Source organism: Leuresthes tenuis, unplaced genomic scaffold, assembly GCF_036924035.1.
Source record: "Leuresthes tenuis unplaced genomic scaffold, fLeuTen1.0.hap1 SCAF_97, whole genome shotgun sequence".
In the NCBI taxonomy this organism is placed as follows: Eukaryota; Metazoa; Chordata; class Actinopteri; order Atheriniformes; family Atherinopsidae; genus Leuresthes; species Leuresthes tenuis.
The window spans coordinates 1218-71237 of record NW_027325451.1 but is presented as its reverse complement, the minus strand read 5'-3'; the positions used below and the strand labels follow the sequence as shown (position 1 = coordinate 71237).

The 70020-nt window shown below is 42.5% G+C and overlaps 6 non-coding genes and 3 pseudogenes across 6 annotated transcripts; 6 read left to right on the top strand and 3 right to left on the bottom strand.

Moving 5' to 3' along the window:
• The first annotated feature begins 28774 nt into the window (after positions 1-28774).
• LOC140286504 (U2 spliceosomal RNA) lies at positions 28775-28962 on the top strand. Its single transcript, XR_011911305.1, has one exon. It is a non-coding gene; the product is annotated as a U2 spliceosomal RNA (small nuclear RNA).
• Positions 28963-31475: 2513 nt separating this feature from the next.
• On the top strand, positions 31476-31684 carry LOC140286512 (U2 spliceosomal RNA; annotated as a pseudogene).
• Positions 31685-34197: 2513 nt separating this feature from the next.
• On the top strand, positions 34198-34398 carry LOC140286507 (U2 spliceosomal RNA; annotated as a pseudogene).
• Positions 34399-36353: 1955 nt separating this feature from the next.
• Positions 36354-36521, bottom strand: LOC140286506 (U2 spliceosomal RNA; annotated as a pseudogene).
• A 275-nt stretch (positions 36522-36796) lies between these two features.
• LOC140286517 (U5 spliceosomal RNA) lies at positions 36797-36910 on the bottom strand. The gene has a single exon (XR_011911309.1). It is a non-coding gene; the product is annotated as a U5 spliceosomal RNA (small nuclear RNA).
• Positions 36911-37307: 397 nt separating this feature from the next.
• LOC140286521 (U2 spliceosomal RNA) lies at positions 37308-37497 on the bottom strand. Its single transcript, XR_011911312.1, has one exon. It is a non-coding gene; the product is annotated as a U2 spliceosomal RNA (small nuclear RNA).
• Positions 37498-48221: 10724 nt separating this feature from the next.
• LOC140286523 (U2 spliceosomal RNA) lies at positions 48222-48409 on the top strand. The gene has a single exon (XR_011911314.1). It is a non-coding gene; the product is annotated as a U2 spliceosomal RNA (small nuclear RNA).
• Positions 48410-65096: 16687 nt separating this feature from the next.
• LOC140286520 (U5 spliceosomal RNA) lies at positions 65097-65216 on the top strand. Its single transcript, XR_011911311.1, has one exon. It is a non-coding gene; the product is annotated as a U5 spliceosomal RNA (small nuclear RNA).
• A 3928-nt stretch (positions 65217-69144) lies between these two features.
• Positions 69145-69264, top strand: LOC140286518 (U5 spliceosomal RNA). Its single transcript, XR_011911310.1, has one exon. It is a non-coding gene; the product is annotated as a U5 spliceosomal RNA (small nuclear RNA).
• The last annotated feature ends 756 nt before the right edge of the window (positions 69265-70020 follow it).

The window sequence follows — 70020 nt, the reverse complement described above, 5'->3', positions numbered from 1 at the left end:
CCAGAATATACCTGCGATCACTTTACAGTCAGGAAATATTAGATATTTAGGCATAAACATTTCCTCCAGGCTCTCAGAGCTAACAAAGCTAATTTATGTGCAATTATTAAAGACAGTAGAGGACAATCTCTCTCGTTGGAAGTCCTTACCTATATCACTTATGGGGAGAGTTACAACCATTAAAATGATGATACTACCAAAAGTTAACTATTTGTTCTCAATGATCCCCATAAAACCAACCTGCTACTTGGTTTAAGTCACTAGATTCATGCATCTCCAAATTTCCGTGGAAAAACAAACCACCACGTATTAGTTTAAAAACCCTACAGAAGACCAAGGACAGTGGTGGATTAGATTTACCTAATTTTCAGCACTATTCCTTAGCCAATAGGTTACGGTATATATCAAAATGGTTTAAACCTAGCCCAATAGATGAACATGGATAAATATAGAACAAGCATTGTGTGATAATCTGGAAATCTCTGACCTGCCACTTATTAGTCAAAACGTAAAAAATCACAAATGTTTCAAAAGCATTAACATCAGCACCTCTCTGACAGCCTGGTGGGAATTTCTTAAAATAACAAAGTCTTCACTTGTCCCGTGTAAGCTTACACCCATCTGGAACAATCCTGACATCCTTCAAAACAAAAAAATGCTAAACTTTACTCTGTGGAAGATCAAAGGAATCAAACATCTGGAACATATAATCCAAAATGGACATTTTATTTCATTTGATGAGCTCATATCACAACATGAGATAGGCAGCAATAAATTCCTAGAATATCAACAACTTAAGTCTATAATAACAAAGAAATATATCCTCCACCAACCAGACTTACAACTCCCGATTAGGGTAGCAGAATTTCTAAGCATCTGCACCCCAAAACTACTATCAAAAATATATAAATTATTGTCTAAGATAGATGACACAATGTCTCTACCGTCCTCAAAATGGGAGGCAGATTTATCCATCAGTTCTAGTCATAGCTTCTGGCCACAAATATGTTTGAACACCTTCAGAATGACTCAAAATCCTAATTTACAGCTCATACAATACAAAATTCTTCATAGAACACACTATACAGGACAAAGGATGTTCAGGATGGGTCTAACACACTCAAACATCTGCTCACATTGCACAGATAACACACCTGATGATTATGCACACGCTTTGTGGTTTTGTGCGCCTGTCCAGAAGTTCTGGCTTGAAGTCTGTGCGGACCTATCAACATGGCTAAAGTGTAGCATTCCTGCATGCCCCACACTGTGCATACTGGGTGACTTAGACAACATCAACGTGGAATTTAGCTTAGCACACATGATCCTCACAGTGTTATGTATAGCAAAGAAAACTATTCTCATGAACTGGAAAGCGAAGAACAATCTGTGTATTAACCAGTTTAGAAATTTTCTTTTAGATTATATTAGCATGGAAACAATGTCTGCCTCCTCAAAACATCAATTGGCTGAATTTAATTCTCTCTGGTCCCCTCTGATTAGCTTGATCACATAGTGTTGGTAGTGGGTTGCTGTCCCGTCGCTCTGGGCGGTTGGGTGTGTGCTGGGGGGGGCTGTGTGGCTTCGGGCGTCTGGTGGTCTCTCGGGTCGTGGGGACCGGGTTGGTCATTGCTGGGGGGGACTGTGTGTCGGGCTTGGAGGGCAGTTTTGGGGGCTTGCGGGTGGGGCTGTCTTGCGGTGTGGGGCGGGGTCCCTTAGGGGCCTTGGGGTGGTGGCTGCTGGCTCTGTACCGGGTGACCGGGCCGCTCTGGCGTGGGTGGTGGAGCTGGGCCTGGACCTGGTGGCTTGCCGCTGCCTTGCGCCCGGGGCGGGGCCCTGCCAGTGCCTGGGGGGTCTGGGTTGCCCTGGACATGCCACAATATGCGTGGGTTGGTGCAGATCCTGGTGCCGGCCTTGTTGCTCTGGGAACTCCAAGGTGTCCGCAGGTGGTTATTTTTTTTAGGGTGTTGGGGCGTGCGGTGAGGGGGAGGGGGTCTGTGTGGGGGTGTGCTTTTCCCCTGTTGGGGGGGGCCTGGGTGATGGTGGGTCTCGCTGCTGCGACTGGTGTGACCGGGTGATTTGTTTGTTTGTTTGTTTGATTTTTGTTGTTGTTTGTTTGTTTTTGTAGAGGTCCTCCGGGGTGGGGTTGGGTTGAGTGGGGTGGGGCGGGATGGGTTCCTTCTGGGGGTACAGTAGCTCCCGGAATATGGTGACTGCAGGCCCCGAGCCTGGTGGACATCAGGCCCTCCTGCCCTGTGTTGGGTCCCAGGTAGCGGGGATGCCTATTGCAGCCAGTCTCTGGCTGCCCTCTCCGGGGTGGGAGGGACCAGGAGGATGAATTAATTATTCTGCTAGTTTATATATTGTAAACATAAACAATAAACATTTATAAAACTTCCCTTGGCAAAGCAAATCTGTTTGGCATAAAGGTATTCAGACTACAATTCTGCTGCCATAATGCACAATTCCGGATTTTGATATAAAATGAATTCCTTCACTCAAACCAAGTTAAAACTGCTTTGTCCTTCATATTTTTGCATGTCTAAATAGGTTTCAGGCATAAAATTCTTCATATTACCCTGTATGTGAAAGAAGCATACTTGTGATGGAGCAATACACTCCTTTTGGGTAACCTAAACTGATGGTTGGGGAGGAAAGTTAGAAGAACAATCAACTATCAACCAAAGACAGATGACGTGATGAGCGGGCAATATAACTGTGTGTTTTTGCTTCAGTGGTCAGAGCAACTCTGTATTCTGTACTGTGTTGTTCTCTCTTTCAAGATATTATTATTAAAGCCTCTTATCTCCTCAGAAGAAAATAACTGACTCTGTGCGTTACTAAATTTCCACCACAATTTTGGCGTCACGAACAGGATCCCTCGACTGGTGTCTCTGGACCGGATCGCAGTGCATGGCCAGCCTGGACTGAAGTAGCTGTTCCAGCCTCATACCTCCAAGGCCTTTTCTGAGAGAGAGGACTGGCAGGTCCTTTTCTTGAATACCAGCGCTGGGATCATTTTTGAAATATGATAGTCTGAGACGATAGGACTGCTTTTTAGTTTTTATTTGAATAAAAGAGTGTTTCCCGGTTGTGTCATCAGTGAGACAGAGATTTCATGGGTAAGTGAAACTTTTGAAGCAGTCCGAAGAAGTGTGAAGTACTCCGAAGAAGTGTGAGTACAGATTAAGGTCCTCATTGGAGACGTCCTTTGAGTGAAGGAATATATTTCCCCATTCCAAGTCTGAGAATGGGAAACAGTAGGTCTCAGACTTTTGACCCTACCGGGGGACCTAAGCATGATGAAATGAAAAAGACATATGGTCCAGAGGTTTTCCACCAGAAGGTTCTTTTAGTATGTTAGAAATAAGAAAATTAGAAGAAAAGTTTTGCAAATATGAGAAAGAGATGAAGCAAAAAAAAAGAAAATTAAGTTTAAATAAGAAGTAAGAAAGGTATAGAATTTTGGAAAAAATAAAGTGTATTAAGAGAAAGAAAGGAAAATGTTAAACAAATGCCATGACGGAATGATGATAATAATTTAGTATTAGCTGTGCCGGATCCAGACCTGGACTCCTGCCCTGCAACAACAACAGCCAGCCCTGCCACAAGCCTCTGGCTCTCGGGAAGAAGGGACTTCTTCCATCCTCCCTCGGGAAGAAATTCCATCATTCTCACAACATCAGTTACATAGGTCTGATGATGAGGAAAAGGAAGACGTTTGGTTCTCCAGCGTACCTGCCCAAGAACTTTTAACGCAAGTGACAAAAATCCTTTACCCACAATCTGGACTTCAGAGATCTAAACGTGAGAAAAAACAAAACCAGATTCAAACCATGCCTATGGTTAAAGTTGCAGTTCCCACTGGACCATTACTGGTTTATCGACCCTGGACTGAGACTGACATCATGGAAGCATAACAATGCTTACCAGATCCAGAGATTTCTGGACCCCATTTTGCTGACGAGTTGCGAGATTTCTGCGCACAATCTGCCCGACTGGGGTTGAATTGCGTCGCACATTGGCAAAAAAGTTCAAACCGACCGACCTCTGCAAAATAGAGGCCAGTATGCTACAACTGGATTTGCGACCTACCAACAGTGAACGAGGACATAATGATAACGCTCAATATGAAGCAGCCATCCAAAGACTGTGTCAAGCCATCACCACTCAATTTCCAACCAAAATCAATATGTCCCACATTTACACCTGCAAACAGAAACCTGGTGAAGGGACTGATGATTTTGTACACCGCATCCTTGAGGAAGTCAGCAAGCACAGCGGTCATCAGAGACCAAGGGATTTGGGTAATGAATCAGGACCATGGGAGAGTATTGCATGCAATGCAATAATTAAAGGCCTCATGCCAGATGTCGCCACTGAAGTAAAGAACATTTACGTGGGATGGTGTGAGGGTCCTCGTTTGGCTGACGTTCGCCGATATGCTCGCCATGCTCATAACCAAGTTGAGACGCGTAAGACAACCAAAAGGGACAAGTGTGAAAAGGAGCTGCATTTGGCAGCCATGACCATGTATTACGCAGTTGGTGTAAACAGAGGACGAGGCCGAAGTCGAAGACGTGGACGTGTGGGATCAGAGCTATGATCCGAATATTTGTTTTTACTGTGGCCAGACTGGACACTGGAAGAAGGACTGTCCACAGCTGAAAAGTGATGAAATTTGGCCAAAGGCTGACTGAGGGTGGGAGGCAGGTTCTGGACGTCACGCGGCAGCGGAGCCTCCACTAATGGGTGATAGCACAAACACACTCACACATTTTTCCTGCTCTGTGTAGTGAAGAAACGCTTGCCGACTGTGATTCACGTAGTAAAGTTTTGCATGCTAGTTCCGTCCTAGAGCAAAGATATTTCTCTCAGAATATAGGAACTTATGTTCATCAGTAGTGACGTCAGGGGAGTTTGATTGTCCTCCAAAGTTAAGTGGAAACCACGTTTACTCTATGTCTGCATCAGGCCAGGTTGTGAAGGAGAAAATGATATCGCCCATTGCGTGTGTCACTCCCGATGGGCTCTCCTTCAAACACTCATTTTTGTTATCAGAGTTGTGTCCCATTAACCTGATGGGCTGTGATCTCATGTGTAAATTAGGCATTATTTTAACTTCTACACCAGAGGGTATTAACGTTATGTTACAGTCTGACAAAGTTTTCACAGCAGTGCAGTTTGATTCATCTGCACTTACATATGCTTATGAGTGGAAACTTCCCAGCTCTCCTTTTTCACAACAACTAGTGGAAAAAGCAAAAGCGTTAGTTTCACCCCTTTCTGATTTCATGCAACCTGCTGATTTGCACTGAAGATCACACATTTCTTTGGGGCCTGACAATGACTATGAGAAGAAGTGAAAAAATATGTGCGCCTACTTTATTGGCTGTGTCGCTCACTCCAGAGCACTTCGATTTTTTTAATGTTTGTGGTACTCGCCCTCACATTTCCTTGGCCAAATGTACACACTGGCAGTGACAAGGTGTGGGAGAGTTTGTTGCTACATGTCAGAAAGAAATGGAGTGGACCGTTTCACCTGCTGATCCAAATTTTATGTTTTCTGAACGATTGTCAGCATACAAAAAAATATTTTTGAGTACAATGCATTGTCAAAGAACTGTGGAATTAATTCCTACCACAGAATCACATTTTGAAGCATGTTTTTTATCTGAAACAGATTTGTCTTCGATACCCATGTTGGCTGAAGTGCCCAATGATCTTTGGGCTAAGAGCAAATATGATGTGGGGTTGATAAAAGGCTGTGAACCAGTAATTGTCACCCCTAAATCAGACTTTTGTCCATGTAAAAAACAATACCCTTTTAAGCCTGAAGCAATTAAAGGGATTAAACCTGTTTTTCAATCTTTTCAGAAAACAGGCGTTATTGTTCCTTTTGAAAATTCACCTGTGCTTACTCCATTGTTTCCTGTTAAAAAGATTAAAGATGCTGGCCAGCCAGATGAATGGCGTTTTGTACAGGACCTCCAAGCGGTGAATGCTGCAGTTCAGCCACATGCTCCTACTGTGCCCAACCCACACACTATTTTGTCTCAAATTACATCAGATGCACAGTTTTTCTCAGTGGTTGACTTGTCGCCAGTGCACCCTGATAGCCCATTTTGGTTTGCTTTTTAGTTTGAAGGGAGATCTTGGACTTTTACCCGGTTATGCCAGGGGTACTGTGAAAGTCCCACTATTTACAATGCTGCCCTCAAAGCTAGTCTGGATTAACTTCAATCAACCACAGGCTCTGCTCTTTTGCAGTATGTGGATGACATCCTTTTATGTGGTCCATCTAAACAACAGTGTGAAAAAGACAGTGAATCTGTTGAAACATCTTCCTTCTTATGGCCATAAAGCCAGCCTTTCTAAGTTACAGTTTGTACAGGACGAAGTCACCTTTTTGGGTCATGTGATTTCTAAGGATGGGCGCTCACTTTCTCCTAAACGTGTTGCTGCAGTTCAGATCATTCCTAAACCGGTTACTAAAAAACAGCTTATGTCATTCTTAGGTATAACATCTTACTGCAGGAACTTTATTCCTAACTACTCTTTTCTCGAAGCTCTCTTAGGTGCTCTTATCCATGGTAAAGGCAGCTGCAGTTCTGACATGCAGCTCCAGCCTTTAGTCAGCTTAAGCTGGCTCTTCAAACAGCACCAACACTTGGCATTCCAGATCCTCATAAACCTTTCATACAGGCAGTTGATGAGAAGCATGGTTGTATGACATCTGTTCTTATGCAGGAACATGGGGCAGGCAAAGGCCAGTGGCTCATTTCTCAGCAAAACTGGACTCTGTGGCTGCAGGCCTGCCTGGTTGTCTTCGTGCTGTTGCAGCTGCAGAGAAAGCTGTCCTGGCCTCCCAAGATATTGTGGGCTACGCTAATTTGACTGTTTTGGTTCCTCATGCTGTTGCCTTTATTCTTCTCGAGCAGAAAACTTCACATCTTTCAACTGCTCGTTGGCTCAGATACACCTCTTTGATATGCCAAATGTCACTGTTAAACGTTGTACTGTTCTGAATCCTGCTACTTTGCTTCCGACTCCTGAGGATGGGGAGCCTCATGACTGTGAAGCTGTTTTGGAACAAGTTTGTACACCCCGACCTGATCTTTTAGAGACTCCTCTTCCAAACTCTGACATAATTCTTTTTGTAGATGGATCAGCTTTGCGTGATCCAGCCACAGGTACTAACTGTGTTTGGTTTGCAGTATGTTCTTCACATGACACTTTGTTGTCTGGTTCTCTTCCTAAACATTTCTCTGCTCAAACTACTGAGCTTATTGCACTTACTGAAGCTTGTAAGTTGGCAGCTGGTAAGTCTGTCACTATTTACACAGATTCCAGATATGCTTTTGGTGTTGTTCATGACTTTGGTGCGCTGTGGAAACACAGGCATTTCCTTAAATCAGATGGTAAAACTATTCTGAACTCCAAGCAGGTTTCTGATCTTCTTGATGCGATCCTTTTGCCTACAGCAATCTCGGTCTGTAAGTGTGCGGCTCACACTAACTCAGACAATCCTGTTGCTTGTGGCAATGCCAGAGCTGATGCTGCAGCTAAGCAAGCAGCTAAATCTTTTCCTGTTTTCGCTTCCCTCTCTTTGCAGGCAGAAGACTCCCTCACAGATCTCCATGCTTTGCAAACTTTTGCCTCTGCAGATGAAATTTGGTCCCCTGGACGCATTTGGTCCTCTGTGGGTGCAACTTATATGGATGGTGTTTGGATGGGACCTGATGGTAAACCCTGTCTACCTAAACATTTTTTTCCTCATTTTTCAAAATTGACACATGGGTTGGACCATGTGTCAAAAGGGGGGATGCTGAATGCACTCACTGCTCAGTGGTTCACAAAAGGGTTCAGTTCATATGCGCAAAAATACTGTCAGTCATGTATGGTTTGTGCCACACATAATGTAGGAAAGGCATTACACACATCGCAAGTTGCACACCCTCCATCAGAGAAACCTTTTGAACATTTGATGATGGATTTTGTTGAACTCACACCAGCTGAAGGAAAGAAATATGCACTAGTAATAGTGGACGTGTTTAGTAAATGGGTTGAAGTTTTCCCTGCAAAACATGCAAACAGTAATGCAGTGACTAAAGCACTGCTAAACAGAAATCATTCCTAGATGGGGCATTCCAGAGAAGATCAGCAGTGATAATGGCACACATTTTGTAAACACTGCATTGACTGAGGTTGGTAAATTCCTGGGAATAACCTTGCGCACACATTGTGCTTATCATCCACAGAGTGGAGGTGCTGTGGAAAGAGAAAATGGTACATTAAAGTCCAAGTTAGCCAAATGTTGTGAAGAAACAGGTCTGCCATGGAAAAAAACATTACCTATTGTGCTTACCTACATGAGAATGAGAATCAGAGCTCAAGTGAATCTCAGCCCATTTGAAATTTTATTTGGCAGACCTCCTAACCTGGGATTGGGACCTGTAACCAGACCCCTCCCTTCCACAACTGTTTGTGATGATGCTATGTTGTCTTACTGTCGAAACCTTTCCACTGTTCTATCTCAAGTTTCACAGACAGTAAAAGCAGCCCTTCCAGCCACAGAAAACACACCACTCCAACCAGATGACAGGTGGTGAAGGAACTTCGCAGGAAACATTGGAAGTCCAAACGTTGGCAAGGCCCGTTCCAGGTGCTACTGGTCACTCATACAGCTGTTAAAGTTGCAGAGAGAGCAACCTGGATTCATGCCAGTCACTGTAAGAAGGTACCAGAACCAGTAGATGACTTCCACCCTGACATACATCAGCCTAACCAACACGCCCGGAAGGACAAAGATAAGAGTCAGCAGTAAAAGCTGTACTCCACCGGTGTGTTAAGTGCTAGTAACCTCTGACACCGAAGATTGAAACATCCTTACTGAGACCTGTGATGAAGATGATCATACACATGCTGTGAACCATGGAAGAAACTGTTTGTTGTTTGTATTTTCTTATTTGTAACCAGCATGTGCACATTGTATCTTGATTTCACAGGAAGCAATAATACAGGGCTGCTGTATTTTTCCCTGTGTGAAAGGCCTCATTGTATGTATCTCACCAAATGATTCAAATGACTCAAAGAACTTTTTTGCTTTCAAAATTTTTCCTCTAGTGACGCTGACTTAGAGAGGGATGAAGATAATCATATTTAATTGTTCATGTTTTGATTGTTTATCATTGGACCCTTTATCACTATGATGCCTGCATTTTAAACTCACGTTGTGTGCAAATGCAGGCTGATGTTTTACAGATAAAGTTATTATTTTCCTTGTTTCTTTTGGGTTGATTAATATAATGGTATTATTATAATCAAAAGGGAGGAATGTAATGGAAAATAATTCTTATATGCATTGCATTGAGTGTTACTGTGTATAACCTGCAAAACACTGAGCTGCAAGGTACCACCCTGCCCTGTTTTCTTAAATTCCTCTTTACAATGGTGGGCTTGTTATTATGAGATAGCTACACTTTAGGGGGGACAGGGTTAGGCTGGTATTTACGAGTGTGTCTGGGTAACCTCAACTAATGGTTGGGGAGGAAAGTTAGAAGAACAATCAACTATACCCAAAAACAGATGACGTGATGAGTGGGCAATATAACTGTGTGTTTTTGCTTCAGTGGTCAGAGCAACTCTGTATTCTGTACTGTGTTGTTCTCTCTTGCAAGATATTATTATTAAAGCCTCTTATCTCCTCAAAAGAAAATAACTGACTCCCCAAGTGCAAGTGTCAGGACAAATGATCAAACTTCTCCAAGCTTCAGTCTGCAGAGAGGTACAAGACAGGGTTGCCCACTTTCGCCCTCACTTTTTGCTATTTTCATCTAACCTTTAGCAGCTGCTATCAGACAAGATAGAAATATTAAAGGCATCCAACCCCAAAATATTGAGCATAAAATAAGTCTTTATGCTGATAATGTATTACTTTTCCTTCAGAACTCACAAACGTCTCTCACTCACACGATCACACTCATAAATAAATTCTCAGCACTTTCTGACTACTCTATCAATTGGTCTAAGACCACAGTTCTGCCCATTAACTATAGGGACCAGAATATACCTGCGATCACTTTACAGTCAGGAAATATTAGATATTTAGGAATAAACATTTCCTCCAGGCTCTCAGGGCTAACAAAGCTAAATTATGTGCAATTATTAAAGACAGTAGAGGACGATCTCTCTCGTTTGAAGTCCTTACCTATATCACTTATGGGGAGAGTTACAACCATTAAAATGATGATACTACCAAAAGTTAACTATTTGTTCTCAATGATCCCCATAAAACCATCTGCTACTTGGTTTAAGTCACTAGGTTCATGCATCTCCAAATTTCTGTGGAAAAACAAACCACCACGTATTAGTTTAAAAACCCTACAGAAGACCAAGGACAGGGTGGATTAGATTTACCTAATTTTCAGCACTATTCCTTAGCCAATAGGTTACAGTATATATCAAAATGGTTTAAACCTAGCCCAATAGATGAACCATGGATAAATATAGAACAAGCATTGTGTGATAATCTGGAAATCTCTGACCTGCCACTTATTAGTCAAAACGTAAAAAATCACAAATGTTTCAAAAGCATTAACATCAGCACCTCTCTGACAGCCTGGTGGGAATTTCTTAAAATAACATAGTCTTCACTTGTCCCGTGTAAGCTTACACCCATCTGGAACAATCCTGACATCCTGCAAAACAAAAAAATGCTAAACTTTACTCTCTGGAAGATCAAAGGAATCAAACATCTGGAACATATAATCCAAAATGGACATTTTATTTTATTTGATGAGCTCATATCACAACATGAGATAGGCAGCAATAAATTCCTAGAATATCAACAACTTAAGTCTATAATAAAAAAGAAATATATCCTCCACCAACCAGACTTACAACTCCCGATTAGGGTAGTAGAATTTCTAAGCATCTGCACCCCAAAACTACTATCAAAAATATATAAATTATTGTCTAAGATAGATGACACAATGTCTCTACCGTCCTCAAAATGGGAGGCAGATTTATCCATCAGTTCTAGTCATAGCTTCTGGCCACATATATGTTTGAACACCTTCAGAATGACTCGAAATCCTAATTTACAGCTCATACAATACAAAATTCTTCATAGAACACACTATACAGGACAAAGGATGTTCAGGATGGGTTTAACACACTCAAACATCTGCTCACATTGCACAGATAACACACCTGATGATTATGCACACGCTTTGTGGTTTTGTGCGCCTGTCCAGAAGTTCTGGCTTGAAGTCTGTGCGGACCTATCAACATGACTAAAGTGTAGCATTCCTGCATGCCCCACACTGTGCATACTGGGTGACTTAGACAACATCAATGTGGAATTTAGCTTAGCACACATGATCCTCACAGTGTTATGTATAGCAAAGAAAACTATTCTCATGAACTGGAAAGCGAAGAACAATCTGTGTATTAACCAGTTTAGAAATTTTCTTTTAGATTATATTAGCATGGAAACAATGTCTGCTTCCTCAAAACATCAATTGGCTGAATTTAATTCTCTCTGGTCCCTTCTGATTAGCTTGATCACATAGTGGTGGTGGTGGGTTGCTGTCCCGTCGCTCTGGGCGGTTGGGTGTGTGCTGGGGGGGGCTGTGTGGCTTCGGGCGTCTGGTGGTCTCTCGGGTCGTGGGGAAATACAGCAGCCCTGTATTATTGCTTCCTGTGAAATCAAGATACAATGTGCACATGCTGGTTACAAATAAGAAAATACAAACAACAAACAGTTTCTTCCATGGTTCACAGCATGTGTATGATCATCTTCATCGCTGGTCTCAGTAAGGATGTTTCAATCTTCGGTGTCAGAGGTTACTAGCACTTAACACACCGGTGGAGTACAGCTTTTACTGCTGACTCTTATCTTTGTCCTTCCGGGCGTGTTGGTTAGGCTGATGTATGTCAGGGTGGAAGTCATCTACTGGTTCTGGTACCTTCTTACAGTGACTGGCATGAATCCAGGTTGCTCTCTCTGCAACTTTAACAGCTGTGTGAGTGACCAGTAGCACCTGGAACGGGCCTTGCCAACGTTTGGACTTCCAATGTTTCCTGCGAAGTTCCTTCACCACCTGTCATCTGGTTGGAGTGGTGTGTTTTCTGTGGCTGGAAGGGCTGCTTTTACTGCCTGTGAAACTTGAGATAGAACAGTGGAAAGGTTTCGACAGTAAGACAACATAGCATCATCACAAACAGTTGTGGAAGGGAGGGGTCTGGTTACAGGTCCCAATCCCAGGTTAGGAGGTCTGCCAAATAAAATTTCAAATGGGCTGAGATTCACTTGAGCTCTGATTCTCATTCTCATGTAGATAAGCACAATAGGTAATGCTTTTGTCCATGGCAGACCTGTTTCTTCACAACATTTGGCTAACTTGGACTTTAATGTACCATTTTCTCTTTCCACAGCACCTCCACTCTGTGGATGATAAGCACAATGTGTGCGCAAGCTTATTCCCAGGAATTTACCAACCTCAGTCAATGCAGTGTTTACAAAATGTGTGCCATTATCACTGCTGATCTTCTCTGGAATGCCCCATCTAGGAATGATTTCTGTTTAGCAGTGCTTTAGTCACTGCATTACTGTTTGCATGTTTTGCAGGGAAAACTTCAACCCATTTACTAAACACGTCCACTATTACTAGTGCATATTTCTTTCCTTCAGCTGGTGTGAGTTCAACAAAATCCATCATCAAATGTTCAAAAGGTTTCTCTGGTGGAGGGTGTGCAACTTGCGATGTGTGTAATGCCTTTCCTACATTATGTGTGGCACAAACCATACATGACTGACAGTATTTTTGCGCATATGAACTGAACCCTTTTGTGAACCACTGAGCAGTGAGTGCATTCAGCATCCCTCCTTTTGACACATGGTTCAACCCATGTGTCAATTTTGAAAAATGAGGAAAAAAATGTTTAGGTAGACAGGGTTTACCCTCAGGTCCCATCCAAACACCATCCGTATGAGTTGCACCCACAGAGGACCAAATGCGTCCAGAGGACCAAATTTCATCTGCAGAGGCAAAAGTTTGCAAAGCATGGAGATCTGTGAGGGAGTCTTCTGCCTGCAAAGAGAGGGAAGCAAAAACAGGAAAAAAATTAGCTGCTTGCTTAGCTGCAGCATCAGCTCTGGCATTACCACAAGCAACAGGATCGTTTGAGTTAGTGTGAGCCGCACACTTACAGACCGAGATTGCTGTAGGCAAAAGGATCGCATCAAGAAGATCAGAAACCTGCTTGGAGTTCAGAATAGTTTTACCATCTGATTTAAGGAAATGCCTGTGTTTCCACAGCGCACCAAAGTCATGAACAACACCAAAAGCATATCTGGAATCTGTGTAAATAGTGACAGACTTACCAGCTGCCAACTTACAAGCTTCAGTAAGTGCAATAAGTTCAGTAGTTTGAGCGGAGAAATGTTTAGGAAGAGAACCAGACAACAAAGTGTCATGTGAAGAACATACTCTAAACCAAACACAGTTAGTACCTGTGGCTGGATCACGCAAAGCTGATCCATCTACAAAAAGAATCATGTCAGAGTTTGGAAGAGGAGTCTCTAAAAGATCAGGTCGGGGTGTACAAACTTGTTCCAAAACAGCTTCACAGTCATGAGGCTCCCCATCCTCAGGAGTCGGAAGCAAGTAGCAGGATTCAGAACAGTACAACGTTTAACAGTGACATTTGGCATATCACGGAGCACAGAGGTGTATCTGAGCCAACAAGCAGTTGAAAGATGTGAAGTTTTCTGCTCGAGAAGAATAATGGCAACAGTATGAGGAACCAAAACAGTCAAATTAGCGTAGCCCACAATATCTTGGGAGGCCAGGACAGCTTTCTCTGCAGCTGCAACAGCACGAAGACAACCAGGCAGGCCTGCAGCCACAGAGTCCAGTTTTGCTGAGAAATGAGCCACTGGCCTTTGCCTGCCCCATGTTCCTGCATAAGAACAGATGTCATACAACCATGCTTCTCATCAACTGCCTGTATGAAAGGTTTATGAGGATCTGGAATGCCAAGTGTTGGTGCTGTTTGAAGAGCCAGCTTAAGCTCACTAAAGGCTGATTCTGCCTCAGGAGTCCATGGAACACGATCAGCTGACTGGAGCTGCATGTCAGAACTGCAGCTGCCTTTACCATGGATAAGAGCACCTAAGAGAGCTTCGAGAAAAGAGTAGTTAGGAATAAAGTTCCTGCAGTAAGATGTTATACCTAAGAATGACATAAGCTGTTTTTTAGTAACCGGTTTAGGAATGATCTGAACTGCAGCAACACGTTTAGGAGAAAGTGAGCGCCCATCCTTAGAAATCACATGACCCAAAAAGGTGACTTCGTCCTGTACAAACTGTAATTTAGAAAGGCTGGCTTTATGGCCATAAGAAGGAAGATGTTTCAACAGATTCACTGTCTTTTTCACACTGTTGTTTAGATGGACCACATAAAAGGATGTCATCCACATACTGCAAAAGAGCAGAGCCTGTGGTTGATTGAAGTTAATCCAGACTAGCTTTGAGGGCAGCATTGTAAATAGTGGGACTTTCACAGTACCCCTGGCATAACCAGGTAAAAGTCCAAGATCTCCCTTCAAACTAAAAAGCAAACCAAAATGGGCTATCAGGGTGCACTGGCGACAAGTCAACCACTGAGAAAAACTGTGCATCTGATGTAATTTGAGACAAAATAGTGTGTGGGTTGGGCACAGTAGGAGCATGTGGCTGAACTGCAGCATTCACCGCTTGGAGGTCCTGTACAAAACGCCATTCATCTGGCTGGCCAGCATCTTTAATCTTTTTAACAGGAAACAATGGAGTAAGCACAGGTGAATTTTCAAAAGGAACAATAACGCCTGTTTTCTGAAAAGATTGAAAAACAGGTTTAATCCCTTTAATTGCTTCAGGCTTAAAAGGGTACTGTTTTTTACATGGACAAAAGTCTGATTTAGGGGTGACAATTACTGGTTCACAGCCTTTTATCAACCCCACATCATATTTGCTCTTAGCCCAAAGATCATTGGGCACTTCAGCCAACATGGGTATCGAAGACAAATCTGTTTCAGATAAAAAACATGCTTCAAAATGTGATTCTGTGGTAGGAATTAAGTCCACAGTTCTTTGACAATGCATTGTACTCAAAAATGTTTTTTTGTATGCTGACAATCGTTCAGAAAACATCAAATTTGGATCAGCAGGTGAAACAGTCCACTCCATTTATTTCTGACATGTAGCAACAAACTCTCCCACACCTTGTCACTGCCAGTGTGTACGTTTGGCCAAGGAAATGTGAGGGCGAGTACCACAAACATTAAAAAAATCGAAGTGCTCTGGAGTGAGCGACACAGCCAATAAAGTAGGCGCACATATTTTTTCACTTCTTCTCATAGTCATTGTCAGGCCCCAAAGAAATGTGTGATGTGCAGTGCAAATCAGTAGGTTGCATGAAATCAGAAAGGGGTGAAACTAACACTTTTGCTTCTTCCACTAGTTGTTGTGAAAAAGGAGAGCTGGGAAGTTTCCACTCATAAGCATATGTAAGTGCCGATGAATCAAACTGCACTGCTGTGAAAACTTTGTCAGGCTGTAACATAACGTTAACACCCTCTGGTGTAGAAGTTAAAATAATGCCTAATTTAAATATTCGGATCATAGCTCTGATCCCACACGTCCCCGTCTTCGACTTCGGCCTCGTCCTCTGTTTACACCAACTGCGTAATACATGGTCATGGCTGCCAAATGCAGCTCCTTTTCACACTTGTCCCTTTTGGTTGTCTTACGCGTCTCAACTTGGTTATGAGCATGGCGAGCATATCGGCGAACGTCAGCCAAACGAGGACCCTCACACCATCCCACGTAAATGTTCTTTACTTCAGTGGCGACATCTGGCATGAGGCCTTTAATTATTGCATTGCATGCAATACTCTCCCATGGTCCTGATTCATTACCCAAATCCCTTGGTCTCTGATGACCGCTGTGCTTGCTGACTTCCTCAAGGATGCGGTGTACAAAATCATCAGTCCCTTCACCAGGTTTCTGTTTGCAGGTGTAAATGTGGGACATATTGATTTTGGTTGGAAATTGAGTGGTGATGGCTTGACACAGTCTTTGGTTGGCTGCTTCATATTGAGCGTTATCATTATGTCCTCGTTCACTGTTGGTAGGTCGCAAATCCAGTTGTAGCATACTGGCCTCTATTTCGCAGAGGTCGGACGGTTTGAACTTTTTTGCCAATATGCGACGCAATTCAACCCCAGTCGGGCAGAATTGTGCGCAGAAATCTCGCAACTCGTCAGCAAAATGGGGTCCAGAAATCTCTGGATCTGGTAAGCATTGTTATGCTTCCATGATGTCAGTCTCAGTCCAGGGTCGATAAACCAGTAATGGTCCAGTGGGAACTGCAACTTTAACCATAGGCATGGTTTGAATCTGGTTTTGTTTTTTCTCACGTTTAGATCTCTGAAGTCCAGATTGTGGGTAAAGGATTTTTGTCACTTGCGTTAAAAGTTCTTGGGCAGGTACGCTGGAGAACCAAACGTCTTCCTTTTCCTCATCATCAGACCTATGTAGCTGATGTTGTGAGAATGATGGAATTTCTTCCCGAGGGAGGATGGAAGAAGTCCCTTCTTCCCGAGAGCCAGAGGCTTGTGGCAGGGCTGGCTGTTGTTGTTGCAGGCGTTGTGGAGGGCAGGAGTCCAGGTCTGGATCCGGCACAGCTAATACTAAATTATTATCATCATTCCGTCATGGCATTTGTTTAACATTTTCCTTTCTTTCTCTTAATACACTTTATTTTTTCCAAAATTCTATACCTTTCTTACTTCTTATTTAAACTTAATTTTCTTTTTTTTTGCTTCATCTCTTTCTCATATTTGCAAAACTTTTCTTCTAATTTTCTTATTTCTAACATACTAAAAGAACCTTCTGGTGGAAAACCTCTGGACCATATGTCTTTTTCATTTCATCATGCTTAGGTCCCCCGGTAGGGTCAAAAGTCTGAGACCTACTGTTTCCCATTGTCAGACTTGGAATGGGGAAATATATTCCTTCACTCAAAGGACGTCTCCAATGAGGACCTTAATCTGTACTCACACTTCTTCGGAGTACTTCACACTTCTTCGGACTGCTTCAAAAGTTTCACTTACCCATGAAATCTCTGTCTCACTAATGACACAACCGGGAAACCCTCTTTTATTCAAATAAAAACTAAAAAGCAGTCCTATCGTCTCAGACTATCATGTCTGTTTTATGAATTTAAGGGGCTAAAAAGTTTTGTTCTCGTTTTTCTATGATTAACCGAATGTATGTGAGAGTCCAAACAGACAGAAGGGTTACGGCCGAGCGCTGGACCTTCCTACCCGGCTGGGGTATATGTTCTTGTATGTTGTCTGACTGTTTGATTTGAATGTGTTGTGTAAGTGTCCTGTTGAATGTTACATGTTTGGGCTTTGACACGCTTCACTGTGGTTGTTAACTCTGTGGTGTGTCCTGAAATGTTATATGTTTGGGCTGTGTGACATGCTTAATGCTTTTCAGTAGCAACCCACTTATTCATATATAGCAACTGACAACATAAGAAGTCCGGACATACTTTGATAGTAGTTGTAGAAGTATCCTTATTGATAATAAATAAACTAATTCATAGTGATAGAACAGTAGATGAACAGGTGCCTGCACATGTCTCATGAAAATAAAATGGGTGTATGATTGCTGACGGCAGAGCAATACTGCCAAACTTATGAGTTCTTGTGGCAAACTTGATTCAGTGTCTTGACGTGTATACGCTGTTTCGCTGACTTGTCACAAGAAACAAAGTGTGTTTGATAAGATCCGACCATTTTATTACGGGAGGATCAGTATGTATGGATTCTGATGTGACTGATAAACCCATTCGTATCTTAAGCATAATCTAATACGTGAGACAACGCCCTGGCACACAATCAAAAAAAAAAAGAGAGAGAGCGGTTTTGTGTCCCCACAGTCCATAATGTAGAAAAGAGAGAAAAAAGCCTTTCTGATTTGGTGTGTGTGCTCACAGTGCAGAGTGTAGAGAAAAGAGAGAAAAGAAAGCCGTTTTGGTGTCACGGGTGTTGTGACTTACACACTCATTTCTGAATTGAGAAAGGAAATTATTTTAGAGAAAGCACTAGAGTTTAGATCCCACATTTGTTGATAGGCATTCATTTAATTTTTCTTTTAATCAGTTTTAAAGTGAATACTAACTGAGAAATGAAAAAGGTGAAGAGTTTAGAAGCTTGGTTCAAGAGCAAAACTTGGTTTATGATCAGCTGAGTCTCTAAACAGAACAGAAAAGGGCTTCATCGAACATTTAAAAAAGATTCAGATTGTTAGAATATCCAGAATTTATAGGAATGGTGGTGATTACTCTTATTTTCTAGAATGGAAATAACTGCACCATGTCTGTTTTATGAATTTAAGGGGCTAAAAAGTTTTGTTCTCGTTTTTCTATGATTAACCGAATGTATGTGAGAGTCCAAACAGACAGAAGGGTTACGGCCGAGCGCTGGACCTTCCAAAAAAGATGAGACAGGCTGGACCTGTGCCATACTAGTTAAGACCTGCCTGTGGATAACAGGTTCTTTAAACTCTCACACACACAAACTCACACATGTTCGCACACATACACCCATTCACACACACATTCTTGAACTTGCTGCAAGATTAAACATTTGCATTAACTGACTCCAGCAACTCTGAGTCTCATTGAGAGACTTTTCTCAACAATTGGGTCCTCAAACCAGATCTCAACGTTTTTTCCGCTTTCCAGGGTCGGAGCTGAAACCGTGCACGGGGGAGTCCAGTACTCCTAATGAAAGACCCCCTGCTGAATTGCGGTAATTAGGGGCCAGTGTCCACTGAAAGGGGGAAAAAGGGACGAGATCGTACTTTTGAATCAATGGCCAGAAGCCATTGGCAGTGCAGGCATCAACAATAATGGTGTTATTTCACCCATTAACACTTAAGGTACCTCATGCAGTGGCTGTGATATGGTTACTTAACAAAATATCTTTACCAGACATCTCTCCTACATAACAGTTCTTCTTTCACAGCCACACCTTGTTGTCGAGAGATGTGCTACACTTAATCCATCCACACTGCTACCTACCCCACAGATGGAAAGCCTCATGATTGCATGTCAGAAATAACCATCAGTGTTTTACCCAGGCCAGACTTAACTGATATACGTTATGAAAATGCAGAAATAACTATATTTATTCAACAGGTCAAGCAAAAAACCCTGATGGCACAAATGCTACAGGATTTGCAGTAGTAACAGAAACTGAAGTTTTCTTAAAACAACCACTACCAAAAAATTACTCTGTTCAAGCAGTCGAATTGGTAGCTTTAACTGAAGCTTGTAAATTAAATAACAAAAAGGTTGTTAACGTTTACACTGACAGTCAGTATGCCTTCTCAACTGTACATGTGTTAACACAGCATTGGAAAAACAGGTATGTTGACATCCACAGCTAAATGTATAAACTACAAATATTTTAGCATTATTAGATGTTATTCAATTGCCATCTACAATAGACTCGTATGAATGACCGGAAGGAAAACCATACTGCCAAAGAATTTGTTTAAATATGCTGCAGTATTGAGCCACGGACCATGTCATGTCTCAACAGGAGGGATAGAAGCAATAATGAACAAGGTTTTTACAGCATATGGTTTTACTAATTATTGAATTTTTTTTTTTAGAATAAATAAATGAATAAAGTTTTGTCTAGCAGGTCAAATATGTGCAAAATACATTCCACAGGGCAATCTAAGACCAAAACGAAGATAATTCCCTAAGCCAGTGTATCTTTTTCAACATATTTGTTTGTATTTCATTATTTCATTATTGTGTAGATTTCATTGAACTAAATTAATGTTAAGGGAAACGATTCTGCTCAGTGACAACAGAGGTTTTTACCAAATGGTCTGAAATATTTCCATGTGCACAAGCAGATGCACTCTCAGTAGCAAAATCACGCGTAAAATAACTCATTTCTAGATTTGAAATTCCTGAAAAGATCTTCAGTGATAATTTGACACACTTTGTAAACTATGTCATCTCACTGATGGCAAAGAACTTAAAATAGATCTTAGAAACCACTATGATATAGAAGGTTTCGCTAACACATTGGAATTGTTTTACTATTTACATATGCATGTGCAGTGAAGAATTGCTTGCTGCTGATAAATGCAAAGAAGAACAGCTTACACATAGATGCTCACATATAGGCTGCTGAATGCAATGAAGACCTGCTTATCCAGTAAAGTTCAATGTCAATGTGTAATATTCAATTAGGATTTGCAAAACAGTGAAGTTAAACAATGAATGGGTCCATAGTCGGTATGAGAAGACTACAGGAATATTTACCTGGGTGTACGTTCAAACAGAGATGAGAAAATTGCGATAAATTATTGTTTGTTTGTTTGTTAGTATGTATATGAATGTTATGTGTATAAACTGTGTTGAGTTGTAGTTACTCAGTAGTGTCTCAGTGAAACAACCGACGGGGGAAGCCTTGCGGTGACAACAAAAGCAGTGTTTTACTGATCAGTCAAGTTGCTCCAGTGTACTCCATACAAACTGGTTGGCTACTGAAGGGATAGAAAATGGGGAATACTTGTTTTAAAGCAAACAAGGAATTAGATGGGAAAAATACATGTTTTAACGGGACCCAGACAATATTAAATACTCAGACAGATGGGAGAAGAAGTGTAGTTTTGTAGGAAATCACAAAATTATTACATAAAATTAGTGAAATCAATTGAAGAATGCCTTTCTGAAGAGCTGTTTACCACAGATGAGCAGCTTTGCGACCAAGCACATTGTAGATCGCTTTACTGCCAAAATGATCTAGTTTAATGGATTGGTTTAGACATGCATAACAGCATTTTAAGAACAAAGAGAGAAACAAAAAGGGACAACACTTCATGGTGGAAGGTGATGTATAAATAACTGTGTATATGATGAAGGAGAGACCATTTGAGCAGCACAGCCATTTCGCAGCACAGGGACAGCAGTCCAAGTTAAAGGATCTCCCACGTGGTATCACCTGTCACACTGTGTCAAGGCATCAAAAGAAGAAAAAATCACCAAACTCAAGGACAAAGAGACGAAGACTCCGGTGAACGAAGAGAGAGGACTTACAAACCAGAAATACAAAAGGATGCTCGATATCAAGATCCAGAAGAAGAGGCTAACAATGCCACGAACACTTACGATGCTGGGAATGATGCCAGCAATGAACAGAGAAGAAGATTCAGTGTCATCAATCTGCAACACGTGCCTCTAATGAGGGGGTGAATATAGAATCCTCAACGATTACAACGTCTCTGGGAACTGTGACAACAACAAGGTTTAAACCATTTTGATATATATTGTAACCTATTGGCTAAGGAATAGTGCTGAAAATTAGGTAAATCTAATCCACCACTGTCCTTGGTCTTCTGTAGGGTTTTTAAACTAATACGTGGTGGTTTGTTTTTCCACAGAAATTTGGAGATGCATGAATCTAGTGACTTAAACCAAGTAGCAAATGGTTTTATGGGGATCATTGAGAACAAATAGTTAACTTTTGGTAGTATCATCATTTTAATGGTTGTAACTCTCCCCATAAGTGATATAGGTAAGGACTTCCAACGAGAGAGATCGTCCTCTACTCTCTTTAATAATTGCACATAATTTAGCTTTGTTAGCTCTGAGAGCCTGGAGGAAATGTTTATGCCTAAATATCTAATATTTCCTGACTGTAAAGTGATCGCAGGTATATTCTGGACCCTACAGTTAATGGGCAGAACTGTGGTCTTAGACCAATTGATAGAGTAGTCAAAAAGTGCTGAGAATTTATTTATGAGTGTGATCGTGTGAGTGAGAGACGTCTGTGAGTTCTGAAGGAAAAGTAATACATCATCAGCATAAAGACTTATTTTATGCTCAATATTTTGGGGTTGGATGTCTTTAATATTTCTATCTTGTCTGATAGCAGCTGCTAAAGGTTTGATGAAAATAGCAAAAAGTGAGGGAGAAAGTGAGCAACCCTGTCTTGTACTTCTCTGCAGACTGAAGCTTGGAGAAGTTTGATCATTTGTCCTGACACTTGCATTTGGGGAGTCAGTTATTTTCTTGTGAGGAGATAAGAGGCTTTAATAATAATATCTTGCAAGAGAGAACAACACAGTACAGAATACAGAGTTGCTCTGACCACTGAAGCAAAAACACACAGTTATATTGCCCGCTCATCACGTCATCTGTTTTTGGGTATAATTGATTGTTCTTCTAACTTTCCTCCCCAACCATCAGTTGAGGTTACCCAGACACACTCGTAAATACCAGCCTAACCCTGTCCCCCCTAAAGTGCACCTATCTCATTATAACAAGCCCACCATTGTAAAGAGGAATTTAAGAAAACAGGGCAGGGTGGTACCTTGCAGCTCGGTCATTTGCAGGTTATACACAGTAACACTCAATACAATGCATATAAGAATTATTTTCCATTACATTCCTCCCTTTTGATTATAATAATACCATTATATTAATCAACCCAAAAGAAACAAGGAAAATAATAACTTTATCTGTAAAACATCAGCCTGCATTTGCACACAACGTGAGTTTAAAATGCAGGCATCATAGTAATAAAGGGTCCAATGATAAACAATCAAAACATGAACAATTAAACATGATTATCTTCATCCCTCTCTAAGTCAGCGTCACTAGAGGAAAAATTTTGAAAGCAAGAAAGTTATTTGAGTCATTTGGTCTTTTTCACACTGTTGTTTAGATGGACTACATAAAAGGATGTCATCCACATACTGCAAAAGAGCAGAGCCTGTGGTTGATTGAAGTTAATCCAGACTAGCTTTGAGGGCAGCATTGTAAATAGTGGGACTTTCACAGTACCCCTGGCATAACCGGGTAAAAGTCCAAGATCTCCCTTCAAACTAAAAAGCAAACCAAAATGGGCTATCAGGGTGCACTGGCGACAAGTCAACCACTGAGAAAAACTGTGCATCTGATGTAATTTGAGACAAAATAGTGTGTGGGTTGGGCACAGTAGGAGCATGTGGCTGAACTGCAGCATTCACCGCTTGGAGGTCCTGTACAAAACGCCATTCATCTGGCTGGCCAGCATCTTTAATCTTTTTAACAGGAAACAATGGAGTAAGCACAGGTGAATTTTCAAAAGGAACAATAACGCTTGTTTTCTGAAAAGATTGAAAAACAGGTTTAATCCCTTTAATTGCTTCAGGCTTAAAAGGGTATTGTTTTTTACATGGACAAAAGTCTGATTTAGGGGTGACAATTACTGGTTCACAGCCTTTTATCAACCCCACATCATATTTGCTCTTAGCCCAAAGATCATTGGGCACTTCAGCCAACATGGGTATCGAAGACAAATCTGTTTCAGATAAAAAACATGCTTCAAAATGTGATTCTGTGGTAGGAATTAAGTCCACAGTTCTTTGACAATGCATTGTACTCAAAAATATTTTTTTGTATGCTGACAATCGTTCAGAAAACATCAAATTTGGATCAGCAGGTGAAACAGTCCACTCCATTTCTTTCTGACATGTAGCAACAAACTCTCCCACACCTTGTCACTGCCAGTGTGTACGTTTGGCCAAGGAAATGTGAGGGCGAGTACCACAAACATTAAAAAAATCGAAGTGCTCTGGAGTGAGCGACACAGCCAATAAAGTAGGCGCACATATTTTTTCACTTCTTCTCATAGTCATTGTCAGGCCCCAAAGAAATGTGTGATGTGCAGTGCAAATCAGCAGGTTGCATGAAATCAGAAAGGGGTGAAACTAACGCTTTTGCTTCTTCCACTAGTTGTTGTGAAAAAGGAGAGCTGGGAAGTTTCCACTCATAAGCATATGTAAGTGCCGATGAATCAAACTGCACTGCTGTGAAAACTTTGTCAGGCTGTAACATAACCTTAACACCCTCTGGTGTAGAAGTTAAAATAATGCCTAATTTACACATGAGATCACAGCCCATCAGGTTAATGGGACACAACTCTGATAACAAAAATGAGTGTTTGAAGGAGAGCTCATCGGGAGTGACAACACGCAATGGGCATTGTCATTTTCTCCTTCACAACCTGGCCTGATGCAGACATACAGTAAACGTGGTTTCCACTTAATTTTGGAGGACAATCAAACTCCCCTGACGTCACTACTGATGAACATAAGTTCCTATATTCTGAGAGAAATATCTTTGCTCTAGGACGGAAATAGCATGCAAAACTTTACTACGTGAATCACAGTCGGCAAGCGTTGCTTCACTACACAGAGCAGGAAAAATGTGTGAGTGTGTTTGTGCTATCACCCATTAGTGGAGGCTGCGCTGCCGTGTGACGTCCAGAACCTGCCTCCCACCCTCAGTCAGCCTTTTGCCCAATTTCATCACTTTTTAGCTGTGGACAGTCCTTCTTCCAGTGTCCAGTCTGGCCACAGTAAAAACAAATATTCGGATCATAGCTCTGGCGTGGCCCATTTTGACCTCCTCTCCCACACGTCCACGTCTTCGACTTCGGCCTCGTCCTCTGTTTACACCAACTGCGTAATACATGGTCATGGTTGCCAAATGCAGCTCCTTTTCACACTTGTCCCTTTTGGTTGTCTTACGCGTCTCAACTTGGTTCTGAGCATGGCGAGCATATCGGCGAACGTCAGCCAAACGAGGACCCTCACACCATCCCACGTAAATGTTCTTTACTTCAGTGGCGACATCTATATAATATTGTCTGGGTCCCGTTAAAACATGTATTTTTCCCATCTAATTCCTTGTTTGCTTTAAAACAAGTATTCCCCATTTTCTATCCCTTCAGTAGCCAACCAGTTTGTATGGAGTACACTGGAGCAACTTGACTGATCAGTAAAACACTGCTTTTGTTGTCACCGCAAGGCTTCCCCCGTCGGTTGTTTCACTGAGACACTACTGAGTAACTATAACTCAACACAGTTTATACACATAACATTCATATACATACTAACAAACAAACAAACAATAATTTATCGCAATTTTCTCATCTCTGTTTGAACGTACACCCAGGTAAATATTCCTGTAGTCTTCTCATACCGACTATGGACCCATTCATTGTTTAACTTCACTGTTTTGCAAATCCTAATTGAATATTACACATTGACATTGAACTTTACTGGATAAGCAGGTCTTCATTGCATTCAGCAGCCTATATGTGAGCATCTATGTGTAAGCTGTTCTTCCTTGCATTTATCAGCAGCAAGCAATTCTTCACTGCACATGCATATGTAAATAGTAAAACAATTCCAATGTGTTAGCGAAACCTTCTATATCACAGTGGTTTCTAAGGTCTATTTTAAGTTCTTTGCCATCAGTGAGATGACATTGTTTACAAAGTGTGTCAAATTATCACTGAAGATCTTTTCAGGAATTTCAAATCTAGAAATGAGTTATTTTACGCGTGATTTTGCTACTGAGAGTGCATCTGCTTGTGCACATGGAAATATTTCAGACCATTTGGTAAAAACCTCTGTTGTCACTGAGCAGAATCGTTTCCCTTAACATTTATTTAGTTCAATGAAATCTACACAATAATGAAATAATGAAATCCAAACAAATATGTTGAAAAAGATACACTGGCTTAGGGAATTATCTTCGTTTTGGTCTTAGATTGCCCTGTGGAATGTATTTTGCACATATTTGACCTGCTAGACAAAACTTTATTCATTTATTTATTCTAAAAAAAAAAATTCAATAATTAGTAAAACCATATGCTGTAAAAACCTTGTTCATTATTGCTTCAATCCCTCCTGTTGAGACATGACATGGTCCGTGGCTCAATACTGCAGCATATTTAAACAAATTCTTTGGCAGTATGGTTTTCCTTCCGGTCATTCATACGAGTCTATTGTAGATGGCAATTGAATAACATCTAATAATGCTAAAATATTTGTAGTTTATACATTTAGCTGTGGATGTCTACATACCTGTTTTTCCAATGCTGTGTTAACACATGTACAGTTGAGAAGGCATACTGACTGTCAGTGTAAACGTTAACAACCTTTTTGTTATTTAATTTACAAGCTTCAGTTAAAGCTACCAATTCGAGTAATTTTTTGGTAGTGGTTGTTTTAAGAAAACTTCAGTTTCTGTTACTACTGCAAATCCTGTAGCATTTGTGCCATCAGGGTTTTTTACTTGACCTGTTGAATAAATATAGTTATTTCTGCATTTTCATAACGTATATCAGTTAAGTCTGGCCTGGGTAAAACACTGATGGTTATTTCTGACATGCAATCATGAGGCTTTCCATCTGTGGGGTAGGTAGCAGTGTGGATGGATTAAGTGTAGCACATCTCTCGACAACAAGGTGTGGCTGTGAAAGAAAAACTGTTATGTAGGAGAGATGTCTGGTAAAGATATTTTGTTAAGTAACCATATCACAGCCACTGCATGAGGTACCTTAAGTGTTAATGGGTGAAATAACACCATTATTGTTGATGCCTGCACTGCCAATGGCTTCTGGCCATTGATTCAAAAGTACGATCTCGTCCCTTTTTCCCCCTTTCAGTGGACACTGCCCCCTAATTACCGCAATTCAGCAGGGGGTCTTTCTTTAGGAGTACTGGACTCCCCCGTGCACGGTTTCAGCTCCGACCCTGGAAAGCGGAAAAAACGTTGAGATCTGGTTTGAGGACCCAATTGTTGAGAAAAGTCTCTCAATGAGACTCAGAGTTGCTGGAGTCAGTTAATGCAAATGTTTAATCTTGCAGCAAGTTCAAGAATGTGTGTGTGAATGGGTGTATGTGTGCGAACGTGTGTGAGTTTGTGTATGTGAGAGTTTAATGAACCTGTTATCCACAGGCAGGTCTTAACTAGTATGGCACAGGTCCAGCCTGTCTCATCTTTTTTGGAAGGTCCAGCGCTCGGCCGTAACCCTTCTGTCTGTTTGGACTCTCACATACATTCGGTTAATCATAGAAAAACGAGAACAAAACTTTTTAGCCCCTTAAATTCATAAAACAGACATGGTGCAGTTATTTCCATTCTAGAAAATAAGAGTAATCACCACCATTCCTATAAATTCTGGATATTCTAACAATCTGAATCTTTTTTAAATGTTCGATGAAGCCCTTTGCTGTTCTGTTTAGAGACTCAGCTGATCATAAACCAAGTTTTGCTCTTGAACCAAGCTTCTAAACTCTTCACCTTTTTCATTTCTCAGTTAGTATTCACTTTAAAACTGATTAAAAGAAAAATTAAATGAATGCCTATCAACAAATGTGGGATCTAAACTCTAGTGCTTTCTCTAAAATAATTTCCTTTCTCAATTCAGAAATGTGTGTGTGTAAGTCACAACACCCGTGACACCAAAACGGCTTTCTTTTCTCTCTTTTCTCTACACTCTGCACTGTGAGCACACACACCAAATCAGAAAGGCTTTTTTCTCTCTTTTCTACATTATGGACTGTGGGGACACAAAACCGCTCTCTCTCTTTTTTTTTTTGATTGTGTGCCAGGGCGTTGTCTCACGTATTAGATTATGCTTAAGATACGAATGGGTTTATCAGTCACATCAGAATCAATACATACTGATCCTCCCGTAATAAAATGGTCGGATCTTATCAAACACACTTTGTTTCTTGTGACAAGTCAGCGAAACAGCGTATACACGTCAAGACACTGAATCAAGTTTGCCACAAGAACTCATAAGTTTGGCAGTATTGCTCTGCCGTCAGCAATCATACACCCATTTTATTTTCATGAGACATGTGCAGGCACCTGTTCATCTACTGTTCTATCACTATGAATTAGTTTATCTATTATCAATAAGGATACTTCTATAACTACTATCAAAGTATGTCCGGACTTCTTATGTTGTCAGTTGCTATATATGAATAAGTGGGTTGCTACTGAAAAGCATTAAGCATGTCACACAGCCCAAACATATAACATTTCAGGACACACCACACAGTTAACAACCACAGTGAAGCATGTCAAAGCCCAAACATGTAACATTCAACAGGACACTTACACAACACATTCAAATCAAACAGTCAGACAACATACAAGAACATATACCCCAGCCGGCATTGCTCCCTGCCTATTTTCCTACAACTCACTATGTGTGCGCACACCTTTATTCACAAACTCTTCAACTTATACTCTTTTACCGAAGCTGCTACAGCTCGATTGGCCAAATACCCTTAGATCCTATTTCGGTGAATTTGACATCTGCCTTGTATGTAACAGATTAGCGGTTTAGCAGTTCTAATTTAGTTTGAGTGAAGGAAATCATTTTATAGCAAAATCCAAAATCGTGAAGAACTCATGAAAGTAAGCTTATTCTCGGATTCTTGAAACTTTAGATTTGCTCTTTCTTTTACTGCAAAGTACAACGTTGAGCAGCACTAATGAGTTGTTTCTATTTTTGGCAGGCTTTACCTTTGCGGGTGAAGCCCTTTCTGTCTGTGCAAAAGAAATCTTGTTACTGTGCAGAGTGACTTCTCTGAGTAGAGTCGCCTTACTTGTTGCGACTGTGCCGATGTTCGAAGCTGGAGTGCAAAGTTGTTGCTTGAATGGTGCTCGCTGGAGCGTGTGGTAGTGTAAAGTTATACCATTTAAAAGGGCTGAAGAGTGCTCAGTGCAGCGGGTGGGCGGAGGTGCAAAGTGACACTATGGCCATAAAAGAACACCGCTACAAGTGCGCATTGTGCCAGGAAGGGCCCTCGGACGTGAACCAGTGGACAGTTATCGCTTCTCGGCCTTTTGGCTAAGATCAAGTGTAGTATCTGTACTTATCAGTTTAATATGTGATATGTCTATGCAAGGACTACATATTAAATGGATTTTTATCAATAGGAGTTGAAAAAGGAGCTTGCTCCGTTCACTCCAAGCATCGACCCGGTACTGCAGTGCCGCTGGGAACGGTGCGCTCTCCTCTGCTCTTGTGAAAAAGCAAACAGCGGTGCAGGATGGAAGTTTCTTTAATCTGCTGAGAAAAGAGAGTGAATGCGAAGCAGACTTTAACACGGCTCTGGGAGCGAGCCGAGTGCGGGCTAACCAGGAGAATTGCTTGAAAGAAACGCGACACCGAATGAGCGGTCAGAACAAAGCCTCAATACGGTGTTCCTGTGGTGTTTTTATAAAATGCGGTGTAAAAAAAGGTGTGAATGCCCCATAGAAAACTAAAAGGTGGAGCGGAAGTGTTCGGCTGCAAGAAGGTGTGAATGTCCGACTATATTTGGTGAAAAGCAGGTGAAGCAAGGTCTGAATGCCCAACCTTACATCATCAAAAGCGAGATCAGAGGTTTTTGGCTGCAAGAAGGCCATAGTTTGCCAAAAGCGGGTAAGGTGCGAATGATCGGCTAAATATCAACAAAAGTGGGGGCGGAGGTCTTCGGATGCAAGTGGGTGTGAATATCCCACCATACAAGTATGGTGGAGAGGAAGCTGTGAATGGCCGACCATAGTTTGCAAAAAGCGGGTGAGAAAAGGTGCGAATGTCCAACCATACATGATCAAAACAGGGAGCGAATGGAAAGCTATAGGCCGATCACGTTGCTCTGTGTGGACTACAAAATTGTGGCTCGAGTCCTAGTTGGTCGTCTTCGGAAGGCTCTACCTCATGTAATCCATGAGGATCAGACGTGTGGGGTGGAGGGAAGGCTAATACAGTGGAATCTGGGATTGGTGAGGGACTGTATTCATTGGGTGGAGGAGCGGGGGATCAATATGAGTTTGGTGGGGTTAGATATGGAGAAAGCGTTTGACAGGGTGAACCACAGGTTTCTTTTTGCAGTTTTGGAGAGGATGGGATTTGGGCCCCGTTTTATAGAGTGGTTGGAGATCATGTACAAGGGGGTGGGGAGCAGAGTTATGGTGAACGGGCACTTGGGTACAGTGGTGGCACAGAGAACTGGGGTGAGGCAGGGATGCCCACTCTCCCCGCTGCTCTTTGTGGCTTACATGGAGCCGCTGGGTTTGGTGGTGCGGGGGGACCCGGGTGTGGTGGGTCTGCACCTTCCTGGAGCAGGTCCGGACAAGTTGACAGTGATGCAGTATGCGGATGACATGACCTTTTTTTTGACAACAGAGAGGTCGGTCACACGGCTGTTGAAAGTGGTGGAGAGTTTTTCAATAGTGTCGGGGGCCAAGGTGAACTTAGGGAAGTCCACCATTAAGTTTTTTGGACCATGGGCTGGTAGGGTGGGAGGCCTAGCTGGTCTGCCCCAGTGCCAGGGCCCAGTGAGAGTCCTGGGGGTAGAGTTTCAGGGAGAAGGGAGTGCAGCATTAAATTGGGGAAGGCGTCTGGCTGCAGCCCGTTCGCGGATGGGGCTGTGGAAATCCCGGCAACTTTCCTTAAGTGGTAGAGTGCTGGTTTTGAAGGCTGATATTTTGCCATTTTTGGTATACCTAGCGTATGTTTTTCCTTTACCTCCTCAATATAGGAGAAGTTTCATGAGAGATGTTTTTTCCTTTGTATGGGGGGGGTATGAATATGTGAGAAGGGAGTGGATGTACCAGGAAGTTCGGATGGGAGGGAGGGGTGTGCCGGACATCCCACTTAAGTTGGATGTGGTTTTCTTTTCCTTTTTGTGCAGGTCTGTGCAACAGACAAGTGGCCATCATTTTCAGGCACTTTTGCTGTTTTGGTTGTCATTCCCCTTCAGGAGATTGGTGTCCTGGGACAATAGAAGGCCAAAGGGGGATGTCTTACCCCCGTATTATAGGCAGGTGGTATGCTGGGGGAAAAAGCACCCAGAGTGTCAGGAGGGGGACCTGTGCTTCAGTCACCGGCGCCTGTACAGGGCTCTGGTGGAAAAAAGGGGGCTGGTGGGGGTGTATGGGGTGGGGCAACAAGGGTGGGTTTTCACACAGCAGAAAGGTCTCACAAACAGGGCGAGGGATATAAATTGGCTCGCCTTACACAGGAGGTTGCCAGTCAGGGAAGTTTTAAATAGACACGGGTTGACACGGGGGAGTTTGTGCCCAAGGGAGGGGTGTGGGGCTGATGAGACAATTGAGCATGTGTTTTGGGAATGTGGGTTTGCAACATAAGTGTGGGTTGAGTTGGTTCTTTTTTTTCCAAGATTGGGGTCTTTAAAGTATGACATGATAATGCTGGGCTTGGGTTTAAGGGGGAAAGGTAGGGAGGGTTTTCTGTTATGGTTGGTTCTGTCTATGGGAAAGGTGGCGCTGTGGGATGCAAGGACGGCGTTGATTAAAAACAATGTGGACTGGCAGGTGGGAAGGGTGGTGGCAAGGGTGAGGGCAGAGATTGGATGCATGAGAAGAATGGAGGAGGAAAAGTACGGGTATCACGCTGCAAGAGAGCGATGGAAGACTTTATTTTCATGAGCGGGTAGTGTTTCTTTGTGGTTGTTTCTTATGTTTGTATGGTTTTTGTGTCGGACATGTAAAGCATTACTTTGACTGTTTTGTCATGTTGTTCTAAATGTTTCTTGGAAGTTTTGTAATAAAAAAAAAAAAAAAAAAAAAAAAAAAAAAAATCTGTACTTATCAGTTTAATATGTGATATGTCTATGCAAGGACTACATATTAAATGGATTTTTATCAATAGGAGTTGAAAAAGGAGCTTGCTCCGTTCACTCCAAGCATCGACCCGGTACTGCAGTGCCGCTGGGAACGGTGCGCTCTCCTCTGCTCTTGTGAAAAAGCAAACAGCGGTGCAGGATGGAAGTTTCTTTAATCTGCTGAGAAAAGAGAGTGAATGCGAAGCAGACTTTAACACGGCTCTGGGAGCGAGCCGAGTGCGGGCTAACCAGGAGAATTGCTTGAAAGAAACGCGACACCGAATGAGCGGTCAGAACAAAGCCTCAATACGGTGTTCCTGTGGTGTTTTTATAAAATGCGGTGTAAAAAAAGGTGTGAATGCCCCATAGAAAACTAAAAGGTGGAGCGGAAGTGTTCGGCTGCAAGAAGGTGTGAATGTCCGACTATATTTGGTGAAAAGCAGGTGAAGCAAGGTCTGAATGCCCAACCTTACATCATCAAAAGCGAGATCAGAGGTTTTTGGCTGCAAGAAGGCCATAGTTTGCCAAAAGCGGGTAAGGTGCGAATGATCGGCTAAATATCAACAAAAGTGGGGGCGGAGGTCTTCGGATGCAAGTGGGTGTGAATATCCCACCATACAAGTATGGTGGAGAGGAAGCTGTGAATGGCCGACCATAGTTTGCAAAAAGCGGGTGAGAAAAGGTGCGAATGTCCAACCATACATGATCAAAACAGGGAGCGAATGGAAAGCTATAGGCCGATCACGTTGCTCTGTGTGGACTACAAAATTGTGGCTCGAGTCCTAGTTGGTCGTCTTCGGAAGGCTCTACCTCATGTAATCCATGAGGATCAGACGTGTGGGGTGGAGGGAAGGCTAATACAGTGGAATCTGGGATTGGTGAGGGACTGTATTCATTGGGTGGAGGAGCGGGGGATCAATATGAGTTTGGTGGGGTTAGATATGGAGAAAGCGTTTGACAGGGTGAACCACAGGTTTCTTTTTGCAGTTTTGGAGAGGATGGGATTTGGGCCCCGTTTTATAGAGTGGTTGGAGATCATGTACAAGGGGGTGGGGAGCAGAGTTATGGTGAACGGGCACTTGGGTACAGTGGTGGCACAGAGAACTGGGGTGAGGCAGGGATGCCCACTCTCCCCGCTGCTCTTTGTGGCTTACATGGAGCCGCTGGGTTCGGTGGTGCGGGGGGACCCGGGTGTGGTGGGTCTGCACCTTCCTGGAGCAGGTCCGGACAAGTTGACAGTGATGCAGTATGCGGATGACATGACCTTTTTTTTGACAACAGAGAGGTCGGTCACACGGCTGTTGAAAGTGGTGGAGAGTTTTTCAATAGTGTCGGGGGCCAAGGTGAACTTAGGGAAGTCCACCATTAAGTTTTTTGGACCATGGGCTGGTAGGGTGGGAGGCCTAGCTGGTCTGCCCCAGTGCCAGGGCCCAGTGAGAGTCCTGGGGGTAGAGTTTCAGGGAGAAGGGAGTGCAGCATTAAATTGGGGAAGGCGTCTGGCTGCAGCCCGTTCGCGGATGGGGCTGTGGAAATCCCGGCAACTTTCCTTAAGTGGTAGAGTGCTGGTTTTGAAGGCTGATATTTTGCCATTTTTGGTATACCTAGCGTATGTTTTTCCTTTACCTCCTCAATATAGGAGAAGTTTCATGAGAGATGTTTTTTCCTTTGTATGGGGGGGGTATGAATATGTGAGAAGGGAGTGGATGTACCAGGAAGTTCGGATGGGAGGGAGGGGTGTGCCGGACATCCCACTTAAGTTGGATGTGGTTTTCTTTTCCTTTTTGTGCAGGTCTGTGCAACAGACCAGTGGCCATCATTTTCAGGCACTTTTGCTGTTTTGGTTGTCATTCCCCTTCAGGAGATTGGTGTTATGGGACAATCGAAAGCCAAAGGGGGATGTCTTACCCCCGTATTATAGGCAGGTGGTATGCTGGGGGAAAAAGCACCCAGAGTGTCAGGAGGGGGACCTGTGCTTCAGTCACCGGCGCCTGTACAGGGCTCTGGTGGAAAAAAGGGGGCCGGTGGGGGTGTATGGGGTGGGGCAACAAGGGTGGGTTTTCACACAGCAGAAAGGTCTCACAAACAGGGCGAGGGATATAAATTGGCTCGCCTTACACAGGAGGTTGCCAGTCAGGGAAGTTTTAAATAGACACGGGTTGACACGGGGGAGTTTGTGCCCAAGGGAGGGGTGTGGGGCTGATGAGACAATTGAGCATGTGTTTTGGGAATGTGGGTTTGCAACAAAAGTGTGGGTTGAGTTGGTTCTTTTTTTTCCAAGATTGGGGTCTTTAAAGTATGACATGATAATGCTGGGCTTGGGTTTAAGGGGGAAAGGTAGGGAGGGTTTTCTGTTATGGTTGGTTCTGTCTATGGGAAAGGTGGCGCTGTGGGATGCAAGGACGGCGTTGATTAAAAACAATGTGGACTGGCAGGTGGGAAGGGTGGTGGCAAGGGTGAGGGCAGAGATTGGACGCATGAGAAGAATGGAGGAGGAAAAGTACGGGTATCACGCTGCAAGAGAGCGATGGAAGACTTTATTTTCATGAGCGGGTAGTGTTTCTTTGTGGTTGTTTCTTATGTTTGTATGGTTTTTGTGTCGGACATGTAAAGCATTGCTTTGATTGGTTTGTCATGTTGTTCTAAATGTTTCTTGGAAGTTTTGTAATAAAAAATAAAAAAAAAAAAAATCTGTTCTTATCAGTTTAATGTCTGATATGTCCTCTATGCGAGGACTACATATTAAATGGATTTTTATCAATAGGAGTTGAAAAAGGAGCTTGCTCCATTCACTCCAAGCATCGACCCGGTACTGCAGTGCCGCTGGGAACGGTGCGCTCTCCTCTGCTCTTGTGAAAAAGCAAACAGCGGTGCAGGATGGAAGTTTCTTTTAATCTGCTGAGAAAAGAGAGTGAATGCAAAGCAGACTTTAACACGGCTCTGGGAGCGAGCCGAGTGCGGGCTAACCAGGAGAATTGCTTGAAAGAAACGCGACACCGAATGAGCGGTCAGAACAAAGCCTCAATACGGTGTTCCTGTGGTGTTTTTATAAAATGCGGTGTAAAAAAAGGTGTGAATGCCCCATAGAAAACTAAAAGGTGGAGCGGAAGTGTTCGGCTGCAAGAAGGTGTGAATGTCCGACTATATTTGGTGAAAAGCAGGTGAAGCAAGGTCTGAATGCCCAACCTTACATCATCAAAAGCGAGATCAGAGGTTTTTGGCTGCAAGAAGGCCATAGTTTGCCAAAAGCGGGTAAGGTGCGAATGATCGGCTAAATATCAACAAAAGTGGGGGCGGAGGTCTTCAGATGCAAGTGGGTGTGAATTTCCCACCATACAAGTATGGTGGAGAGGAAGCTGTGAATGGCCGACCATAGTTTGCAAAAAGCGGGTGAGAAAAGGTGCGAATGTCCAACCATACATGATCAAAACAGGGAGCGGAGGTGTTTGGCTGCGACAAGGTGTGAATGTCCACCCATAATTAATGAAAAGCGGGCAACAAGTAGGTTCGAATGCCCAACCATACATCATCAAAAGCAGGAGTGGATGTGTTCGGCTACAAGAAGGTTTGAATGTCCGAGCATAGTTTGTAAAAAGCGGGTAAGAAAAGGTTCGAATGCCCGAACATACACCATCAAAAGAGGGAGCGGAGGTGTTCCGCTGTAAGACGGTGTGAATGTCCGACCATAGTTGGTAAAAAGTGGGTATGAAAAGGTTCGAATGCCCAAATTCGGCTGCAAAAAACTGTGTTCGACTGCAAAAAGGTGTGAATGTTCGACTAAATTTTGTAAAAAGCGGGTAAGACAAGGTGCGAATGCCTGACAATGTATGATCAAAAGCGGGAGCGGAGGTGTTCAGCTGCAAGAAGGTCTAAATGTCCATTTTTAATTAATAGAAAACATGAAAGAAAATTTTCGAAAATCAATTCGCACATGATCATAAGTGGGAGAGGAGGTGTTCAGCTGCAAGAAGGTGTGAATGTCCTACCATAATTGCTGAAAAATGTGTTAGAAACGGTAAGAATGCCGGACCATACATCATCAAAAGAGGGAGCGGAGGTGTTCCGCTGTAAGACGGTGTGAATGTCCGACCATAATTGGTAAAAAGCGGGTAAGAAAAGGTTAAAATACCCGACTGTACACAATCAATAGCGGGAGCGGAGTTGTTCAGCTACAAGAAGGTGTGAAAGTCCGACCATGGTTTGTAAAACGCGGGTAAGACAAGGTGCGAATGCCCGACAATGTATGATCAAAAGAGGGAGCGTAGGTGTTCGGCTGCAAGGTCTGAATTTCCAACCATAATTTGTAAACACCGTTGAAGAAAAGCCTCGAAAGCCCGACTATACACCATCAAAAGCGGGAGCAGAGGTGTTCAGCTGCACACAATCAGGTTTTTGCAAATTATGATCTGACATTCACACATGCTTTTGATGATGTATGGTTGGGCATTCGCACCTTTTTTTACCCATTTTTCAGGAATTATGGGTGGACATTCACACCTTCTTGCAGCTGAACACCTCCTCTCCCACTTATGATCATGTGCGGTTGGATATTCGAAAATTTTCTTTCATGTTTTCTAGCAATTATTGATGGAAATTCAGACCTTCTTGCAGCTGAACCCCTCTGCTCCCGCTTTTGATGGTGTATAGTCGGGCTTTCGAGCCTTTTCTTCCCCGGTTTTTACAAATTATGGTTGGAAATTCAGACCTTCTTGCAGCTGAACCCCTCTGCTCCCGCTTTTGATGGTGTATTGTCGGGCATTCGCACCTTTTCTTACCCGCTATTTACAAAAAATGGTCGGCCATTCACACCTTCTTGTAGATGCTTGGAGTGAACGGAGCAAGCTCCTTTTTCAACTCCTATTGATAAAAATCCATTTAATATGTAGTCCTTGCATAGACATATCACATATTAAACTGATAAGTACAGATACTACACTTGATCTTAGCCAAAAGGCCGAGAAGCGATAACTGTCCACTGGTTCACGTCCGAGGGCCCTTCCTGGCACAATGCGCACTTGTAGCGGTGTTCTTTTTATGGCCATAGTGTCACTTTGCACCTCCACCCACCCGCTGCACTGAGCACTCTTCAACCCTTTTAAATGGTATAACTTTACACTACCGCACGCTCCAGCGAGCACCATTCAAGCAACATCGGCACAGTCGCAACAAGTAAGGTGACTCTACTCAGAGAAGTCACTCTGCACAGTAACAAGATTTCTTTTGCACAGACAGAAAGGGCTTCACCCGCAAAGGTAAAGCCTGCCAAAAATAGAAACAATTCATTAGTGCTGCTCTCCACGGAAGTCTTTAGTAAAAGGCGAAAGACTTGTACATTATGAAGAGAAACCAGTGTACTGCGGGGCAGGGCATCAGGCTAGTTGGCATAGCCACCTTCCCCATGGTGAGCTTTGCTTGGTTGAGACGCTTGCTCCTCCCCCTTGCTCCTCGGCTGACCAAGTAGGAACAATCGGGCCCTATTCGATGGCTGCCTTGTCTTTTACTCTGTGCAAAAGACAAGGCAGCCACAAACAACACGGGAACACCGTATTGAGGCTTTGATCTGACTGCTCATTCGGTGTCGCGTTTCTTTCAAGAGATTCTCCCGGTTAGCCCGCACTCGGCTCGCTCCCAGAGCCGCGTTAAAGTCTGCTTCGCATTCACTCTCTTTTATCAGCAGATTAAAAGAAAGTTTCATCTTAGGCTCCCTGAAACTTCCATCCTGCACCGCTGTTTGCTTTTTCACAAGAGCAGCGGAGAGCGCACCGTTCCCAGCGGCACTGCAGTACCGGGTCGATGCTTGGAGTGAACGGAGCAAGCTCCTTTTTCAACTCCTATTGATACAAATCCATTTAATATGTAGTCTCGCATAGAGGACATATCAGACATTAAACTGATAAGAACAGATACTACACTTGATCTTAGCCAAAAGGCCGAGAAGCGATAACTGTCCACTGGTTCACGTCCGAGGGCCCTTCCTGGCACAATGCGCACTTGTAGCGGTGTTCTTTTTATGGCCATAGTGTCACTTTGCACCTCCGCCCACCCGCTGCACTGAGCACTCTTCAGCCCTTTTAAATGGTATAACTTTACACTACCACACGCTCCAGCGAGCACCATTCAAGCAACAACTTTGCACTCCAGCTTCGAACGTCGGCACAGTCGCAACAAGTAAGGCGACTCTACTCAGAGAAGTCACTCTGCACAGTAACAAGATTTCTTTTGCACAGACAGAAAGGGCTTCATTCGCAAAGGTAAAGCCTGCCAAAAATAGAAACAACTCATTAGTGCTGCTCAACGTTGTACTTTGCAGTAAAAGAAAGAACAAATCTAAAGTTTCAGGAATCCGAGAATAAGCTTACTTTCATGAGTTCTTCACGATTTCGGATTTTGCTATAAAATGAATTCCTTCACTCAAACTAAATTAAAACTGCTAAACCGCTAATCTGTTACATACAAGGCAGATGTCAAATTCACCGAAATAGGATCTAAGGGTATTTGGCCAATCGAGCTGTAGCAGCTTCGGTAAAAGAGTATAAGTTGAAGAGTTTGTGAATAAAGGTGTGCGCACACATAGTGAGTTGTAGGAAAATAGGCAGGGAGCAATGCCGGCTGGGGTATAGGTTCTTGTATGTTGTCTGACTGTTTGATTTGAATGTGTTGTGTAAGTGTCCTGTTGAATGTTACATGTTTGGGCTTTGACATGCTTCACTGTGGTTGTTAACTGTGTGGTGTGTCCTGAAATGTTATATGTTTGGGCTGTGTGACATGCTTAATGCTTTTCAGTAGCAACCCACTTATTCATATATAGCAACTGACAACATAAGAAGTCCGGACATACTTTGATAGTAGTTGTAGAAGTATCCTTATTGATAATAGATAAACTAATTCATAGTGATAGAACAGTAGATGAACAGGTGCCTGCACATGTCTCATGAAAATAAAATGGGTGTATGATTGCTGACGGCAGAGCAATACTGCCAAACTTATGAGTTCTTGTGGCAAACTTGATTCAGTGTCTTGACGTGTATACGCTGTTTGGCTGACTTTTCACAAGAAACAAAGTGTGTTTGATAAGATCCGACCATTTTATTACGGTAGGATCAGTATGTATGGATTCTGATGTGACTGATAAACCCATTCGTATCTTAAGCATAATCTAATACGTGAGACAACGCCCTGGCACACAATCAAAAAAAAAAAAAGAGAGAGCGGTTTTGTGTCCCCACAGTCCATAATGTAGAAAAGAGAGAAAAAAGCCTTTCTGATTTGTTGTGTGTGCTCACAGTGCAGAGTGTAGAGAAAAGAGAGAAAAGAAAGCCGTTTTGGTGTCACGGGTGTTGTGACTTACACACACACATTTCTGAATTGAGAAAGGAAATTATTTTAGAGGAAGCACTAGAGTTTAGATCCCACATTTGTTGATAGGCATTCATTTAATTTTTCTTTTAATCAGTTTTAAAGTGAATACTAACTGAGAAATGAAAAAGGTGAAGAGTTTAGAAGCTTGGTTCAAGAGCAAAACTTGGTTTATGATCAGCTGAGTCTCTAAACAGAACAGCAAAGGGCTTCATCGAACATTTAAAAAAGATTCAGATTGTTAGAATATCCAGAATTTATAGGAATGGTGGTGATTACTCTTATTTTCTAGAATGGAAATAACTGCACCATATCTGTTTTATGAATTTAAGGGGCTAAAAAGTTTTGTTCTCGTTTTTCTATGATTAACCGAATGTATGTGAGAGTCCAAACAGACAGAAGGGTTACGGCCGAGCGCTGAACCTTCCAAAAAAGATGAGACAGGCTGGACCCGTGCCATACTAGTTAAGACCTGCCTGTGGATAACAGGTTCTTTAAACTCTCACACACACAAACTCACACACGTTCGCACACATACACCCATACACACACACATTCTTGAACTTGCTGCACTAGAATTGTAGTCTGAATACCTTTATGCCAAACAGATTTGCTTTGCCAAGGGAAGTTTTATAAATGTTTATTGTTTATGTTTACAATATATAAACTAGCAGAATAATTAATTCATCCTCCTTGTCCCTCCCACCCCAGAGAGGGCAGCCAGAGACTGGCTGCAATAGGCATCCCCGCTACCTGGGACCCAACACAGGGCAGGAGGGCCTGATGTCCACCAGGCTCGGGGCCTGCAGTCACCATATTCCGGGAGCTACTGTACCCCCAGAAGGAACCCATCCCGCCCCACCCCACTCAACCCAACCCCATCCCGGAGGACCTCTACAAAAACAAACAAACAACAACAAAAATCAAACAAACAAACAAACAAATCACCCGGTTACACCAGTCGCAGCAGCCCGGGCCTGAGACCCACCATCACCCAGAACCCCCCAGGCCCCCCCCAACTGGGGAAAAGCACACCCCCATACAGACCCCCTCCTCCTCACCGCACGCCCCAACACCCTAAAAAAAACAACCACCTGCGGACACCTTGGAGTTCCCAGAGCAACAAGGCCGGCACAGGGACCTGCACCAACCCACGCATACTGTGGCATGTCCAGGGCAACCCAGACCCCCCAGGCACAGGCAGGGCCCCGCCCCGGGCGCAAGGCAGCGGCAAGCCACCAGGTCCAGGCCCAGCTCCACCACCCACGCCAGAGCGGCCCGGTCACCCGGTACAGAGCCAGCAGCCACCACCCCAAGGCCCCTAAGGGACCCCGCCCCACACCGCAAGACAGCCCCACCCGCAAGCCCCCAAAACTGCCCTCCAAGCCCGACACACAGTCCCCCCCAACAATGACCAACCCGGTCCCCACGACCCGAGAGACCACCAGACGCCCGAAGCCACACAGCCCCCCCCAGCACACACCCAACCGCCCAGAGCGATTTCTAAACTGGTTAATACACAGATTGTTCTTCGCTTTCCAGTTCATGAGAATAGTTTTCTTTGCTATACATAACACTGTGAGGATCATGTGTGCTAAGCTAAATTCCACGTTGATGTTGTCTAAGTCACCCAGTATGCACAGTGTGGGGCATGCAGGAATGCTACACTTTAGCCATGTTGACAGGTCCGCACAGACTTCAAGCCAGAACTTCTGGACAGGCGCACAAAACCACAAAGCGTGTGCATAATCATCAGGTGTGTTATCTGTGCAATGTGAGCAGATGTTTGAGTGTGTTAGACCCATCCTGAACATCCTTTGTCCTGTATAGTGTGTTCTATGAAGAATTTTGTATTGTATGAGCTGTAAATTAGGATTTTGAGTCATTCTGAAGGTGTTCAAACATATTTGTGGCCAGAAGCTATGACTAGAACTGATGGATAAATCTGCCTCCCATTTTGAGGACGGTAGAGACATTGTGTCATCTATCTTAGACAATAATTTATATATTTTTGATAGTAGTTTTGGGGTGCAGATGCTTAGAAATTCTGCTACCCTAATTGGGAGTTGTAAGTCTGGTTGGTGGAGGATATATTTCTTTGTTATTATAGACTTAAGTTGTTGATATTCTAGGAATTTATTGCTGCCTATCTCATGTTGTGATATGAGCTCATCAAATGAAATAAAATGTCCATTTTGGATTATATGTTCCAGATGTTTGATTCCTTTGATCTTCCATAGAGTAAAGTTTAGCATTTTTTTGTTTTGCAGGATGTCAGGATTGTTCCAGATGGGTGTAAGCTTACACGGGACAAGTGAAGACTTTGTTATTTTAAGAAATTCCCACCAGGCTGTCAGAGAGGTGCTGATGTTAATGCTTTTGAAACATTTGTGATTTTTTACGTTTTGACTAATAAGTGGCAGGTCAGAGATTTACAGATTATCACACAATGCTTGTTCTATATTTATCCATGTTCATCTATTGGGCTAGGTTTAAACCATTTTGATATATACCGTAACCTATTGGCTAAGGAATAGTGCTGAAAATTAGGTAAATCTAATCCACCACTGTCCTTGGTCTTCTGTAGGGTTTTTAAACTAATACGCGGTGGTTTGTTTTTCCACAGAAATTTGGAGATGCATGAATCTAGTGACTTAAACCAAGTAGCAGGTTGGTTTTATGGGGATCATTGAGAACAAATAGTTAACTTTTGGTAGTATCATCATTTTAATGGTTGTAACTCTCCCCATAAGTGATATAGGTAAGGACTTCCAACGAGAGAGATTGTCCTCTACTGTCTTTAATAATTGCACATAAATTAGCTTTGTTAGCTCTGAGAGCCTGGAGGAAATGTTTATGCCTAAATATCTAATATTTCCTGACTGTAAAGTGATCGCAGGTATATTCTGGACCCTACAGTTAATGGGCAGAACTGTGGTCTTAGACCAATTGATAGAGTAGTCAGAAAGTGCTGAGAATTTATTTATGAGTGTGATCGTGTGAGTGAGAGACGTCTGTGAGTTCTGAAGGAAAAGTAATACATCATCAGCATAAAGACTTATTTTATGCTCAATATTTTGGGGTTGGATGTCTTTAATATTTCTATCTTGTCTGATAGCAGCTGCTAAAGGTTTGATGAAAATAGCAAAAAGTGAGGGAGAAAGTGAGCAACCCTGTCTTGTACTTCTCTGCAGACTGAAGCTTGGAGAAGTTTGATCATTTGTCCTGACACTTGCATTTGGGGAGTCAGTTATTTTCTTGTGAGGAGATAAGAGGCTTTAATAATAATATCTTGCAAGAGAGAACAACACAGTACAGAATACAGAGTTGCTCTGACCACTGAAGCAAAAACACACAGTTATATTGCCCGCTCATCACGTCATCTGTTTTTGGGTATAATTGATTGTTCTTCTAACTTTCCTCCCCAACCATCAGTTGAGGTTACCCAGACACACTCGTAAATACCAGCCTAACCCTGTCCCCCCTAAAGTGCACCTATCTCATTATAACAAGCCCACCATTGTAAAGAGGAATTTAAGAAAACAGGGCAGGGTGGTACCTTGCAGCTCGGTCATTTGCAGGTTATACACAGTAACACTCAATACAATGCATATAAGAATTATTTTCCATTACATTCCTCCCTTTTGATTATAATAATACCATTATATTAATCAACCCAAAAGAAACAAGGAAAATAATAACTTTATCTGTAAAACATCAGCCTGCATTTGCACACAACGTGAGTTTAAAATGCAGGCATCATAGTAATAAAGGGTCCAATGATAAACAATCAAAACATGAACAATTAAACATGATTATCTTCATCCCTCTCTAAGTCAGCGTCACTAGAGGAAAAATTTTGAAAGCAAGAAAGTTATTTGAGTCATTTGGTCTTTTTCACACTGTTGTTTAGATGGACTACATAAAAGGATGTCATCCACATACTGCAAAAGAGCAGAGCCTGTGGTTGATTGAAGTTAATCCAGACTAGCTTTGAGGGCAGCATTGTAAATAGTGGGACTTTCACAGTACCCCTGGCATAACCGGGTAAAAGTCCAAGATCTCCCTTCAAACTAAAAAGCAAACCAAAATGGGCTATCAGGGTGCACTGGCGACAAGTCAACCACTGAGAAAAACTGTGCATCTGATGTAATTTGAGACAAAATAGTGTGTGGGTTGGGCACAGTAGGAGCATGTGGCTGAACTGCAGCATTCACCGCTTGGAGGTCCTGTACAAAACGCCATTCATCTGGCTGGCCAGCATCTTTAATCTTTTTAACAGGAAACAATGGAGTAAGCACAGGTGAATTTTCAAAAGGAACAATAACGCCTGTTTTCTGAAAAGATTGAAAAACAGGTTTAATCCCTTTAATTGCTTCAGGCTTAAAAGGGTATTGTTTTTTACATGGACAAAAGTCTGATTTAGGGGTGACAATTACTGGTTCACAGCCTTTTATCAACCCCACATCATATTTGCTCTTAGCCCAAAGATCATTGGGCACTTCAGCCAACATGGGTATCGAAGACAAATCTGTTTCAGATAAAAAACATGCTTCAAAATGTGATTCTGTGGTAGGAATTAAGTCCACAGTTCTTTGACAATGCATTGTACTCAAAAATATTTTTTTGTATGCTGACAATCGTTCAGAAAACATCAAATTTGGATCAGCAGGTGAAACAGTCCACTCCATTTCTTTCTGACATGTAGCAACAAACTCTCCCACACCTTGTCACTGCCAGTGTGTACGTTTGGCCAAGGAAATGTGAGGGCGAGTACCACAAACATTAAAAAAATCGAAGTGCTCTGGAGTGAGCGACACAGCCAATAAAGTAGGCGCACATATTTTTTCACTTCTTCTCATTCTTCTTCATTGTCAGGCCCCAAAGAAATGTGTGATGTGCAGTGCAAATCAGTAGGTTGCATGAAATCAGAAAGGGGTGAAACTAACGCTTTTGCTTCTTCCACTAGTTGTTGTGAAAAAGGAGAGCTGGGAAGTTTCCACTCATAAGCATATGTAAGTGCCGATGAATCAAACTGCACTGCTGTGAAAACTTTGTCAGGCTGTAACATAACCTTAACACCCTCTGGTGTAGAAGTTAAAATAATGCCTAATTTACACATGAGATCACAGCCCATCAGGTTAATGGGACACAACTCTGATAACAAAAATGAGTGTTTGAAGGAGAGCTCATCGGGAGTGACAACACGCAATGGGCATTGTCATTTTCTCCTTCACAACCTGGCCTGATGCAGACATACAGTAAACGTGGTTTCCACTTAACTTTGGAGGACAATCAAACTCCCCTGACGTCACTACTGATGAACATAAGTTCCTATATTCTGAGAGAAATATCTTTGCTCTAGGACGGAAATAGCATGCAAAACTTTACTACGTGAATCACAGTCGGCAAGCGTTGCTTCACTACACAGAGCAGGAAAAATGTGTGAGTGTGTTTGTGCTATCACCCATTAGTGGAAGCTCCGCTGCCGTGTGACGTCCAGAACCTGCCTCCCACCCTCAGTCAGCCTTTTGCCCAATTTCATCACTTTTTAGCTGTGGACAGTCCTTCTTCCAGTGTCCAGTCTGGCCACAGTAAAAACAAATATTCGGATCATAGCTCTGGCGTGGCCCATTTTGACCTCCTCTCCCACACGTCCACGTCTTCGACTTCGGCCTCGTCCTCTGTTTACACCAACTGCGTAATACATGGTCATGGTTGCCAAATGCAGCTCCTTTTCACACTTGTCCCTTTTGGTTGTCTTACGCGTCTCAACTTGGTTCTGAGCATGGCGAGCATATCGGCGAACGTCAGCCAAACGAGGACCCTCACACCATCCCACGTAAATGTTCTTTACTTCAGTGGCGACATCTATATAATATTGTCTGGGTCCCGTTAAAACATGTATTTTTCCCATCTAATTCCTTGTTTGCTTTAAAACAAGTATTCCCCATTTTCTATCCCTTCAGTAGCCAACCAGTTTGTATGGAGTACACTGGAGCAACTTGACTGATCAGTAAAACACTGCTTTTGTTGTCACCGCAAGGCTTCCCCCGTCGGTTGTTTCACTGAGACACTACTGAGTAACTATAACTCAACACAGTTTATACACATAACATTCATATACATACTAACAAACAAACAAACAATAATTTATCGCAATTTTCTCATCTCTGTTTGAACGTACACCCAGGTAAATATTCCTGTAGTCTTCTCATACCGACTATGGACCCATTCATTGTTTAACTTCACTGTTTTGCAAATCCTAATTGAATATTACACATTGACATTGAACTTTACTGGATAAGCAGGTCTTCATTGCATTCAGCAGCCTATATGTGAGCATCTATGTGTAAGCTGTTCTTCTTTGCATTTATCAGCAGCAAGCAATTCTTCACTGCACATGCATATGTAAATAGTAAAACATTTCCAATGTGTTAGCGAAACCTTCTATATCACAGTGGTTTCTAAGGTCTATTTTAAGTTCTTTGCCATCAGTGAGATGACATTGTTTACAAAGTGTGTCAAATTATCACTGAAGATCTTTTCAGGAATTTCAAATCTAGAAATGAGTTATTTTACGCGTGATTTTGCTACTGAGAGTGCATCTGCTTGTGCACATGGAAATATTTCAGACCATTTGGTAAAAACCTCTGTTGTCACTGAGCAGAATCGTTTCCCTTAACATTTATTTAGTTCAATGAAATCTACACAATAATGAAATAATGAAATCCAAACAAATATGTTGAAAAAGATACACTGGCTTAGGGAATTATCTTCGTTTTGGTCTTAGATTGCCCTGTGGAATGTATTTTGCACATATTTGACCTGCTAGACAAAACTTTATTAATTTATTTATTCTAAAAAAAAAATTCAATAATTAGTAAAACCATATGCTGTAAAAACCTGGTTCATTATTGCTTCCATCCCTCCTGTTGAGACATGACATGGTCCGTGGCTCAATACTGCAGCATATTTAAACAAATTCTTTGGCAGTATGGTTTTCCTTCCGGTCATTCATACGAGTCTATTGTAGATGGCAATTGAATAACATCTAATAATGCTAAAATATTTGTAGTTTATACATTTAGCTGTGGATGTCTACATACCTGTTTTTCCAATGCTGTGTTAACACATGTACAGTTGAGAAGGCATACTGACTGTCAGTGTAAAGGTTAACAACCTTTTTGTTATTTAATTTACAAGCTTCAGTTAAAGCTACCAATTCGAGTAATTTTTTGGTAGTGGTTGTTTTAAGAAAACTTCAGTTTCTGTTACTACTGCAAATCCTGTAGCATTTGTGCCATCAGGGTTTTTTGCTTGACCTGTTGAATAAATATAGTTATTTCTGCATTTTCATAACGTATATCAGTTAAGTCTGGCCTGGGTAAAACACTGATGGTTATTTCTGACATGCAATCATGAGGCTTTCCATCTGTGGGGTAGGTAGCAGTGTGGATGGATTAAGTGTAGCACATCTCTCGACAACAAGGTGTGGCTGTGAAAGAAGAACTGTTATGTAGGAGAGATGTCTGGTAAAGATATTTTGTTAAGTAACCATATCACAGCCACTGCATGAGGTACCTTAAGTGTTAATGGGTGAAATAACACCATTATTGTTGATGCCTGCACTGCCAATGGCTTCTGGCCATTGATTCAAAAGTACGATCTCGTCCCTTTTTCCCCCTTTCAGTGGACACTGGCCCCTAATTACCGCAATTCAGCAGGGGGTCTTTCATTAGGAGTACTGGACTCCCCCGTGCACGGTTTCAGCTCCGACCCTGGAAAGCGGAAAAAACGTTGAGATCTGGTTTGAGAACCCAATTGTTGAGAAAAGTCTCTCAATGAGACTCAGAGTTGCTGGAGTCAGTTAATGCAAATGTTTAATCTTGCAGCAAGTTCAAGAATGTGTGTGTGAATGGGTGTATGTGTGCGAACGTGTGTGAGTTTGTGTATGTGAGAGTTTAATGAACCTGTTATCCACAGGCAGGTCTTAACTAGTATGGCACAGGTCCAGCCTGTCTCATCTTTTTTGGAAGGTCCAGCGCTCGGCCGTAACCCTTCTGTCTGTTTGGACTCTCACATACATTCGGTTAATCATAGAAAAACGAGAACAAAACTTTTTAGCCCCTTAAATTCATAAAACAGACATGGTGCAGTTATTTCCATTCTAGAAAATAAGAGTAATCACCACCATTCCTATAAATTCTGGATATTCTAACAATCTGAATCTTTTTTAAATGTTCGATGAAGCCCTTTGCTGTTCTGTTTAGAGACTCAGCTGATCATAAACCAAGTTTTGCTCTTGAACCAAGCTTCTAAACTCTTCACCTTTTTCATTTCTCAGTTAGTATTCACTTTAAAACTGATTAAAAGAAAAATTAAATGAATGCCTATCAACAAATGTGGGATCTAAACTCTAGTGCTTTCTCTAAAATAATTTCCTTTCTCAATTCAGAAATGTGTGTGTGTAAGTCACAACATCCGTGACACCAAAACGGCTTTCTTTTCTCTCTTTTCTCTACACTCTGCACTGTGAGCACACACACCAAATCAGAAAGGCTTTTTTCTCTCTTTTCTACATTATGGACTGTGGGGACACAAAACCGCTCTCTCTCTTTTTTTTTTTGATTGTGTGCCAGGGCGTTGTCTCACGTATTAGATTATGCTTAAGATACGAATGAGCAGTCAGAACAAAGCCTCAATACGGTGTTCCCGTGTTGTTTGTGGCTGCCTTGTCTTTTGCACAGATTAAAAGACAAGGCAGCCATCGAATAGGGCCTGATTGTTCCTACTTGGTCAGCCGAGGAGCAAGGGGGGGGGGCAAGCGTCTCAACCAAGCAAAGCTCACCATGGGGAAGGTGGCTATGCCAACTAGGCTGATGCCCTGCTCCTGCAGTGATGGATAATCATACACTGGTTTCTCTTCATAATGCCTTTTGCTAAAGACTTCCGTGGAGAGCAGCACTAATGAGTTGTTTCTATTTTTGGCAGGCTTTAACTTTGCGGGTGAAGCCCTTTCTGTCTGTGCAAAAGAAATCTTGTTACTGTGCAGAGTGACTTCTCTGAGTAGAGTCGCCTTACTTGTTGCGACTGTGCCGATGTTTGAAGCTGGAGTGCAAAGTTGTTGCTTGAATGGTGCTCGCTGGAGCGTGTGGTAGTGTAAAGTTATACCATTTAAAAGGGCTGAAGAGTGCTCAGTGCAGCGGGTGGGCGGAGGTGCAAAGTGACACTATGGCCATAAAAAGAACACCGCTACAAGTGCGCATTGTGCCAGGAAGGGCCCTCGGACGTGAACCAGTGGACAGATATCGCTTCTCGGCCTTTTGGCTAAGATCAAGTGTAGTATCTGTTCTTATCAGTTTAATATGTGATATGTCTATGCAAGGACTACATATTAAATGGATTTTTATCAATAGGAGTTGAAAAAGGAGCTTGCTCCGTTCACTCCAAGCATCGACCCGGTACTGCAGTGCCGCTGGGAACGGTGCGCTCTCCTCTGCTCTTGTGAAAAAGCAAACAGCGGTGCAGGATGGAAGTTTCTTTTAATCTGCTGAGAAAAGAGAGTGAATGCAAAGCAGACTTTAACACGGCTCTGGGAGCGAGCCGAGTGCGGGCTAACCAGGAGAATTGCTTGAAAGAAACGCGACACCGAATGAGCGGTCAGAACAAAGCCTCAATACGGTGTTCCTGTGGTGTTTTTATAAAATGCGGTGTAAAAAAAGGTGTGAATGCCCCATAGAAAACTAAAAGGTGGAGCGGAAGTGTTCGGCTGCAAGAAGGTGTGAATGTCCGACTATATTTGGTGAAAAGCAGGTGAAGCAAGGTCTGAATGCCCAACCTTACATCATCAAAAGCGAGATCAGAGGTTTTTGGCTGCAAGAAGGCCATAGTTTGCCAAAAGGGGGCGGAGGTCTTCGGATGCAAGTGGGTGTGAATATCCCACCATACAAGTATGGTGGAGAGGAAGCTGTGAATGGCCGACCATAGTTTGCAAAAAGCGGGTGAGAAAAGGTGCGAATGTCCAACCATACATGATCAAAACAGGGAGCGGAGGTGTTTGGCTGCGACAAGGTGTGAATGTCCACCCATAATTAATGAAAAGCGGGCAACAAGTAGGTTCGAATGCCCAACCATACATCATCAAAAGCAGGAGTGGATGTGTTCGGCTACAAGAAGGTTTGTATGTCCGAGCATAGTTTGTAAAAAGCGGGTAAGAAAAGGTTCGAATGGCCGAACATACACCATCAAAAGAGGGAGCGGAGGTGTTCCGCTGTAAGACGGTGTGAATGTCCGACCATAGTTGGTAAAAAGTGGGTATGAAAAGGTTCGAATGCCCAAATTCGGCTGCAAAAAACTGTGTTCGGCTGCAAAAAGGTGTGAATGTTCGACTAAATTTTGTAAAAAGCGGGTAAGACAAGGTGCGAATGCCTGACAATGTATGATCAAAAGCGGGAGCGGAGGTGTTCAGCTGCAAGAAGGTCTAAATGTCCATTTTTAATTAATAGAAAACATGAAAGAAAATTTTCGAAAATCAATCCGCACATGATCATAAGTGGGAGAGGAGGTGTTCAGCTGCAAGAAGGTGTGAATGTCCTACCATAATTGCTGAAAAATGTGTTAGAAACGGTAAGAATGCCGGACCATACATCATCAAAAGCTAAAGAGGTGGTGTTCGGCTGCAAGTAGGTGTGAATGTCTGACTAAAGTTCAAATATATTAACAAAAGCGGGAGGAGAGGTCTTCGGATGAGTGGTCGAGAATTTCCAACCATAATCTATAAAATGCGGTGAAAAAAAAAGGTGTGATAGATACCTAAAAGGTGGAGCGGAAGTGTTCGGCTGCAAGAAGGTGTGAATGTTATATATATAGTTGGTGAAAAGCAGGAAAAGCAAGGTCTGAATGCCCAATCTTACATAATCAAAAGCGAGATCAGAGGTGTTTGGCGGCAAGAAAACGGGTAAGGTGTGAATGACCGACTAAATATCAACAAAAGTGGGGGCGGAGGTCTTCGGATGCAAGTGGGTGTGAATATCCCACCATACAAGTATGGTGGAGAGGAAGCTGTGAATGGCCGACCATAGTTTGCAAAAAGCGGGTGAGAAAAGGTGCGAATGTCCAACCATACATGATCAAAACAGGGAGCGGAGGTGTTTGGCTGCGACAAGGTGTGAATATCCACCCATAATTAATGAAAAGCGGGCAACAAGTAGGTTCGAATGCCCAACCATACATCAACAAAAGCAGGAGTGGATGTGTTTGGCTACAAGAAGGTTTGAATGTCCGAGCATAGTTTGTAAAAAGCGGGTAAGAAAAGGTGCGAATGCCTGAACATACACCATCAAAAGAGGGAGCGGAGGTGTTCCGCTGAAAGACGGTGTGAATGTCCGAACATAGTTGGTAAAAAGCGGGTAAGAAAAGGTTCGAATGCCCGAATATATACCATCAAAAGCGGAAGCGGAGGTGTTCGGCTGTAAGAAGTTGTGAACGTCCGACCAAAGTTTGTAAAAAGCAGTTAAGAAAAGGTTCGAATATCCAACCAAACATAATCAAAAGTGGGAGCAGAGCTGTTCGACTGCAAGTAGGTGTGAATGTCCACCCATAATTCCTGAAAAATGGGTAAGAAAAGGTGCGAATGCCCAACCATACATCATCAAAAGAAGAAGTGGATGTGTTCTGCTACAAGAAGGTTTGAATGTCCGACCATAGTTTGTAAAAAGTTGGTAAGAAAAAGTTCGAATGCCCGAACATACACCATCAAAAGAGGGAGCGGAGGTGTTCCGCTGTAAGATGCTGCGAATGTCCGACCATAGTTGGTAAAAAGCGGGTAAGAAAAGGTTAAAAAACCCGACTGTACACAATCAATAGCGGAAGCGGAGTTGTTCGGCTACAAGAAGGTGTGAAAGTCCACCAATAATTACTGAAAAATGGGTAAGAAAAGGTGTGAATGCCCAACTATACATCATCAAAAGCAGAAGTGGATGTGTTCGGCCACAAGAACGTTTGAATGTCCGAGCATAGTTTGTAAAAGGCAGGTAAGAAAAGGTTCGAATGCCTGTACATACACAATCAAAAGAGGGAGCGGAGGTGTTTCGCTGCAAGAAGGTGTGAATGTCCACCCATAATTAATGAAAAGCGGGCAACAAGTAGGTTCGAATGCCCAACCATACATCATCAAAAGTAGGAGTGGATGTGTTCGGCTACAAGAAGGTTTGTATGTCCGAGCATAGTTTGTAAAAAGCGGGTAAGAAAAGGTTCGAATGCCCGAACATACACCATCAAAAGAGGGAGCGGAGGTGTTCCGCTGTAAGACGGTGTGAATGTCCGACCATAGTTGGTAAAAAGTGGGTATGAAAAGGTTCGAATGCCCAAATTCGGCTGCAAAAAACTGTGTTCGGCTGCAAAAAGGTGTGAATGTTCGACTAAATTTTGTAAAAAGCGGGTAAGACAAGGTGCGAATGCCTGACAATGTATGATCAAAAGCGGGAGCGGAGGTGTTCAGCTGCAAGAAGGTCTAAATGTCCATTTTTAATTAATAGAAAACATGAAAGAAAATTTTCGAAAATCAATCCGCACATGATCATAAGTGGGAGAGGAGGTGTTCAGCTGCAAGAAGGTGTGAATGTCCTACCATAATTGCTGAAAAATGTGTTAGAAACGGTAAGAATGCCGGACCATACATCATCAAAAGCTAAAGAGGTGGTGTTCGGCTGCAAGTAGGTGTGAATGTCTGACTAAAGTTCAAATATATTAACAAAAGCGGGAGGAGAGGTCTTCGGATGAGTGGTCGAGAATTTCCAACCATAATCTATAAAATGCGGTGAAAAAAAAAGGTGTGATAGATACCTAAAAGGTGGAGCGGAAGTGTTCGGCTGCAAGAAGGTGTGAATGTTATATATATAGTTGGTGAAAAGCAGGAAAAGCAAGGTCTGAATGCCCAATCTTACATAATCAAAAGCGAGATCAGAGGTGTTTGGCGGCAAGAAAACGGGTAAGGTGTGAATGACCGACTAAATATCAACAAAAGTGGGGGCGGAGGTCTTCGGATGCAAGTGGGTGTGAATATCCCACCATACAAGTATGGTGGAGAGGAAGCTGTGAATGGCCGACCATAGTAAAAGGCGGGTGAGAGAAGGTGCGAATGTCAAACCATACATAATCAAAACAGGGAGCGGAGGTGTTCCGCTGTACGAAGGTGTGAATGTCCGACCATAGTTGGTAAAAAGCGGGTAAGAAAAGGTTAAAATACCCAACTGTACACAATCAATAGCGGGAGCGGATGTGTTCGGCTACAAGAAGGTGTGAAAGTCCGACCATGGTTTGTAAAAAGCGGGTAAGAAAAGGTGCGAATGTCCGACAATGTATGATCAAAAGAGAGAGCGGAGGTTTTCGGATACAAGAAGGTTTGAATGTCCGACCATAGTTTGTAAAAAGCGGGTAAGAAAAGCTTCGAATGCCCGACTATACACCATCAAAAGCTGGAGCAGAGGTGTTCCGCTGTAAGACGTGTGAATGTCCGACCATAGTTGGTAAAAAGCGGGTAAGAAAAGGTTAAAATACCCGACTGTACACAATCAATAGCGGGAGCGGAGTTGTTCGGCTACAAGAAGGTGTGAAAGTCCGACCATGGTTTGTAAAAAGCAGTTAAGAAAAGGTTCGAATATCCAACCAAACATAATCAAAAGCGGGAGCAGAGCTGTTCGACTGCAAGTAGGTGTGAATGTCCAGCCATAATTACTCACAAACGGGGGAAGAAAAGGTAGTATTGCCAGACCATAGATGATCAAAACAGGGAGCGGAGGTTCAGCTGCAAGGTGTGAATGTCTGACTATAGTTTGTAAAAAGCGGGTAAGACAAGGTGCGAATGCCCAACAATGTATGATCAAAAGAGAGAGCGGAGGTGTTCGGCTGCAAGGTCTGAATGTCCAACCATAATTTGTAAAAACCGGGTAAGAAAAGGCTCGAAAGCCCGACTATACATCATCAAAAGCGGGAGCGGAGGTGTTCAGCTGCAAGAAGGTGTGAATGTTCGACTAAAGTTTGTAAAAAGCTGGTAAGACAAGGAGCGATGTCCCGACATTGTATGATCAAAAGCGGGAGCGGAGGTGTCCAGCTGTGAGTAGGTGTGAATGTCCGACCATAATTGCTGAAAAATGTGTTAGAAAAGGTAAGAATACTGGACCATACATCATCAAAAGCGGGAGAGGTGGTGTTCGGCTGCAAGAAGGTGTGAAAGTCCGACAATGGTTTGTAAAAAGCGGGTAAAAAAAGGTTCGAATGCCCGAATATACATGATCAAAAGCGGAAGTGGAGGTGTTCGGATGCAAGAAGGTGTGAACGTCCGACCAAAGTTTGTAAAAAGCAGTGAAAAGCGAGAAAAAGCATTTCGTGAGTTCTGCATGATTTGGGATTTTGCTTATAAAATGCATTACTTCACTCAAACTATGTTAAAACTGCTTTGTCCTTCCATATTCATCAATGTCTAGATCGACTTCAACAAAGAAAAACATTGGACTTTGCAGTAGAAGAAGTTGAAATCCATCTACACATTGATAAATATGAAGGACAAAGCAGTTCCCACTTGCCCATAAGAAAATAAGCTTATTCTCGGATTCCTGATCCTTCAGTGTTGCTCTTTCTTCTACTGCAAGATACAATGTTGTTCTTTGTTGAAGTCGATCTAGACATTGATAAATATGAAGGAAAAAGCAGTTTTAACTTGGTTTAAGTGAATGAATTCATTTTATACATAAAATCCGAAATCGTGCAGAACTCATGAAAATAAGCTTATTCTCGGATTCCTAAAACTTTTGATTGGCTCTTTCTTTTATTGCAAAGTACAACGTGTTTTTTTTGTTTAAATCTATCGAGACATTGATAAATATGAAGGTAAAAGCCGTTTTAACATAGTTTGAGTGAAGGAATTAATTTTATAGATAAAATCCCAAATCATGCAGAACTCCTCAAAAGGGAGGTATGGCTTAATCACAAGTGTGGCTCTTTCTCATTCAGGGTAATATGAGGAAGTTTATGCTTGAAATATATGTAGAAATGGGTACATATGAAGGACAAAGCAGTGTTAACTTAGTTTGCGTGAAGAAATTCATTTTATACATAAAATCCGAAATCGTGCAGAACTCATGAAAATAAGCTTATTCTCGGATTCCTAAAACTTTTGATTTGCACTTTCTTTTACTGCAAAGTACAACGATGTTTTTTGTTGAAATCTATCTAGACATTGATAAACACCAGCCGAAACTCTGCTGCCGCTTTTGATAATTTATGGTTGGGCATTCTTACCTTTTCTTACCCGCTTTTTACAAATTATGATCTTACATTCACACCTACTTGCAGTCGAACAACTTCTCATCCACTTATGATCATGTGCGGTTGGGCTTTCGCACCTTTTCTTACCCATTTTTCAGTAATTATGGGTGGACATTCAGACCTTCTTGCAGCCGAAAACCTCCGCTCCTCTTTTGATCATACATTGTCGGAAATTGACACCTTGTCTTACCCGCTTTTTACAAACTTTAGTCGGACATTCAAACCTTCTTGCAGCTGAACCGCCTCCGCTCCCTGTTTTGATCATATATGGTCTGGTAATAGTACCTTTTCTTACCCGTTTGTGAGTAATTATGGCTGGACATTCACACCTTCTTGCAGCCGAACACAACCTCTCCCGCTTTTGATGATATATGGTCCGGCATTCTAGTCTTTTCTATCACATTTTTCAGCAATTATGATCTGATATTCACACCTACTTGCAGTCGAACAGCTCTGCTCCCGGTTTTGATTATGTTCGGTTGGATATTAAAACCTTTTCTTAACTGCTTTTTACAAACTTTGGTCGGACGTTCACACCTTCTTGCAGCCGAACACCCCCGCTTCCGCTTTTGATGGTATATATTCGGGTATTCGAACCTTCTCTTACCCGCTTTTTACAAACCATGGTTGGACTTTCATACCTTCTTGTAGCTGAACAACTCCACTCCTAATTTTGATGATTTATAGTTGGACATTCGCATCTTTTCCTATCCATTTTTCAGTAATTATGGGTGGATATTCACATCTTCTTGCAGCTGAACACCTCCTCTCCCGCTAATGATCATGTAAGGTTTGATATTCGAAAATTTTCTTTCATGTTTTAAAGCAATTATTAATGGACATTCAAACCTACTTGCAGCCGAACACCACCTCTCCCGCTTTTGATGATGTATGGACCGGCATTCTTACCTTTTCTAACACATTTTTCAGCAATTATGGTTGGAGAATCACACTTACTCACAGCCGAACAACTCCGCTACGGCATTTGATGGTGTATAGTCGGGCATTCTCACCCTTTCTCATCAGCTTTTTGCAAATTATGATCTGACATTCACACCTACTTGCAGTCGAACAGCTCTGCTCCCGCTTTTGATTATGTATGGTTGGATATTCGAACCTTTTCTTAACTGCTTTTTACAAACTTTGGTTGTACGTTCACACCTTCTTGTAGCTGAACACATGCACTCCTGCTTTTGATGATGTATGGTTGGGCATTCGCACCTTTTTTTTACCCATTTTTCAGGTATTATGGGTGGACATTCACACCTTCTTGCAGCTGAACACCTCCTCTCCCACTTATGATCATGTGTGGTTTGATTTTCGAAAATTTTCTTTCATGTTTTCTAGCAATTATTGATGGACATTTAGACCTTCTTTCAGCTGAACACCACCTCTCCCGATTTTGATTATGTATGGACCGGCATTTTTACCTTTTCTAACACATTTTTCAGCAATTATGGTTGGAGATTCACACCTACTCACAGCCGAACAACTCCGCTACCGCATTTGATGGTGTATAGTCGGGCATTCTCACCCTTTCTCATCAGCTTTTTGCTAATTATGATCTGACATTCACACCTACTTTCAGTCGAACAGCTCTGCTCCCGCTTTTGATTATGTTTGGTTAGATATTCGAACCTTTTCTTAACTGCTTTTTACAAACTTTGGTTGGACGTTCACAATATCTTGCAGCCGAACACCTCCGCTTCCGCTTTTGATGGTGTATATTCGGGCATACGAACCTTTTCTTACCCGCTTTTTACAAACCAAGGTCGGACTTTCACACCTTCTCTTAGCTGAACAACTCCGCTCCCTCTTTTGATTGTGTACAGTCGGGTAATTTAACCTTTTCTTACCCGCTTTTTACCATCTATGGTCGGACATTCACACCGTCTTACAGCGGAACACCTCCGCTCCCTCTTTTGATGATGTATGGTTAGGCATTCGCACCTTTTCTTATCCATTTTTCAGTAATTATGGGTAGACATTCACACCTTCTTGCAGCTGAACACCTCCTCTCCCGCTTATGATCATGTGCAGTTTGATATTTGAAAATTTTCTTTCATGTTTTCTAGCAATTATTGATGGACATTCAGACCGTCTTGCAGCTGAACACCTCCGCTTCCACTTTTGATGGTGTATAGTCGGGCTTTCGAGCCTTTTCTTCCCCGGTTTTTACAAATTATGGTTGGACATTCAGACCTTCTTACAGCCGAAAACTTCCACTCCCTCTTTTGATCATACATTGTCGGGCATTCGCACCTTTTCTTACCCGGTTTTTACAAACCATGGTCGGACTTTCACACCTTTTAGTAGCCGAACAACTCCGCTCCCGCTATTGATTGTGTACAGTCGGGTATTTTAACCTTTTCTTACCCGCTTTTTACCAACTATGGTTGGACATTCACACCTTCTTACAGCAGAACACCTCCGCTCCCTGTTTTGATTATGTATGGTTTGACATTCGCACCTTCTCTCACCCGCCTTTTACTATGGTCGGCCATTCACAGCTTCCTCTCCACCATACTTGTATGGTGGGATATTCACACCCACTTGCATCCGAAGACCTCCGCCCCCACTTTTGTTGATATTTAGTCGGTCATTCGCACCTTACCCGCTTTTGGCAAACTATGGCCTTCTTGCAGCCAAACACCTCTGATCTCGCTTTTGATGATGTAAGGTTGGGCATTCAGACCTTGCTTCACCTGCTTTTCACCAAATATAGTCGGACATTCACACCCACTTGCATCCGAAGACCTCCGCCCCAAATTTTGTTGATATTTAGTCGGACATTCGCACCTTACCCGCTTTTGGCAAACTATGGCCTTCTTGCAGCCAAACACCTCTGATCTCGCTTTTGATGATGTAAGGTTGGGCATTCAGACCTTGCTTCACCTGCTTTTCACCAAATATAGTCGGACATTCACACCTTCTTGCAGCCGAACACTTCCGCTCCACCTTTTAGTGTTCTATCACACCTTTTTTTCACCGCATTTTATACATTATGGTTGGAAATTTTCAACCACTCTCATCCGAAGACCTCTCCTCCCGCTTTTGTTAATATATTTGAACTTTAGTCGGACATTCAAACCTTCTTGCAGCTGAACCACCTCCGCTCCCTGTTTTGATCATATATGGTCTGGCAATACTACCTTTTCTTACCCGTTTGTGAGTAATTATGGCTGGACATTCACACCTACTTGCAGCCGAACACAACCTCTCTCGCTTTTGATGATGTATGGACCGGCATTCTTACCTTTTCTAACACATTTTTCAGCAATTATGGTCGGAGATTCACACCTACTCACAGCCGAACAACTCCGCTCCCGCATTTGATGGTGTATAGTCGGGCATTCTCACCCTTTCTCATCAGCTTTTTGCAAATTATGATCTGACATTCACACCTACTTGCAGTCGAACAGCTCTGCTCCCGCTTTTGATTATGTATGGTTGGATATTTGAACCTTTTCTTAACTGCTTTTTACAAACTTTGGTTGGACGTTCACACCTTCTTGTAGCCGAACACATGCACTCCTGCTTTTGATGATGTATGGTTGGGCATTTGCACCTTTTTTTTACCCATTTTTCAGGTATTATGGGTGGACATTCACACCTTCTTGCAGCTGAACACCTCCTCTCCCACTTATGATCATGTGTGGTTTGATTTTCGAAAATTTTCTTTCATGTTTTCTAGCAATTATTGATGGACATTTAGACCTTCTTGCAGCTGAACACCACCTCTCCCGATTTTGATGATGTATGGACCGGCTTTTTTACCTTTTCTAACACATTTTTCAGCAATTATGGTTGGAGATTCACACCTACTCACAGCCGAACAACTCCGCTCCCGCATTTGATGATGTAAAGTCGGGCATTCTCACCCTTTCTCATCAGCTTTTTGCAAATTATGATCTGACATTCACACCTACTTGCAGTCGAAAAGCTCTGCTCCCACTTTTGATTATGTTTGGTTGGATATTCGAACCTTTTCTTAACTGCTTTTTACATATTTTGGTTGGACGTTCACACCTTTTTGTAGCCGAACACTTCCACTCCTGCTTTTGATGATGTATGGTTGGGCATTCACACCTTTTTTTTGCCCATTTTTCAGGAATTATTGGTGGACATTCACACCTTGCAGCTGAACACCTCCTATCCCACTTATGATCATGTGTGGTTTGATTTTCGAAAAGTTTCTTTCATGTTTTCTAGCAATTATTGATGGACATGTAGACCTTCTTGCAGCTGAACACCTCCGCTCCCGCTTTTGATCATACATTGTCAGGCATTCGCACCTTGTCTTACCCACTTTTTACAAACTTTAGTCGAACAGTCACACCTACTTGCAGCCGAACACAACCTCTCTCGCTTTTGATGATGTATGGACCGGCATTCTTACCTTTTCTAACACATTTTTCAGCAATTATGGTCGGAGATTCACACCTACTCACAGCCGAACAACTCCGCTCCCGCATTTGATGGTGTATAGTCGGGCATTTTCACCCTTTCTCATCAGCTTTTTGCAAATTATGATCTGACATTCACACCTACTTGCAGTCGAACAGCTCTGCTCCCGCTTTTGATTATGTTTGGTTGGATATTCGAACCTTTTCTTAACTGCTTTTTACAAACTTTGGTTGGACGTTCACACCTTCTTGTAGCCGAACACATGCACTCCTGCTTTTGATGATGTATGGTTGGGCATTCGCACCTTTTTTTTACCCATTTTTCAGGTATTATGGGTGGACATTCACACCTTCTTGCAGCTGAACACCTCCCCTCCCACTTATGATCATGTGTGGTTTGATTTTCGAAAATTTTCTTTCGTGTTTTCTAGCAATTATTGATGGACATTTAGACCTTCTTGCAGCTGAACACCACCTCTCCCGATTTTGATGATGTATGGACCGGCATTTTTACCTTTTCTAACACATTTTTCAGCAATTATGGTTGGAGATTCACACCTACTCACAGCCGAACAACTCCGCTACCGCATTTGATGGTGTATAGTCGGGCATTCTCACCCTTTCTCATCAGCTTTTTGCAAATTATGATCTGACATTCACACCTACTTCCAGTCGAACAGCTCTGCTCCCGCTTTTGATTATGTTTGGTTAGATATTCGAACCTTTTCTTAACTGCTTTTTACAAACTTTGGTCGGACGTTCACAATATCTTGCAGCCGAACACCTCCGCTCCCGCTTTTGATGGTGTATATTCGGGCATACGAACCTTTTCTTACCCGCTTTTTTACAAACCAAGGTCGGACTTTCACACCTTCTCTTAGCTGAACAACTCCGCTCCCTCTTTTGATTGTGTACAGTCGGGTAATTTAACCTTTTCTTACCCGCTTTTTCACCATCTATGGTCGGACATTCACACCGTCTTACAGCGGAACACCTCCGCTCCCTCTTTTGATGATGTATGGTTAGGCATTCGCACCTTTTCTTACCCATTTTTCAGTAATTATGGGTAGACATTCACACCTTCTTGCAGCTGAACACCTCCTCTCCCGCTTATGATCATGTGCAGTTTGATATTCGAAAATTTTCTTTCATGTTTTCTAGCAATTATTGATGGACATTCAGACCGTCTTGCAGCTGAACACCTCCGCTCCCACTTTTGATGGTGTATAGTCGGGCTTTCGAGCCTTTTCTTCCCCGGTTTTTACAAATTATGGTTGGACATTCAGACCTTCTTGCAGCCGAAAACCTCCACTCCCTCTTTTGATCATACATTGTCGGGCATTCGCACCTTTTCTTACCCGCTTTTTACAAACCATGGTCGGACTTTCACACCTTTTAGTAGACGAACAACTCCACTCCCGCTATTGATTGTGTACAGTCGGGTATTTTAACCTTTTCTTACCCGCTTTTTACCAACTATGGTTGGACATTCACACCTTCTTACAGCAGAACACCTCCGCTCCCTGTTTTGATTATGTATGGTTTGACATTCGCACCTTCTCTCACCCGCCTTTTACTATGGTCGGCCATTCACAGCTTCCTCTCCACCATACTTGTATGGTGGGATATTCACACCCACCTGCATCCGAAGACCTCCGCCCCCACTTTTGTTGATATTTAGTAGGTCATTCGCACCTTACCCGCTTTTGGCAAACTATGGCCTTCTTGCAGCCAAACACCTCTGATCTCGCTTTTGATGATGTAAGGTTGGGCATTCAGACCTTGCTTCACCTGCTTTTCACCAAATATAGTCGGACAGTCACACCTTCTTGCAGCCGAACACTTCCGCTCCACCTTTTAGTGTTCTATCACACCTTTTTTTCACCGCATTTTATACATTATGGTTGGAAATTTTCAACCACTCTCATCCGAAGACCTCTCCTCCCGCTTTTGTTAATATATTTGAACTTTAGTCGGACATTCAAACCTTCTTGCAGCTGAACCACCTCCGCTCCCTGTTTTGATCATATATGGTCTGGCAATACTACCTTTTCTTACCCGTTTGTGAGTAATTATGGCTGCACATTCACACCTACTTGCAGCCGAACACAACCTCTCTCGCTTTTGATGATGTATGGACCGGCATTCTTACCTTTTCTAACACATTTTCCAGCAATTATGGTCGGAGATTCACACCTACTCACAGCCGAACAACTCCGCTCCCGCATTTGATGGTGTATAGTCGGGCATTCTCACCCTTTCTCATAAGCTTTTGGAAAATTATGATCTGACATTCACACCTACTTGCAGTCGAACAGCTCTGCTCCCGCTTTTGATTATGTATGGTTGGATATTCGAACCTTTTCTTAACTGCTTTTTACAAACTTTGGTTGGACGTTCACACCTTCTTGTAGCCGAACACATGCACTCCTGCTTTTGATGATGTATGGTTGGGCATTCGCACCTTTTTTTTTACCCATTTTTCAGGTATTATGGGTGGACATTCACACCTTCTTGCAGCTGAACACCTCCTCTCCCACTTATGATCATGTGTGGTTTGATTTTCGAAAATTTTCTTTCATGTTTTCTAGCAATTATTGATGGACATTTAGACCTTCTTGCAGCTGAACACCACCTCTCCCGATTTTGATTATGTATGGACCGGCATTTTTACCTTTTCTAACACATTTTTCAGCAATTATGGTCGGAGATTCACACCTACTCACAGCCGAACAACTCCGCTACCGCATTTGATGGTGTATAGTCGGGCATTCTCACCCTTTCTCATCAGCTTTTTGCAAATTATGATCAGACATTCACACCTACTTGCAGTCGAACAGCTCTGCTCCCGCTTTTGATTATGTATGGTTGGATATTCGAACCTTTTCTTAACTGCTTTTTACAAACTTTGGTTGGACGTTCACACCTTCTTCTAGCCGAACACATGCACTCCTGCTTTTGATGATGTATGGTTGGGCATTCGCACCTTTTTTTTACCCATTTTTCAGGTATTATGGGTGGACATTCACACCTTCTTGCAGCTGAACACCTCCCCTCCCACTTATGATCATGTGTGGTTTGATTTTCGAAAATTTTCTTTCATGTTTTCTAGCAATTATTGATGGACATTTAGACCTTCTTGCAGCTGAACACCACCTCTCCCGATTTTGATGATGTATGGACCGGCATTTTTACCTTTTCTAACACATTTTTCAGCAATTATGGTTGGAGATTCACACCTAGTCACAGCCGAACAACTCCGCTACCGCATTTGATAGTATATAGTCGGGCATTCTCACCCTTTCTCATCAGCTTTTTGCAAATTATGATCTGACATTCACACCTACTTCCAGTCGAACAGCTCTGCTCCCGCTTTTGATTATGTTTGGTTAGATATTCGAACCTTTTCTTAACTGCTTTTTACAAACTTTGGTCGGACGTTCACAATATCTTGCAGCCGAACACCTCCGCTTCCGCTTTTGATGGTGTATATTCGGGCATACGAACCTTTTCTTACCCGCTTTTTACAAACCAAGGTCGGACTTTCACACCTTCTCTTAGCTGAACAACTCCGCTCCCTCTTTTGATTGTGTACAGTCGGGTAATTTAACCTTTTCTTACCCGCTTTTTACCAACTATGGTTGGACATTCACACCTTCTTACAGCATAACACCTCTGCTCCCTTTTTTGATTATGTATGGTTTGACATTCGCACCTTCTCTCACCCGCCTTTTACTATGGTCGGCCATTCACAGCTTCCTCTCCACCATACTTGTATGGTGGGATATTCACACCCACTTGCATCCGAAGACCTCCGCCCCCACTTTTGTTGATATTTAGTCGGTCATTCGCACCTTACCCGCTTTTGGCAAACTATGGCCTTCTTGCAGCCAAACACCTCTGATCTCGCTTTTGATGATGTAAGGTTGGGCATTCAGACCTTGCTTCACCTGCTTTTCACCAAATATAGTCGGACATTCACACCCACTTGCATCCGAAGACCTCCGCCCCAAATTTTGTTGATATTTAGTCGGACATTCGCACCTTACCCGCTTTTGGCAAACTATGGCCTTCTTGCAGCCAAACACCTCTGATCTCGCTTTTGATGATGTAAGGTTGGGCATTCAGACCTTGCTTCACCTGCTTTTCACCAAATATAGTCGGACATTCACACCTTCTTGCAGCCGAACACTTCCGCTTTTAGTGTTCTATGAGGCATTCACATATTTTCTTTCACCGTATTTTATAGATTATGGTTGGAAATTCTCACCCACTCTCATCCGAAGACCTCTCCTCCCGCTTTTGTTAATATATAGTCGGGCATTCGAACCTTTTCTTACCCGCTTTTTACAAATTATGGTCAAACATTCACACCTACTTGCAGCTGAATACTTCCGCTCCACCTTTTAGGTATGTATGGTTGGCATTTGCACTTCTTTTTATACTGATTGCTGAAGATTAAGTTGTTCTTTCTCAAACTACAATTTTTTTTTAATTGTTGAAACTTGATTTGAAGTGGATAGATAAGGAGGACAAACAGTTTTAAGTCAGGCTGATAGAAGGAATTAATTTTATAGCAAAATCTGTATTTCGTCATATGTCGAGAGATGCTTATTGCTGAAGAAGTTCTTTCTCATTCTACAAAGTACAACGTTGTTTATCGTTGAAACTTGATTAGACATGAATAAATATGAAGGACAAAGCAGTCTTAACTTGGTTTGAGTTAATGAATTCGTTTTATAGGAGAATCCGAATTCGTGCATAACTCATAAAATAGAGCTTATTTTCGGATTCCTGAAGAATGAGTCTGGTTCTTTCTCATAATACAAAGTTTGTTGTTTATTGTTGAAACTTCATCAGAAGTGAAGAAATAAATGAATGCCTATCAACAAATGTGGGATCTAAACTCTACTGCTTCCTCTAAAATAATTTCCTTTCTCAATTTAGAAATGTGTGTGTGTAAGTCACAACACCCGTGACACCAAAACGGCTTTCTTTTCTCTACACTCTGCACTATGAGCACACACACCAAATCAGAAAGGCTTTTTTCTCTCTTTTCTACATTATGGACTGTGGGGACACAAAACCGCTCTCTCTCTTTTTTTTTTTTTATCGTGTGCCAGGGCGTTGTCTCACGTATTAGATTATGCTTAAGATACGAATGGGTTTATCAGTCACATCAGAATCCATACATACTGATCCTCCCGTAATAAAATGGTCGGATCTTATCAAACACACTTTGTTTCTTGTGACAATCAAGTCAGCGAAACAGCGTATACACGTCAAGACACTGAATCAAGTTTGCCACAAGAACTCATAAGTTTGGCAGTATTGCTCTGCCGTCAGCAATCATACACCCATTTTATTTTCGTGAGACATGTGCAAGCACCTGTTCATCTACTGTTCTATCACTATGAATTAGTGATCTATTATCAATAAGGATACTTCTACAACTACTATCAAAGTATGTCCGGACTTCTTATGTTGTCAGTTGCTATATATGAATAAGTGGGTAGCTACTGACAAGCATTAAGCATGTCACACAGCCCAAACATATAACATTTCAGGACACACCACACAGTTAACAACCACAGTGAAGCGTGTCAAAGCCCAAACATGTAACATTCAACAGGACACTTACACAACACATTCAAATCAAACAGTCAGACAACATACAAGAACATATACCCCAGCCGGCATTGCTCCCTGCCTATTTTCGTACAGCACACTATGTGTGCGCACACCTTTATTCACAAACTCTTCAACTTATACTCTTTTACCGAAGCTGCTACAGCTCGATTGGCCGAATACCCTTTGATCCTATTTCGGTGAATTTGACATCTGCCTTACATATAACAGATTAGCGGTTTAGCAGTTTTAATTTAGTTTGAGTGAAGGAATTCATTTTATAGCAAAATCCGAAATCGTGAAGAACTCATGAAAGTAAGCTTATTCTCGGATTCCTGAAACTTTAGATTTGCTCTTTCTTTTACTGCAAAGTACAACGTTGTTTTTTTTGTTTAAATCTTTCTAGACATGGTAAATATTAAGGACAAAGCAGTTTTCACATAGTTTGAGTGAAGGAATTAATTTTATAGATAAAATCCCAAGAGTCTGCTGAGAAAAGAGAGTGAATGCGAAGTAGACTTTAACACGGCTATGGGAGCGAGCCGAGTGTGGGCTAACCGGGAGAATTGCTTGAAAGAAACGCGACACCGAATGAGCGATCAGAACAAAGCCTCAATACGGGATTCTCGTGGTGTTTTTGTTGCTGCCTTGTCTTTTGCACAGAGTAAAAGACAAGGCAGCCATCGAATAGGGCCCGATTGTTCCTACTTGGTCAGCCGAGGAGCAAGGGGGGGGGGCAAGCGTCTCAACCAAGCAAAGCTCACCATGGGGAAGGTGGCTATGCCAACTAGCCTGATGCCCTGCTCCCGCAGTGACGGATAATCGTACTCTGGTTTCTCTTCATAACTCTTTCTCATAAGTCTTTCGCCTTTTACTAAAGATTTCTGTGGAGAGCAGCACTAATGAGTTGTTTCTATTTTTGGCAGGCTTTACCTTTGCGGGTGAAGCCCTTTCTGTCTGTGCAAAAGAAATCTTCTTACTGTGCAGAGTGACTTCTCTGAGTAGAGTCGCCTTACTTGTTGCGACTGTGCCGATGTTCGAAGCTGGAGTGCAAAGTTGTTGCTTGAATGGTGCTTGCTGGAGCGTGCGGGAGTGCAAAGTTATACCATTTAAAAGGGCTGAAGAGTGCTCAGTGCAGCGGGTGGGCGACACTTTGGCCACCTTGAAAACCGAGGTTACATCCACTACCAGGGGCAGCCCAAGTTCTGCCGCAAGTGTGGTGAGCATGGACACCTGGTTGAGGCTTGTACCAAGGTGTTATGTGGGAAGAGAAGAGAAATTGGGCAAACTTTTGGAGAGTGTCCAAATGGCAGGAAATGTAATCTCTGTGGAGAATTAAATCACCTCTTCAGAGATTGCCCTAAATCTTTTGCCAACAAATTAAAGACGGTAAAGCCACAGTCAAGCCAACAAAGAGAAGGACCAAAGGTGGCAGTTGGTGAACAAAGTGAAGAGGTTGACCCAATAAATTCAAACTTCCCGCCAAAAGCTTGGATTGGAAGTGAGGAGCAAAAAGGGGAGGGGCCTGTAGAGGCCTCACCACTCAGTGTTGAAGTCTGTGAGAATTCACAGGCAGAGGGTGGAGCTACGCTAAATGAGGAGGAAGAGCAGACAGGTGAGTCTAGTGAAGATACTCACCTCCCCGAAGGTCAACAGCCGAAGAGGACGGCATCTGAGCCTCTGATTCCCCAGTGGTATCAGAGAAGAGGGGAAGGGTTAGGTCCCTTTCAGACAGTTCTTCAGTGGAAGAACCTAGAGTCTTCCCCTCCGACTCACCAAATGAGGTCTCCTTTTTAACTTCAGCTCTGCAATCAACCCCCAGGGACTCAAAGTTAAATGCAACATTGCGTCAGAGGCCAACACCGAGAGTCCGAAAAGGAAATATAGATCACCCTACTCACTTTTCACCTAAAGAAATGAAGGAAGAGCTAGTTTCCCAAGAAATAACCTGTGTGTAATTTGTTTTGATAACTTAGAAAAACGAAAATGACATACCTACTTTCCTTTATGCTTTTAATGGTTCTCACCTTCTCAACACTAAATGTGAGAAGTGTGAAATCAAAGACAAGAGCCCAGAGTATTTTATCCTTCTTAGACTCCATAAAATCAGATGTGTTTTTAATACAAGAATGTGGACTACCTTTTTTAAAAAACCATAGACAATGGGAGGAAATGTGGCCCCATTTATCGATATGGAGTGGCTCAAATCAAAATAAAAATGATGGTGTGGCCATTCTAATTAAAAATCCGCATGTTCTGGTGAAAGGTAGCACAGTGGTGAGAGACGGACGGGCACTTTTAGCACACTTGAATTTTATGGGGCAAGACTTTAACCTCTTAAATATTTATGGTTTCAATGGAAAAAATGAAAGGTATGACCTTTTAGAAGATATACAGCTTTACATGCTAGGGCAAGTACCTTTAGTTGTAGGAGGGGATTTTAACTGTATCTTGAGCAGGAAAGATAGAAAAAGAGCAGGGGTAGATTTTAAAGTGGATAAGACTTCGATTTTATTTCAGGGCATATGCAGGGATTTTAAGCTTACTGACTGTTTTAAAACCATGCATCCCAGAGAGGAGGGCTTCACCTGGTTTAGTCATGATGGCACCAGAGCCTCTCGCATTGATTATTTCTTTACTAGAGATTGCCCACCCACTGATGTTAGATTAACCCCTGTTTTCTTTTCAGACCACCTTATGCTCTCCTGCACCCTTTCACCCCCTTCTGGTGTGACGGTAGGAAGTGGTCTGTGGAAACTCAACTGTTCCCTGTTGGAGGATGAAATCATAGTCAGTCAGTACAGGGAATGTTATAAAGAGTGGCAGACCCTTCAAGACCTCTACGAAACACATGCACAATGGTGGGAAATGGTGAAGGAAACGACCCAGACTTTTTTTAAACAGCAAGGTAAACGTAAAAAAAGGAAAGAGAATAGATGTATGATGGGACTACATAAACGCTTACAGCGCTACTTTAAACTAAATCAGTGTGGCATAGACTTTAAAGAAGAAATCAAAGATGTCAAAAAGGAAATGTCAGTTTTAGCAGAAATAAAGAGTAAAGGAATTTTTGTAAGAAGCAGGGAGCAGGAAATTGAGGAAGGTGAAAAAGAAAGAAAGTTATAAATAAAAAGGAGTGTATTCAAAATCTAAAAAGAGAAGATGGGTTTTTAACAAAATCCACACAAGAGATGATTGAAACTGTACATACCTTTTATAGTAACATGTACAAAGAGAAACCAGTGCACTTGGAAACATCGGCAGAAATCTTAAAATTCGTTGACAAAACCGTAAAAGAGAATGCACACTTGAAACAGAATTTTACTGCTTTAGAGTAAAAAAAATGCCTAACAGGTTTTAAGAGAAGTCGAGCTCCGGGTTTAGACGGGCTTCCTGCAGAATTCTATCTGACCTATTGGGACCTTTTATCATCAGACATTTTAGATGTTTTTAAAGATTTTGAAAAACTCGACCGACTGCCTGATAGTTTTAGAGTGGGACACAAAACCGCTCTCTCTCTTTTTTTTTTTTATCGTGTGCCAGGGCGTTGTCTCACGTATTAGATTATGCTTAAGATACGAATGGGTTTATCAGTCACATCAGAATCCATACATACTGATCCTCCCGTAATAAAATGGTCGGATCTTATCAAACACACTTTGTTTCTTGTGACAATCAAGTCAGCGAAACAGCGTATACACGTCAAGACACTGAATCAAGTTTGCCACAAGAACTCATAAGTTTGGCAGTATTGCTCTGCCGTCAGCAATCATACACCCATTTTATTTTCGTGAGACATGTGCAAGCACCTGTTCATCTACTGTTCTATCACTATGAATTAGTGATCTATTATCAATAAGGATACTTCTACAACTACTATCAAAGTATGTCCGGACTTCTTATGTTGTCAGTTGCTATATATGAATAAGTGGGTAGCTACTGACAAGCATTAAGCATGTCACACAGCCCAAACATATAACATTTCAGGACACACCACACAGTTAACAACCACAGTGAAGCGTGTCAAAGCCCAAACATGTAACATTCAACAGGACACTTACACAACACATTCAAATCAAACAGTCAGACAACATACAAGAACATATACCCCAGCCGGCATTGCTCCCTGCCTATTTTCGTACAGCACACTATGTGTGCGCACACCTTTATTCACAAACTCTTCAACTTATACTCTTTTACCGAAGCTGCTACAGCTCGATTGGCCGAATACCCTTTGATCCTATTTCGGTGAATTTGACATCTGCCTTACATATAACAGATTAGCGGTTTAGCAGTTTTAATTTAGTTTGAGTGAAGGAATTCATTTTATAGCAAAATCCGAAATCGTGAAGAACTCATGAAAGTAAGCTTATTCTCGGATTCCTGAAACTTTAGATTTGCTCTTTCTTTTACTGCAAAGTACAACGTTGTTTTTTTTGTTTAAATCTTTCTAGACATGGTAAATATTAAGGACAAAGCAGTTTTCACATAGTTTGAGTGAAGGAATTAATTTTATAGATAAAATCCCAAGAGTCTGCTGAGAAAAGAGAGTGAATGCGAAGTAGACTTTAACACGGCTATGGGAGCGAGCCGAGTGTGGGCTAACCGGGAGAATTGCTTGAAAGAAACGCGACACCGAATGAGCGATCAGAACAAAGCCTCAATACGGGATTCTCGTGGTGTTTTTGTTGCTGCCTTGTCTTTTGCACAGAGTAAAAGACAAGGCAGCCATCGAATAGGGCCCGATTGTTCCTACTTGGTCAGCCGAGGAGCAAGGGGGGGGGGCAAGCGTCTCAACCAAGCAAAGCTCACCATGGGGAAGGTGGCTATGCCAACTAGCCTGATGCCCTGCTCCCGCAGTGACGGATAATCGTACTCTGGTTTCTCTTCATAACTCTTTCTCATAAGTCTTTCGCCTTTTACTAAAGATTTCTGTGGAGAGCAGCACTAATGAGTTGTTTCTATTTTTGGCAGGCTTTACCTTTGCGGGTGAAGCCCTTTCTGTCTGTGCAAAAGAAATCTTCTTACTGTGCAGAGTGACTTCTCTGAGTAGAGTCGCCTTACTTGTTGCGACTGTGCCGATGTTCGAAGCTGGAGTGCAAAGTTGTTGCTTGAATGGTGCTTGCTGGAGCGTGCGGGAGTGCAAAGTTATACCATTTAAAAGGGCTGAAGAGTGCTCAGTGCAGCGGGTGGGCGACACTTTGGCCACCTTGAAAACCGAGGTTACATCCACTACCAGGGTCAGCCCAAGTTCTGCCGCAAGTGTGGTGAGCATGGACACCTGGTTGAGGCTTGTACCAAGGTGTTATGTGGGAAGAGCAGAGAAATTGGGCAAACTTTTGGAGAGTGTCCAAATGGCAGGAAATGTAATCTCTGTGGAGAATTAAATCACCTCTTCAGAGATTGCCCTAAATCTTTTGCCAACAAATTAAAGACGGTAAAGCCACAGTCAAGCCAACAAAGAGAAGGACCAAAGGTGGCAGTTGGTGAACAAAGTGAAGAGGTTGACCCAATAAATTCAAACTTCCCGCCAAAAGCTTGGATTGGAAGTGAGGAGCAAAAAGGGGAGGGGCCTGTAGAGGCCTCACCACTCAGTGTTGAAGTCTGTGAGAATTCAAAGGCAGAGGGTGGAGCTACGCTAAATGAGGAGGAAGAGCAGACAGGTGAGTCTAGTGAAGATACTCACCTCCCCGAAGGTCAACAGAAGGTCAATTTGTTGATAGGCATTCATTTATTTCTTCACTTCTG